This window comes from Astatotilapia calliptera, chromosome 17 (genome assembly GCF_900246225.1).
Source record: "Astatotilapia calliptera chromosome 17, fAstCal1.2, whole genome shotgun sequence".
In the NCBI taxonomy this organism is placed as follows: domain Eukaryota; kingdom Metazoa; phylum Chordata; class Actinopteri; order Cichliformes; family Cichlidae; genus Astatotilapia; species Astatotilapia calliptera.
The window spans coordinates 17254339-17326427 of record NC_039318.1 but is presented as its reverse complement, the minus strand read 5'-3'; the positions used below and the strand labels follow the sequence as shown (position 1 = coordinate 17326427).

Below are 72089 nucleotides of genomic sequence, written 5' to 3'. Positions count from 1 at the left end.
GGTCCAACATAAGCAGAACAGAACATTTTCCTTCATCATTACTCATCAAAAGTAATCCAAAAAGTACTGTGACAGTACTGTGACAGTGCTGTGACAGTGCTGGGACACGCTGGCGGTTTATTGGAGAAAAAGCAACAGCACACTTTCTAAGACTGAAATCAATTATATTTATTTTTGTCAACAATGAGAAAAAGTTCTCATTCATTATGTGGAGAATTAAAATGTTTAGTTTTGTTCCAAACTTGAGTTCATATTTGATAGTAATCACATCTGAGAAGCTGGAATGGGTGCAGACACACAGCTTGGCAGGTCCTGTGCTTTTGCAAAAAAAAAAAAAACACCTAAAAAACAATCTAAAAACCCCTGAATCTTGACATCAACTTGTCTTTTTGTTTTTATACATTTTTATCTTCTGTGGAGTTCGACATGTCCAAGAAAGATGGATAACTATACCATTTTCCCAGCCAAATGGAGTCAACATCTTTTGTTCACAACATTCTTGGATTTTGGTCATGCTAGACCACCCACAGGTAAACATGAACAATTAAATACACCACAATTGTCCCTGGAGATTCTGAAACTTGTTCTGATGCTACGTTTGGCTGGTGATATAGAACTAAATCCTGGACCTATTTCAAACATCAGTGATTTGGACTGGCTACAACTAATTAGCCTAGTTAGCCTATGGGCACAGCTATCTCTGCATTGCTTTCCACCTCAACTAACTGTGCTCCAACCACCGTCTCAGTTAGTAAGGCTACAACTGCAACTAATAGTGTTTACGCCCCTGTTTTCCGGGCCTCCGCTTCTGCTGTTTGGGCCTCCACCTCGGCTGCCTGTGCCCCCACCTGCTGTACCTCAACTACAGTCTCCGGTAAAGGGTTTCTCATCATTAAACGCTCATAGCATTGTCAACAAAAGGACAAGAAATCCTGCTATTAAAAGTTACAGAGGAACAAAGATCTGCAAGACATTTAATCAGGCTAAAGTAATCTGGGACACTAAAAATAAACCAAAGGGGCTTCTATGTGGACACATTAACATTTGCAGTATGTGACCAAAGCATGAGCAACTGGAACATATTCTAAGCAATTCCAATATTTCTATTTTGGGTATCTCTGAATCTTGGCTCACAAGTTCTTCTCCTGAGTCTGCGGTTGTCTTTCCAGAGTACACAGTATTCAGAAGGGATAGAATTGGAACAAGAGGAGGACGAATACTTGTGTATGTAAAAAAACACCTGGATTGCTGCTTACTTAGTTCACCAATAGATGTTGAAATAGAACATATTTCTGTTAAAATCACTCTTTCCCCAGAAATGTCATTTACGTTGATCTGATTATATCGCTCTCCTTCCGCAAAGAATATTTTTTATGAACAACTACAGATATTACTTAAATATCATACTATAAATAATAAGTCTAATGAAATAATTGTAATGGGAGATTTTAATGTCACCTGGGACTGTGAAAAGGACAGAAAAACACTCAAGGATTTAATGGAGATTTTAAACTATACTCAACACATTGAACAACCCACAAGAATAACGAAACTCTCTAGAACCCAATAAGCCCAAGCGAATTATTAAATCTTATAATTTTATCACTGGTATTTCAGACCACAATTTTATATTGTGGGCGATCGTGGCTCAAGAGTTGGGAGTTCGCCTTGTAATCGGAAGGTTGCCGGTTTGAGCCCCGGCTCGGACAGTCTCGGTCGTTGTGTCCTTGGGCAAGACACTTCACTTACCTACCTGTTGGCCAGAAGGGCCGATGGTGCGATATGGCAGCCTCGCTTCTGTCAGTCTGCCCCAGGGCAGCTGTGGCTACAACCGTAGCTTGCCTCCACCAGTGTGTGAATGGGTGGATGACCAGGTGTGTAAAGTGCTTTGGGGTCCCTAGGGGGGACTAGTAAAAGCACTATACAAATACAGGCCATTTACCATATATTATTTTCTAGAAAACTTGTAAAATCACGGCTTAAGAATCATTTTTATAGTTCATCTAATAGGAGATCCTTTTATGAATTTATACCAAGAAGTCAGCGACAAAATGTAGCAGAAGCATTAGCATCAGTTAACTGGGAGCCTTTATTGTGTAGTGATGATCCACAATTCTGTAGCAGTCACTTCACTGGCATTGTCAAGGTGTTATATCAACATACTCCTTTAGAGGTCGACAAAAAATAAAGACAACATCTAATCTGCCTTGGTTGAACAAAGAGTACAAGAATCTAATGAAAACAAGAGATCAATTACTAAAACAGTTCCTGAAAACAGGACTAACTCTGGATAGACAGAGATTTACTTCAATGCGGAACAAAGTAACAAGAAGTTTGAGAAAGGCCACAACAAATTTTTTTATAAATATAATTGAAAGAGCCAAAGGTAATGGTAAAATTATCTGGCAACACCTAAATAAATTACATGGCTGTCATTCAAACAAAAACAAAAATACAATTGAACTATATGTAAATAACTCTATTGTTAGAGAGCCTCTATCTATTGCCAGTAACTTAAACACTTTCTTTATTTCATCTGTTAACCCTTTAAAGCCGGTCGGAGCGGACACGCTCCATTTTGCGTAACTATTTTAAAATCCCGGTAGCACTGCAACCACGTAAGCTAGCGCAATAATTTTTTTGCATATGAAAAAAAAATTTATTAATTAACTCGCGAGAAGTTGTACTTACATCTTATGCCATCAGCTTGTCCTAGGTCACAGTTTCCTTCCACATATAGCTTTGCAAAAATTGCATTAAAAGCACTTGCAGCAACAAAAACATAATATTCCAGAAACACGCTTTGCCGATCCGATCAGCTGTTCCTAACACTTCCTACGTCCATCAGCGTGAACTGTCGCATGTCCGCCATGACCTGGCCGAAACCGGAAGTGACGTCATTTTGCGGAAATGTAGTTTTTTACCGTCAAGGCCTCATGAGCCTATACTGGTGTTTTTAAAAGTTATGTTTGACTTTATGACTTTCTGTGTCGTTTCTGGGATGCTTAGGACTCATATTGCACTGCTGGAAATAGTTTATTGTGATGCATATGCTGTTATTTTGCAAATTTGCATTATAATATTTATTTTCGTTTTTCCTGCAGTATATGAAAATCGGTGTATTTCAAAAATAAAACTATGAAGACACTCAAAATAAGTTTCCTGTGGTGGGAAACTAGTTTGTGCAACTTTTTTGTATTTACAGTTTTGAGGGATAAGCCTCTTAAATTTCTCTAACTAGAAATACATGTTAAAAAAACAAAAACGATTTTCAATTTTTTTGTAGTTTATTGCACTTTTTGCAATTTATGTCAGTTCTATGCACTTAATGCATACATATTATTAAAATTTAGGCTGTAGTGGTTGTATTGATGTATAGCAACTTGAAATGCTCCCAAAAATGGCTCCACAGCATGTAAAAATATAATATAAGCTCTGGCGGACTTGGTTCTATGGTAGGTCTTAAAGGGTTAAGGAGATCAGTCAGAGCTTTGACTCAGTCGTATGCTCTGATAATGTGAATGATGCTGGTCAAAATTTGTTCACCATCACTCATATTTCAGACACTGAAGTTGCTAAACTAATTACAGGGTTAAAAAAATCAAAAGCACTTGATGTATATGGTATTAACACAAATTTCCTAAAGGAACATGGATTTGCTTGTAGGTCGAAAAACTCATGTTTTGAATATGTCATTCGAACACTCCATTGTTCCAACAGATTGGAAAATTGCAATTTTCAAAGCAGGTGTGAAAACTGACATGGCTAATTATCGCCCCATAAGCATACTCCCAGTCATATCTAAAATAGCTGAGAAGTGGGTGGTTAAACTCCTCACTGCTCACCTAGAAAACACCCAACCCTCATTACATCCATTGCAGTTTGGCTTTCGGGCCCATCACTCCACAGATACTGCCCTGTGTATGTTAGTGGAGAACTTGAAGAGCTTGCTGGACAAGAGTCCCTGTGTTGGAGCTGTATTTTTAGATTTGAAGAAGGCTTCCGACTCTGTAAACTATCAGATATTGTTGTCCATATTGACTCAGTTTAATATCTCCAGTCAGGCTCTTCAGTGGTTTGCCTCATATCTCTCACACAGAAAACAGTGTGTGGTGTTAGATGGGGTTAAATCTCCATATTTAGACTGTGATACAGGGGTTCCTCAAGGATCCGTTCTTGGACTCTTATTGTTCTCTCTTTTTATCAATAACTTACCTGAAGTCTGTCCAAATATATTTGCTCAAATGTATGCGGATGATGCAGTTATATATACGTAAGCCAAAAGTGTCAAGCAGGTGGCAAAAGATCTTACAGCTGCTTTAGCATTATTGCATAGCTGGCTGGAGGACTCATGCCTAATGTTGAACACCTCAAAAACTGTCTGCATGCATTTTTCAAAACACCCCTTAAACTTGAAGCAATCAAACATATTCCTGGATGGAGTAGAGCTTGAATTAATCATATACGTAGTAATTTAAATATGAATGTTGCAAAAACTTATTTTTACTCAATGATCATCTCTCATATAGACTATTGTTTGACGTCCTGGTCACTTGCTTGTCCAACAACACTTAAAACTATTGAAAACATTTATAAAAGAAGTTTAAAACGACTTGACAAAAAACCGACTTCCCACCACCACTGTCATGTGTTTAAAAAAAACATAAATTACTGAACTTCAATAAGTTAGTGAAACTTAAAAGAGTGTGTTTAATATATAAAGTCTTACACTCCCTTGCTCCACCACCACTAAAGGAGTTCATTAGGTGTAAAGAAAGATCAGACAAGATGTCTAAAGTCAAATGTCTAAAGCGGCACGAAAAATCAGTTTTAATCTGCTGACAAAGTTTTGCAGGACATCTTATTAAAACCACCTTTAAATATCCTGTAAAACAAACTCATGTTTACACTGCAGTTTCTCAACAAAACTGCTTACTTGGTTTTTAGCTTTGAACACCAGCAAGGATGCAGAAATTAAACAACCAGTACTGCAGACTGAATCTGACCTAACTGGAAACAGATGAAACACAGCACATTAAAACAGCCTCTGTGTCTGCTCACTGAAACACACAATACAATACAATACAATACAATACAATACAATACATAATACAATTTTACTCACACTGAGTGAAGATGGAGACCAGCATCGTTCCCTTCAGTGATGGCAGCTGTCAGAGCTCTGCTGACGTGGAGTTACATGAAAAGTTGTCCTCCATTAGCATTCAGCTTCTAACTGAATAGCATCCCAGTCATACAGCAGAGTCCAAATTAGAAATGTTCATACACAAAGCTGTTCAGATAATTCTTCTTAAACTTGAACTTAAACCTGAAGTGGGCTGATAATATCCCAGTTCAGCTGTGCTGGTTGCTGGCCAGTTCATGGCCCCAAAATGAGCTCCTACCCAATTTAGAAGGACTCAGGAAAAAAGGACTCTGGAGTGTTTGATAATGTTCTGGCAGATGTGAGACCCAGGGTCAGGCATGGATCTGATGTTATGAAACTACAAATTCCTGAAGATGGGCTGCAAAAAGATGATCTTAGGTACTTTACCACATGACTTCTTGGTGTGTTGTTCCATATGGAAGGTCATATAAAAGAGTATTAAGGAGTAAGAAATGCTACTGCATCACAAAGGTAAGCTTCAGTAAAACATAAAGTGACAACTTCATGTCTTTAATACCAAACTTAACTGATTTGACAATGAAATTAGGAGTTCTTATAAAAGTGCAGAACAATACTAATAATGACACACCATAAATAAGCTATAAAGCAGCAGCGCGAGTCAGTTGTCAGTGCATGTAAGTGACACAGTGTGAATCTACAGCTGTGTGTTCTGGCTGAAATATCACACACTGACAATGGTACATTCACTGACCTCAAACAGAGTATGTAATCCTGAGCTTGACTTCAAATTAGCGCAATGACATTTGAAAATGTCTGTCATCCTCAGGAGGAACAACCCCCCCCCAAAACAAGCAGGCGGTTCGTACTGGAGTATATTCCAACCATAGACTGTATTTAAAACATGGCTGTAGCTGACATTAGTGATCCTTAAGTTGAGGGTTGCCCTGGTAGAAACTAGATGTGATGAATGAGGGGTGGATGTGAATTAGAGACTGCACATTCATACTGAAGTGAGGTAAACCTGACCTTAAACCTCGCTGCTTATTTTTTTATCGTATTTGAGGGGTCGCCCCCTTCTGATGCTAGAAAAACTGCAGGTTTAAAACACTTCAACTCTAACTACAGTTTTCACAGCTAGACTCTACGTCCACCAGCCTGGTGTTTAAGCATTATTTCCCTGTACCCCAGTAGCACCTCCTAGTGGTTGTAGTAATTATGATGGGAACAAAAGTGGAAGCCCATGGCTTTGTTAGAATTCTAATATAACATACTGGTTAGGTTGGGGCACTTATGTTTAGAAAAACTAAAATTTCTGGGCTGCCTTGCCCATCGATAAACACTTTCACACAGATGCGTACATTCTGCAAGTGGGAAATATACTTCCCAATGAAATACATCAGTTACAAAGTCATGGTGGCAGTCACATAAACAAAAAAAGCTGCTTTATCCTGAGTGTTTACTGGTTTGCAGGCTGTGAGCTGTTCAAGTTATAAGGCAACAATGTCAGCATAGTGAGGAGGTTGGGGTGGATGGATGGGTTTCCAACAGAGTGAACTTCAGTCTGTTATTTGTATTCATGATGGCACTCTTTAAAAAGGGTCTTCTGCACCTGCTTGCCCTTATCTTCAGTCACATATCTCCTGCTACACTATTGATGTGCATCAATAACCAATCAGAAGGCTGTAATCTGAGGAGTGAGGATGAACTGAGGGTTAGAATAAGATAAAGAAGAATTATTATTGTGCTGTGAAACGTACAAAGATACTGTAGAAGAGTCCAAAAATAAACATATGAAGCTGGAAGTGAGAAGAACAGGTCACCCTTAAACCCACCTGAGCTCATCTGGTGACTAAACATAGCTGAACCTTTACCGTAGCATTCTCACGTTTCATAAGGAGGGGTTTTATCAAACCACTCATGTGGTCGTTTAGGTTGAAGGACTCGCTTTAATGATCAGATGTGTTGAGTTAACAGTGATGACAAAGCGTGACATGGTAATATGGAGAGTGTGTGTCTCATCACAGCAGAGCCTCGAGGTAAGTGGTTTGGCATTAACAGTGCTGAGCAAGGTGAGCGAGGGTCAATATGTGTTTGTAAGCGAGTCATTGAATATTCATTGATTACAAAGAGCGAGTGCACTGACTCATGCAGTACAAGTGTGTGTGTGTGTGTGTGTGCGTGTGTGTGCGCTCCTCTTGTCCGATAGGAAGCCATTCGTCTCCCTTCGTTTGGCTGGGGTTTATGAATGAAAGCGCATAAATGGAGGACATCGAATGAAAGGGAGGACACACGCACTCAAGCTCATTTTAATTCAGTGCATTGTTATCTGTAAGGAGCGTCTGTGGCTGTTTCACACTGTAAGGGAAAGGCCCTGCAGTGCTACACAAATCCACTGAACTGCTCTGAGCACTAGGCAGCAGCAGTGCAGAAGAAAGGCAAAACAAAGCTTTCTGTTGCACTTTAGCATTACAGAAACATATTTTTTTCACATTTTCAGTGTGTTGTTCTAATTCAGGCTTTGTTTTATACAATTTGTGTGGTTTCCCCCAGTGAAAAGTTTGGCTTTATTCTGGAGGTGTTGCCAGGGTTTCATCACTGCGTGGGTATTTGGAATATTTCATATTACATAACAATGCTCTGTGTAAACAATAGTATAATTTTGAGTAGGGGTGGGAGACTCCCGCACACTGAATAACTTGCAGAAATATTTCTATTTACATCAAAGCGCACTGCTGGACCTTCTTCACTGCCTGATATCTAATATTAAAACTTTGCAATTAGATATATTTTCCTCAGTTGAACAGTCGGTTTGTAACCCTGGAGATGTTTTCTGCTCTTCTTATGTACATATAATATGCAATATGTGTAAACAGTGCTAGTTTAGTCCGGAGAAAGGGAGGGCAAAAGGATTACAATTTACAGCATCTAATTTTTAAGGAGGAGTATGAGGTTGTTACTCTCTGAAAGAGACTGTTTTAAATTAATTAAACTGTAAAATCTGGTTTGATAAAGACTATTGTTTGGGGCAGGTACAGATGGATAATTAACTGTACTGGGTAAAAACATCACTGTACTCTACAGGAAGGGCCAGAGTCGTCTCTATTTTCTGAGGCAGCTGAGATTTTTTAACATCTGTCGGACATTGCTCAGGATTTTCTATAGGTCTGTTGTGGCCAGTGCCATCCTCTATGCTGTTGCATGCTGGGGCAGCAGGTTGAGGGTCGCAGATGCCAACAGACTCAATAAACACATCCTAAGGCCAGCAATGTTGTGGGGATGGAGCTGGACTGCCGTAAGGTGGTGTTGTAAGGACGATGCTTAGAGTAATTTGGTTATACTTTGTAATTTATTGTATTATTTGATTTATTTGATTGCTTCTAGTTAGTTATTGTTCTTACTGTGTGGAAGCAACTGTGACCACATCATTTCCTCAGTGATTAATAAAGTGTTCTGATTCTGATGCCCGTATAAGGCTGTCAACCCACCGTGACATCATACAAATCCAAGAGAAGAAAAAAACTGCGAAATGGCTTGTTAACCCTTTTTGACTCACAGCAAGCAATGACTGAGTTTTCATTTGATGGGCACACAAAATAAATAAATCAGCTCCTCTTTTTGTCCAATTACAAATTAAAGACAAGTCTAAGAGCACTGATTTCACTTTGACTAACGTGTAGAATAATAAGAGCTAAAATCATTTTAGTTTATTACAACACAAAAAAACATTTTCCACTTTCCAAACCTGTGGTAGAAGCATTAAAATCTTCCATCTCTTCCAAGGGAAGACTTTTCATGCTCACAGTATGATTGTTGTTGTCACTAAATATGTCTAATATTACTAATTAGGTTTATTTGATGGAGGGTAGTTGTGAGGTGGCAGGAAGTGAGGGGAAAGAGGGTGAAAATTAAATCCAACAAACATCCTTGACTGGTAATCAAACAGGAACATTGTGATTACACGGTCAACGCTGCCCACAGCATCAATGCTCATTTACCAACTACTTTCGTTTCATCACCATTTTTTTCTCATCATCTCCACTTCCCACAAAACATACCATTATCTTTTCTGTCCTACCTTTTTACTCAGTCTTAAATTAGGCTCAGAAGGATTTGAAACATCATGGTCAATCCTGAAACAAAGAAAAATTTGCGAAGATAAATGTTCTTTATGCAACGTTCTTTCTTTATTTCATTTCAAACGATTAAAATGTCAACAAAACAATCAGGAAATGGAAAACATAAAAAACCAGAATAAAAACTATACATGATGGACCTAATCTCTTTATTTGTATACTCATCAAATATGTATTGCCTGTAGTTATTCCAAAAGCTGATGTGCACATGCTTTAACAAGTGCTGCGAACGCATAGCTGCTTTAAATTGCATTTTCCTCTCAGGTCGTACTTCTCTATTCTTAAATACATTTTGAACATTACTTGGAAGCATATTATTACTTGCTTTGAATACCACACATAAATTGCATGACTCGTGAGCAGTGTTGGTCAAGTTACTTGAAAAAAGTAATCAGTAACTAATTACTGATTACTTCCCCAAAAAAGTAATCCCGTTACTTTACTGATTACTGATTTTCAAAAGTAATTCATTACTTAGTTACTTAGTTACTTTTTAAAAACACGATTTACAACCTGAATAGTTGATAAAGGATAGCTCTTTCAGCCCAATTCTACTTTTTCTACATAATCCATCATACAAAATGTAATCAAAAGGAAAGGTCCCTTTTAAAAACTTGTTTTATTAGTTTTGATCTTTTAACTTTATGCATCAAGCAAAAATTTAATTATATGCAACATTCTCTGACTGGAAGAAATTAGTTTAATATTTAAACCTATTTTCTGCACATTCCAGCACATAATTTTTTTTGTGTGTGTTTACACTCACTCTTTCAAATAGATGCAAGTAAAACACAGCAGAAAATAAATAAGATCAAAGACTAGCGCTCCTTTTGCTCTATTTTCACCTGTAAAGCAGGAGTTGGGTAGGCGGCAGGTGTGCCGCGGCGGTCAGTGGAAGAATCCGCAAGTTTCTCTGTGAGTTTCTCTGTGAGTTTCCCATTACGTCGTTGCGCACTCGGTGCTTGCTTGGAAGTTTAGGGGTTTTTTCGCTGTAAAAAGAATAAATATCCCCACTGTATGTTTTCTGTTATCTATATATTCAGTTATATTTTCCATTAACTCCATATTGCCATAGATGTTAATCCAGTTGATATAAAGCCATACAGACTCCCCATTAAAATATTACAATTCTCAATGAAGTTGTTAAGTCTTGCAACAAATAGATGTTTAATTATCTTAGAGAATTGTGAAAATAAGGAAAATGGCCCGTAATTAGTAAAATTATGCTTATCACCAGCTTTATGTAATGGGATAACTTTGGCAATTTTCATTTTCTCTGGGAAAGTACCTGTTCTGAATGATAAATTACATATATATATATTGGTAGTGATAGAATTCCATCAATTACTTTCTTTACTATAGTCATATCAATGTCATCAATCAGTGTTGAAAATGTAGTTTTACATTTATTAACTATTTCTTCTAGAAAGAACTAGCGTAGTCCTCACGTACGTTGTTCTCCTTAGGCAGTGTATTTTTTATTTCCTTGGCTAGATTTGGACCACACTGACAGAGAACTCATTAAATCTGTTAATCACCTTATTCCTATTTGTAATAACCATGTTTTTTGAAATAGTCTGGGTAATTAGCTTTGGTTTGTTTATTTCTAAAAATACTTTTAATATATTCAATTTACCTTTAGTGTTATTCTTATTATCCTCTAGCGTTTTGTTATAATAATCGTTCTTACATTCTCTTCTAATTCTAGTTAATGCATTTTTATACATTTTTATATTTTTTATACTTCTGTCAGTTTCGTTCTGCAATTTCTACATTTTTGATACAGATTATTGTTTTTTTTACAAGCATTTTGTAAACCATTGGACATCCAGCGACTGAATACTTACTTTTAAAGCGGTATTGTTTTATGGGACAGTGTTTGCCATCCAAGGTTTTAAATGTGTGCAAGAACAAATGATATACTTTATTTACATTAGTTTGTTCATATACACTCTTCCAGTTATGGTTTAGTAAATCCATTCTAAGAGCATATATAGACTCTGTTCTCACTCTCCTATACTCCACTTCATTATGCCCTGTCTTCTCCCTGTAGGTAAATTGAAATAGTGGCAGAGTGGCACTATAAGATGGTTGGTGATGGTCTGCTTGGTTTTGTAATTGTTGGAAAAAAAACTCATTCTGTACATTAGCTCAATAAAATCATCAGTCTTTTTATGTTTGGATTCAACAAATCTATATTGAAATCCTCACGGATGAAATTGGTCTTTGGAGTTGTTTTTGTGAACAGTTCTTCCATAATGTTGTTAAACATTTTACAGTGGGGCAAAAAAGTATTTAGTCAGCCACCGATTGTGCAAGTTCCCCCACTTAAAACGATGACAGAGGTCAGTAATTTGCACCAGAGGTACACTTCAACTGTGAGAGACAGAATGTGAAAAAAAAATCCATGAATTCACATGGTAGGATTTGTAAAGAATTTATCTGGAAATTAGGGTGGAAAATAAGTATTTGGTCACCTCAAACAAGGAAAATCTCTGGCTCTCACAGACCTGTAACGTCTTCTGTAAGAAGCTTTTCTGTCCCCCACTCGTTACCTGTATGAATGGCACCTGTTTGAACTCATCATCTGTATAAAAGACACCTGTCCACTGCCTCAAACAGTCAGACTCCAAACTCCTCCATGGCCAAGACCAAAGAGCTTTCGAAGGACACCAGGAAAAGTATTGTAGACCTGCACCAGACTGGGAAGAGTGAATCTACAATAGGCAAGCAGCTTGGTGTGAAAAAATCAACTGTGGGAGCAATCATCAGAAAATGGAAGACATACAAGACCACTGATAATCTCCCTCGATCTGGGGCTCCACGCAAGATCTCATCCCGTGGGGTCAAAATGATCATGAGAACGGTGAGCAAAGATCCCAGAACCACACGGGGGGACCTGGTGAATGACCTGCAGAGAGCTGGGACCAAAGTAACAAAGGTCACCATCAGTAACACACTACAACGGCAGGGAATCAAATCCCGCAGTGCCAGACGTGTTCCGCTGCTGAAGCCAGTGCATGTCCAGGCCCGTCTGAAGTTTGCCAGAGAGCACATGGATGATACAGCAGAGGATTGGGAGAATGTCATGTGGTCAGATGAAACCAAAGTAGAACTTTTTGGTATAAACTCAACTCGTCGTGTTTGGAGGAAGAAGAATACTGAGTTGCATCCCAAGAACACCATACCTACTGTGAAGCATGGGGGTGGAAACATCATGCTATGGGGCTGTTTTTCTGCCAAGGGGACAGGACGACTGATCCGTGTTAAGGACAGAATGAATGGGGCCATGTATCGTGAGATTTTGAGCCAAAACCTCCTTCCATCAGTGAGAACTTTGAAGATGAAACGAGGCTGGGTCTTCCAACATGACAATGATCCAAAACACACCGCCCGGGCAACAAAGGAGTGGCTCCGTAAGAAGCATTTGAAAGTCCTGGAGTGGCCTAGCCAGTCTCCAGACCTCAACCCCATAGAAAATCTGTGGCGGGAGTTGAAAGTCCGTGTTGCTCGGCGACAGCCCCAAAACTTCACTGCTCTCGAGAAGATCTGCATGGAGGAATGGGCCAAAATACCAGCTACTGTGTGCGCAAACCTGGTAAAGACCTATAGTAAACGTTTGACCTCTGTTATTGCCAACAAAGGTTATGTTACAAAGTATTGAGTTGTATTTTTGTTATTGACCAAATACTTATTTTCCACCCTGATTTACGAATAAATTCTTTACAAATCCTACCATGTGGATTCATGGATTTTTTTTCACATTCTGTCTCTCACAGTTGAAGTGTACCTCTGGTGCAAATTACTGACCTCTGTCATCATTTTAGGTGGGGGAACTTGCACAATCGGTGGCTGACTAAATACTTTTTTGCCCCACTGTATGTTTGATCCTGGTGGGTCATGGACCCGGCTCGGGAGGTCTCTGTGAGCAGTAGGGATTATTATTATTATTATGATTATTATTATTATTATTTGGGGATGTGTGTTTTTCTGCACTATGCTTCTGTGTTCCACTTATATGTATAGTCAGGGTGTGGGTGTGTACATGTGTGGCTGGAGGACAGCCACATGCAGGCCTGATGGGTGTGGCCCTGCAGGAGGACTGGCCACGCCTGAAGTTCCTGCCACCAGTGTTGGGGAGTAACGGAATACATGTACCGCTGTTACGTATTTAAAATACAAAATATGAGTAACTGTATTCCGTTACAGTTACCGTTTAAAAAGGTGGTATTCAGAATACAGTTACTTTGTTGAAATAAATGGATTACACTGCGGTACTTTCCTGTTTCATATTTTGGCGGGTCAGGACCATTTGGGTTTTGTTTGACAGCGATGTTCTGTCGTTCCAGGCGGCATCATTACAGTTGCCATAGGTACAGGGTGACACGCTCTCTCTCTCTGCGACTGTGTGTTTCCTGGCTGAGAGAGCGCCTTTTTGATGTTGTTGTTGTGCTAAGCTATGTTTGGTTAGCGGCAGTGTGTTTCTTTTGGAAAATAAACGGCTGTGCTCCCTGGAAACTCGGGGAAGCAAGACCAAACGACACCTCTGTCTCCTCCTTGTCTGAGCTCACCACAATTGGACCCGGTTTCCACGCCTAAAGAAAACACTGGGAGCCGCAAATACTTTTTGACGTCTAAAATGAAGATAACACTGTATATATTGTGTTTTACCTTTATGCTTTGTGTGAACAACTAAGGTGTGTTGCTTATGAAATCCATGAAGTGCTACAGAGAAAATTACATTTTATTTATGTAATTAACACATTTTGGTGAATGTGCAAATCGGGGCTGTACGAAGTCACTTTCATCTTTACGCAGGACTGTAAGCTGTCATCTGTGAGGCGTGAGCGGTGTTTGTTTTTAACATAGTTCACGGTGGAGAATAGCTGCTGACATAATGTGGATCCGAAGATCCATAACTGGCCTACCTCGGGTTGAAAGTCTCGATAAATGCATGGCGTTTCAGCGTGTACACCAGCTTCCGCGAGTATGACGCTTATTTTGAGCGATGAAAAAATAATAGAATATAATTTTATTTTTATATTTTAATATCACAATAATCTTCCAATTTAGAACTACAAGTTTAAAAAGAACTAACATAAATAAAATACACTTCAGCTAAATACTTCTAATTTATTTTCCCAAACTACGCAGAGCCGCACTAAAAGGACTAAAGAGCCGCAGTTTGCCGACCCCTGGCCTAAAGAATGTAGCCTCATGGGCAGTGTAGTCCATGCTGCAGGGAGAATGGACTGCCATACACATTATGTGTCTGTGAGCGTGAGGAGGGAGAAAAAAGTGAGTGGAAAAGTACGAGTTGTAATCGAGCAAAAACGGGAGCTGGAAGCATGTAAATATAATAATAACCACTGCAGCCAAGAAGAGTGCCTGACGAGCCCAGTTATAAGTAGCTATTAAGACTCGACTGTACAGTGTGTTCGTGTTTTCCTCCAAAACAATAAGTTCTGTTGGAGCAGCCTTTCAACGCCTCTCTCTGTCTCTCGCGTCTCTTGTAAGCAAAGTTGAGCCACACAACAAAGTAAAGCTATTTTTCGGCTACGAGCCGACACGGAATTAGACCTTTACTAAGGTCCCTTTACTACGGTTCGGAGCCGCGGACCTTCAGTAACAGTAATAAATCACACAGCAGTGGTACATTCATGTAGCTGTAAAAAGCATGATAATATATTAAGTAATCCAAAGTATTCAGAATACGTTACTCTCATTGGGTAACGTAACGGAATATGTTACAGAATACATGTTGGGGCATGTATTCTGTAATCTGTAGTGGAATACATTTTAAAAGTAACCTTCCCAACACTGCCTGCCACACACCTGTTCGTGATCAGGGCTCGTCGGGGGAGCTACTTGGGAGTGTTGGAGCTCCCACCGGCGCGGGATCATTAAGCTAAGACTCCAAGTCAGTGTGTGTGTGTGTGTGTGTGTGCGTAGTATTAGGAAGTGCGGATTGTGTGTGCGCACGGGTTCAGTGTTTAACGGCTGCTTCTGTTATTGTCCTGCAGGTGGAACGAGGGACCAGAAGGGCAGCACGCACAGGGTGTGCAGAAACACAACTGCCGGAAGCACGAGCATGGACGTCGGAGGGGAAGACACACATGGGAGTCTAGGGAGCAAACGGGATTTATTGTGCATCTGTTACCTCACTGTAAATAAACGCACTGTCTACACATAGAGCTCCGTGCCTGGGTCCTCCTTTTCCCCATACCCCCACGGTCTGCCAGCCAGACCGTGACAGGTGTTCTTTATACACAACTGACAACTATATCTCTCGTTTTTTTTCCATTCATATTCCAATATATTGTCTATAGACACTGTCATGCTGTCAACAATCTTATACACGAGGCTCTTTCCAACATATGGAGCCACACCTCCTCATGCAATTTAATTCATATCCATCCAGCTCAATATCGGTTACCTTATCTGCCATAAGCCATGTTTCAGAGATTGCAATTATAATGAATGTTTTTTAAACTGTGCCAAGTATTCTTTTATGTTCTGGAAATGTGCATATAAACTTCTGATGTTGAAATGAATAAGTGATATTCCTTGCACATGCTGAATTGTGTCATTAAACTGTTGTTCATTGTAATAGCAACAGTTAGTCTCCATTTTATTTAGTAAATTGTTGTCTGGATCAATCTCATTTTCAATTTCTAACATGTATATTGTGTTAGTTGCAATATATAACTGTCAACATCATTCACAGGACATCCTCTCTATAATAGCTGTAACATTTACTTTTTTACTGACTAGTACTTCTCCACTAGTACTACTTTTAGTTGCTTTCTCAAGTGTCAGCATTTTTCTTTGTTAGGTGTTCGTTAACATAGTTTTATCAGTTTTTGTCCCTGTTTAAGGAACTGTTTCTTTTGTTTTCTGTTAATAACATGAATTATGATGAGAGGTTTCTCAACTTTTCTCAAAAGTTTTTTCTTGGAAGAAAGTGATATACGTCAGTGTCCTTGCTTTCTAAATTTATACCCTTGTTTCAAAAAAGGCAAATACCTGTTGTTCTAAGGAGAGTTGTTCTTTCTCTGAAGGTTGCCTATTTTCTCCTGCAGTAACATTTGCACATGATCTGTGCATGGTTTCCAGCCCATTCACTATCAGGCCATTCATTCTGGAGTATTGTTCCAGCTCACAAACTCGAGAGAGCAATCCTTTTAACCCTCTCCTCGTTTTGCTTTTTAAGGTCTTTTATCTCTCCCATTAAGTCCAGAATCACTTTTTGGCTGTTTTGAGATTTTTGTCATTTCTTCAGACATGAAGTTAACTGACCTCTATATATCTTCCAGAATAACTGGAAGATATATAGAGAAAGCTCAGAGGACAGAGCCTTCTCTATCGCTGCTCCTAATCTCTGGAACAATCTGCCCCAGCACATTAGAGAGGCCCCTTCACTGTCCACTTTTAAAACATGTCTTATTAATACCCATTTTTACTCCTTGGCATATGACACAATATGACCCTGATTTTATTGTTTTAATCTAATGTGCTGATTTTATTGTTTTAAATGTAATTCTAATTATCATTTTTTACTATTTTATTTTTTGCTATTTGTGGTAATTTTATTATTTTTAAGATCATTTTAATTATCATCTTATTTTTTTAAATTTTATTTTTATTTATTTTTTCACTTATTCAATGTATCATTTCTGGCACGTCAAGTGTACAGCACTTTGTGTTCAGCTGGGAGTTGCTCTGAAAGTGCTATATGATTAAATTGCTTGCTTGCTTCTTCATTGACTACACTTTTTCTTGGTGGCATAATGCAAACAGTCTTACCTCTTCTGTACAAAGGCTAAATGCCTAAGCTACAACTGAAATTTCAGTCGGTTGTATTGCCTGGAGGCTAATAAGGATGTCTGGTCCTGGGCCATTGGAGCCTGATCCTAGCCTTGGTTGACTTTCCTGGTGGCTGATGGTGGAGCCTGGTTGTAGTCTGGTGACTGGGCCTAGAAACTGAACCTTGCCTGAAGACTGCTGATGAAGATTGCATCTGGTTGCTTCTGGTATAGCCTGGGCTTGCTTTTTTTTTTTAATGCATGAAGCCATTTTTATTGCCAGTGTGTGAACAGAACTTCCTATAGAAGAAAAAAATAAGCTCTGTCTGAGTTGTCCCCTTTGAGTCTAAAGGCCCGAGGAGTCGTTTCTGTTTCCCACAACAGGTTTTTTGAGTCAGTGCCTCTCATTGATAGTCCTAATGCGGAAAAAGAAAAAAAAAACCACCAGGTAACATTAGCTTAGAAATTAAGTCTTCAAATCATCAACTCCCGCGCAACACAGGGTTTTACGCTTCTGTTGTTTAGTTCACTTAGTTTAGTCCTACAGAGATTATGGGCTCAGTCACTCTAAACTCTGTTTCAAAATGAAGGATTATCCATGGTATGTTCATTGGCTATTGATTTGTGATTAACCAATGGCCAATTGGTTTCATAGTCAGACTTGCCCCTTCTCATCATATGTTTTTTTTTAAACCAACAATGGAAACACTAATCTCAAGGCTATTGTAAAATACTATCTTGAGTAGATACGTTTAGCCAATTCATGCAAACACCAGCAACATACCACCAGGTCAAGAAAAGCAAGTGTTTATCTTGTGAAATCTAAAAATAGACGTCATTTAAAATATGTCAAAGTGAAAGTGAACTCTCATTCTGTTAGTACCATCCTTTACATTACTGTCACCTTGTAATTCTGCTTGACTGTGAGCCACTAGAGTTTGTATTCTGAGCTTGAGCTTGTTAAGCTGAAAGACCAGCAGCCATTTCTGATTAATTGCATATTGTGCATAAATCTCTGGACTAGCATGCTATATAAGCGGCTGCCAACTCTGAGATCAGTTAGGAACGGTGTGTTTTGTAACATAAACAGAGCTATCATTAGCAAGTAAACGCCTATATCTGGTATTGATAGATAACTGATATTCTCATATACACATTTAATTTGATTAGCCACAGTTGCTTCTGTGAAGCTAATATCAATAAATTAAAGTCACGAAGATCTGAAAATGAAAAAAGAATCTTCTATGGCGAGGCTTTGAAGACAAAAAGTTTGTTTTTATTTAAAGATTTCTATGAGGCACAATAGTTATCATTTTTATCGTGAAAACACGGGCGAAGCGGCTACCTGGGTCACATGATACAGTGCTGAGGTTCAAAAAAGATGGAGAGACGACAAGATACCTGCAGACAACACAGTTCTTAGTACAGAGGCATGATCCAAACACAAAAAACAGAAATGATTTGACAGTCATTAGAATAACACCGAGAATAATTATGGAGAAACAGTCAATGAAGAACTAAAACATTTAACCATCATCCACCTTTCAGTCACTGACTGTTACATTGTGGATTAAAACCGAAACATCTGTCAGAATGAAATGAAACGTTTGCTTGTGTTAAGAAGCTAAATACAGCGTTTAGTTGCTACTGCAGGTCACAGCTTAGCATATGGCTTTAGATAGAAAATCTAACATGGAGACCTCAAACAGAGACAATAAAACCTCATCAAGTCTCACGAAAATACACATAAATGCTACAAAAGCTACATTTTCTTTGGAGAGGACAAATGAAATTCATTGACGGCATGATGGCTTTTAAACAGCTGGATCCTGGATTATAAGGAAGTTTTAATGGTGTTAAAGAAGAAAAACAGGAGCTAACGGTAGAAACAGATTCAAAGTGTGCACAAATTTTCTTTCAGATAAACATCCCTTAGTTTTTGTTTTGTTTTTAGAAAGTTTTTATCCAACAGCATAATGGAAAGAGAAAATGTTGGAGAAAAGGGCAGAAAGAAAGTAGATGAGAGAATCAGAAGAATTAAAATGATAAAAGTGGCAAAAACAAGGCAAGCAAGCAAGCAAGGACAAGTATTAAAAGGAGCAGCTGTACAAATAGAAGAAAGGGTCCAAGAAGCAGAAAAGGTAAAGAATTGATGACTTTTGATTGACTCCTTCAGGCACTGATTATGTTTTAATGACGCTACATCACTCAGTCGTGTTTCTGCCTCTCTACATTCATGGAGTCAAACTGTTCATTCTCACTGTGACTGGATCTGTGGTTATTCCCCCTACATGTTTAAATGACTGACACAATATCTTTGTAAACTGGTGTTTATGTTTCCCTAAACGGTCTGGAGAACATTAGCCCAGCCAAGCTCACACTTTTTATCTTAATTAGGGGATTAGGATGGACCACTCTCCCTGAGGAAGCACTCCAGAGAAGTGCCCGTGGGAACCAGACATCCTGTGCTAGAAAGAAAGTGTGTTAGGGTCACGGGTGTCTCACACAGGACACCAGAAGACGAAAGCTTGTTTTTCTTCACAGGTTTCTGAAGAGCATCAGACAGACAGTATGCATCAGATGGTTCAACTCAATTTTGAAATGTGGTGGCACACTAAGGTGCTATATGTATAATCTTGTTTCTAGAACCAGAAGTACCATCTTTGGATATGTTATTAGCCAACGTGAGCTGGCTTTGTTGGCAGACTACATTAAGTAGCTTCTTTAGACAGTCTGTTAGTACAGTAATCACACAGCAGCCATGTTATTGGTCGGATAACATCATTAAAAGGCTCCAAACGGCTCCAACAGTACAAACAGAGGTCCAGTTCAGGGAGACCAGTTAGCGGAAGCGAAGCCTAGCAAACAGCTAGCAGCTATAGCCACCTGTGTCACTATCCACCTGTCAGTCAAAGAGGCCTCACCCCAGCAATGCAAACTTTAAACCTTAATACAATTTAAAAAGATGAGTTACAAACTAAAGGGTGAATACAGTATAAAGGCCAATTCAGTGATTGTATCAGGCTGTAAACATGTTTATTTCTGTTGTAAAGTGTTAATATGGGAGTCTATGGGTACTGACCAACTGCTGGCGCCCCTGCTGGACGTTAAAGGAACTGCAGCTTTTGGTACTTCCATGTTGGGTTTACTTTTCAGACCCATGTGTTGTCCCTTAAGCGATGACTTCCAATGAATTTTTGTTGAGAGAAAAGGTCTTTCTACAATTAAAATACAGAGAATAAACTGAATTCTTGCTTGGTATTAATTAATTTCAGGGGTAACCTTCTGATTTCTCATGGGTCAGCAGACTGAGAAGTCCCACCAATGTTCTCAGGTTTGTGGACTTTCAGCTTTTTCCACAGCTGTTCAGTTTCCTTAAGATCAGAAATTAAAGCCTCCCGTCATCATACACACATATTTGGGTCATTGTGCTGCAAGTGAGACAGACGCTCATTTTTGGAGCCTCAAGTGGACATTAGAGGAACGCCACTTGTGAATAAATTTGAATTTTGCACAAAGATCACTGATGAAGACAAAGAACAATCAGATATGAATCTGACGTATTAAACAAACAATACATTCATGCTCTCAGGCTTTTTTAAGGAATGGTTAAAAGGTGTCCAACAGTCAACACAAATCTAAGACAGGATGGACGTTCTCATGAAAAGTGATGTGAATAAAATGTGTTACAGCAGCAAAATTCAAGTTTACAACGAAACATGATGGCAGTCTCCTAGCTGAACCCGAGGAGGAGATGACAGGACAATAACAGCTCACTCGCTCAGAGAACAGCTTGGCAAAAATATTGCTTAAAGCAGGGTCGAATTTAGACTGCTGGGCATGTTTGAAAGGCGGTGGTAGACATTTGGAAACAACAGTTGATGATTAAAAACTCCCCCTGATACAAGATGAATCACACTTCGTGATTGCAGGTCTATTGTTAACTCTGCTACTTGGCAGAAAATTAAGTAATTTTACCCAGAGCGTTTCTGGAGATGAGCTTAAATATGTTTAAAGCACTTAATTTTTTGTCTAAACTCTTCCCTCAGCAACTGTCACGAATACCAGCAACACCAGGCAAACACAGCTGTGCAAACCAAACATCACATGTCCCAGCAGCTCTGCAGACTTCCTGAAACATGTTTCACATTGATCGTTCTTGAACAGATCCAGATTGAGAAGCTACTTCAATGTCTTCGCCAACATGTGGGAGCTGTGAAGATATTCAAATTAAAACTCCCTACAGCTTCTCCACCACCTGCTGTCTGCTGCTCAGCATCGTTACAGTTTGCAGACCGTTTAATGAGAAAAGCAGAGAGGCTTCAGCACCACCAAACATGGCTGCCTTTTCCACAGGACGTGACGTGGGGTGCCAACTGCTGCCATGGAGGAACGTCATCACGAATCAAAAGAGGAATTGCTGATGCCTTCAAAACAAGTGTTTGTGATTTCTTATTTAGCAAAATTTGAAACATAATTCTACTTAAATATGATGCTGTATTAATATAGATCAGCCATTTCCAGACTTGCAAGTTCAAAGGCCAACTTTCAAGTCTCAAAATCTCCTGTGGCATATGAGGCTAAGACGTTTACTGCTCCCAAAATTTTTAAACTTCTGATTCTTTTGTTGACTCGAGAAATAAAAGATAAAAGAATAACACTTAATTAACTTACATACTTTGCTATACTCAGGTGGCCCTTCAAATTAACATAAATCATACCAAGTGCAAAATTAAAATTTTATACACACAAATAAATCCTTCCTTATGATCCAGTATTAGCATGTGTATGACACATAATAATATGATACATAATAACTTAAATATTTTTATTTAATTTAGATCCTAACTGTTATGGACTGTTAAGGAGGATTAAAACTTTCACTGAAAAAGCCTCTAACTCTTGTTTCGCCAATTTGTAAAACTGTTATTTAAGATAAAACAATGTTTGAACGTTTGCCCGGTGCCTTTTTTTGTGTAATGTATCTCTGTTAGGGCACCGAGCTGCACACTAGTCTCTGACCCTGAGCTGGATAAGCGGAAGAGAATGGATAGCAGGATGAATGTTCATCGTCCAGGAAATCAAAAAAAGAAATAATTTGAGCTGGAATTTATTGTAGTGCTCCTTGGTACATTTGAATATTTCTAAATTTTCACAAGCTGATTATGACTGGGAACCAATAAGAAGATTTTGTGAGACATTTCTGTGGAAGCAGTACATACTGCCTCTGTGGGTACCTGTATAACGTACAAGCTATAAGCCTCCTGTCCCTTAGCTGTCAGCTCAGAGGTTTTTCCTGCCTGTACAATCAGGGTTGAAGCCGAGCGAAACCATCTGCAGCACAGAGAATCCCCCGAGCACCCGCACACTTTACTCACATGGTCTAGATTCTGTCCTCATTACTTCTGAAGGCAGCATGTGGAGGGAACCCCGGGCCATGGGCATGTGTCGTTTTTTTTTTTTACCTTGGAGTGATACCAAGCAACAACGTGTCTGTTTAACATCCTACCACAACCTTGTTATTGTCCTCCTAATTAGACTTACTGACGCTTTGCTTTGTTTTGAAGCGTTGAAAAGTGAACAATGTGGCACAAATTAAAGTAGAATTCTACTTCTAAATACTTTAAAATGCAGTTTTAATGGGCCAGAACCCCTATACTGACAACTGCAGTCCTGTAGATAACATTGGGATCTAAAGTTATCCATTTATGGATATTTTTCATAGAGTAATATTTAGTTATGGTGTTTAGCTTTAATGTCCATAGAAGGATTGAAGACTAAAAAACATTAAGAACTAGTAGTCTAATCCATAATCACCAAAATATGACAAAATTGGTGATGTTTCAATTAAAGAGACTTATGATGTACTTGAAACACCACTTCAATGTCCATAGAAGGATTGAAAACCTTAACAACAACAACAACAACAACAATAATAATAATAATAATAATAATAATAATAATAATAATAATAATAATAATAATAGCAAAAGTGTACTTTACATTTCCACCTTTTGAGCTTTTGCCTTGTGTCTTATTATTTTAATGGTACTGACCGGTAAGTTAAAGCCACGTGCATTTTGATGAACCAACTCATGATTCATTCATGATTTGCTTTAGGTTTGGTTTCAACTGGATGGAAACCTGGCTTAGTGAAATGGGACAGCACGTTTAACATCTTTCTTTTGACATAATTAGGGCAGTTTCAGCCCAGTTAGAGGAAATAATAAATTGCCAAATTTAGACCACAGAATGTTCTACCTCCAACATTCACTTTTAATTATATAGTATCAGACAAAAGTAATCTGTCAGTTGCTTCAGGATGCTTTATATCTTAAAGTAAAAAAGTTATAACTGACTTGCAGGCGCCTGGTCTCTTTTACACTCTACTTTGAAGGGAAACTGTGGTGCAGCTGATTTTACTGAGCTGAATACATGAACTTTGTATTTCTTTGGGTGCGACTTGAAGGGTAACGTTGTCAGTAACATTAGCTGTGGTTGTTTCTGCTGAGCTCCCTGCTGTCTGCCAACACCTTCACGGTTCAAAGAGCTCTTGCATCGTCAACCCTATAGAGGATTCGAGTCCCTGAAGCAATAGGATCCACTAATGGGCACTCTGATGAGTCACCAGTGTATTTGAATACATAAATTAATAGTGCAGGTTTAATTATTTAAATTGAATTCCAAATATTGATTTAAAAATACCCGTCTATTTGCCTTTTACTGGCTCTTTATATTTTTCACCTCTTCACTTTTTACCTTAAAATCCAGTCACAGAGCTGAGCAGCCAAAATGTTAGAAAAACCCACACCAGTCGACCTTTCAAAAAGGTCTTTGGAAACTCTGACTCTGAAAGTATTTCCAGAATATTCCAAGACTGTTTTAACCAACTGGATTTAACCTTCTAATATCCACCAGGTACCTGGCAAACCTTTTAGTGTAAACTTTAGGGCAGGGGTCCCCAACTCGAGACCTCAAGGGCCGGTGTCCTGCAGTTTTTAGATGTGTCCGTGATCCAACACAGCTGATTCAAATGGCTAAATTACCTCCTCATGTCTTGAAGTTCTCCAGAGGCCTGGAAATGAACTAATCATTTGATTCAGGTGTATAGACCCAGGGTGAGATCTGAAACCTGCAGGACACCGGCCCTCAAGGCCTGGAGTTGGGGACCCCTACTTTAGGGTTATATGGGCTTCAAAAACTAGAGTTGTTAAATGAGAGTTAAATGTCAGTCTCACAGTCTTACAGTTCTTCAGTTATGTCCATTTGTGTATGCAAAACAGGTGAAAATTACAAGGAAAAGTTGATGTGAACCTAAACTAGTGATCTGGCAGATGTTACGAGGTTAAAAACATCTTGCACAACCCCCCCCCCCCCCCCCCCCCCCCCCCAGTAAACAACCAAGAGCACAAGAGACGACTAAACAATCCAGATATTTTCTATGACCATTGATACAAATCAAAGAGAAAACAACAGTTGTGACTGTGTGCTGGTAAAAACTTTTTTCATCAAAACAAAATCATTGCTAAGCTCCTATAGGGTTCAAATTGTACTATAAAAGTGCTGTAGTAGACAACTATTTATCTTCACATATGTAATATGTCTCATTTGTTAGAAGACTGATGAAAGAAATTCTCAGCAAAAGACTGCCTTGAGTTGCACAAGCTAGAACAGCAGAGACAATCCTGAAGGTAACATCAGGACTTTGCACCTCTGTTAAGAAACATTCATGGCTACTGGGACTTGAAGGGAAACTACATTAATAAGAGAGCTACAGAAGAGCAGTTACTTCCCAAGAGTCAGTCCTTATGCTTGTCTTGTCCTGACTGCATCATCAATCACAGCGCGAGGGTTTGGGTTGGGCTTTGATAGCATCCTATTAAATCTAAATCTCTGATAGAATCTCAGCTTTCATGCTTTGTATAACAACTTAAAAACACAAGTCAAAGATCAGCACAAGGTGTCAAAATTTCTAAGAATCAAAAACCCTACCTGATTCAAATTTGGCTGATCTCAATCATTTTCTTGCGACAGTGTATTTGCCAGACTCACCTCAATCCAACTTTGTCCACTTTTCTAAAATTGAAATTAAGATCAGTGTTTATCGTTTTGAGATTGGAGGAGATCCAGCTCTCATCGCTGAGGCAAAAGTAGGTCATAATGGGACTTCCAGTTCAATAATCTGAACTGGAGATGGTTAAATTTAAATAACTTTTAGCCCATTCCCAGAATATCTTGAACATATATTGTTCTATATGTGATTAGTTGCTGCTGGACGAAGCCAGAAACTGATGGATGATCACTGAAAGATCTCTGATGAATACAGATTTTTCCCATTTAATAGTTGGAACAAACTTATTTATATAGCTGGTCTATAACAAATTATATAATCCAAATATTGGAGCTCACAAGTAAGCTGAAATGACTGAACAAGTATAACAGATAAAGATACTTGATAAGAGACCCTTAAAACACCAGAACTTAATAAGTCTGGGTTTCTTGATGACTAGAAACCAGACCCAAAGTAGAATCAGCTATCAGTACCCAACACCAACTACCCTCATTTAAACAGCCTTTCATTGCTAGTCAGAAGATTTCCACTGATCCACTTTAAGCTAAAATCAGGAAAAAGTCTGAAGTTTTGTATAGTCTTCCTGCTGAAATCTATAGGCAACAGTGGATGTCCCCTCATCTTCACCTCATTCAAACATTCTGATCATACCAACCAGTCCGGACAGCAATGGGTTGTTGGTGGCGTCTTTAGCCATTAAGTCGACTTCGCCCACCGGCTCATTGGCATTCTTAGTGATTTCATGCTGAAGAAACATCTTTCTGCTCGCTCTAATGTTCCCGATCTCTGCGCCGCACTGGGACCGCAAACAGCGGCAGGGTCCTTGAGGGCGATGACAGCTCGGGGTCAGAGTTTGTCGTGAGTGGGTCTCTGGCCTTGCTGCCGCAGCGGTCAGGTGGCATGGCAGACAGGTCTTGGCAGACCTCATAGGAGCACTTCCTCTTCTGGAGGGCCTCGGCTCGAACAGCCAGGGAGCGAGCACATACCGTCAGGAGCACAATGAGTGTGCCCAGAAGGAGGGAAACCATTGGCCAAAGAACACAGTGTAACAGGACACTGGTGTCATGGGAACGGCGCCACAACACGTCATCAGGCCTGAAATAAAAAGAAGAAAAAGTAAAAGCACGAATTTAACATGGTGTTAAAACACTACTCTTGGGATTGACTGTTAATTCACTGACCTCCTGCAGGTCCTTCTACTTTTACTCCTTTTTCATACCAAACCATCTCCTGTCACTAAAATTAAAGGCTTCCTACTAATATTTCATGTTACAGACAATGAAAGCAAGATAGAAGCAAGCACCCCCTTAATCACATCCCATCAGGAAAGCTTTGTTTGAAAGTGCCGAATCAGGTGAGCAGTAGAGTAATTTTTCCACAGTAATGACAATGATTTTTTTCTATAAGAGGAATTGCCCCCTGCTGGTCATTAGAAAGAATGCAGTTAAGGTCCATGGGCCTCACTCGGAGTATATTTAATGACTAGCTTGCTTAACTCAACAAGTGTTTATGTTGTTATTCATTTAGGTAGTATAGCTAATGTTACATTAGCTGGATATCGTTAACTGCAATCCAACATCGGCATACTCAAATAGACATCTTACTAAAGATAAACAAAATCTATCTCTCCTTTTGAAAAGTGGCATTGTCTCATTTCTGAATCTCAATCTTCACATGATTAAAATGAATTGTACACCTAACAATTTAACAAAGAAAGGCAAAGCTGCTTCTATGTAACAACAAAAACTAACAGCAAATTTCCCAAAAATAGAGTTAAGCTATCTGCAGTCTAACTGAGCACACATTCATCTCCACAGTTAGCTGTGGAGCATCTTTAATCATTTCAGGGTCCAAAAAAGTTAAAATGTACAGCACTGCTGTTACTTGTAAATGAAGACAGAAAATTAAATATCAGCAATGTTTGGGCGGCTGGTGAAGTCTTACTAGTTGACAGATAGTGGTGTGATAACTGGTGGCTAGCTATAGAGCTGTGGTTAGGCTAATACAAACACATTAGCGGAGGGAAAATGGAGGATGAGGGTTAAAAAGTGTTCAGTAAAGTTCATGCTGAAGTGAGCATCTAAATTCTGGGCCATTATGAGATCAGTAAGGATTTTGTGAACTGTGAATCATGCCGATGCTCTAGTGGAATCCCAAAATAAAAATTAGGGAGTTGGAAGTGACCAGAAGAAAGATCTCCTCCAGCTGTGCACAGTCTAATTTAAGCTCTCATACTCTGACTGACACCACCAAAAAGTTTTGGGATATAACCTTCATGCCACCTCTGAAATAAGCCAGACATCTAGAGACTACATGCTTTTCTAAACTTAATGAAAAAAGAAACTTTGCGTGTTCCAGTTTGTTCTCTAAAACACCAAAGAAGAGCTGATGTGTAGCATCAATGAGCTCCCACTGGGGCCTCATTTATGAACCAGCATTTCCTCATTCGGATCTTTCTGGTGCAGAGATAAAAATAAAACTAACCAAGGTCACAGGTAAGCACTGACGGTGAATTATCGGAGGATTAAGCTGACACGCTAAAGCAGATCTCTGGCTTTTCTTTGTCTCATCAGTTTTTTGGACAGAGCCTGAATAAAAAGAGAGGAAAGAAGAGCTTCTTCAAACATCTCTCCTCCTGCTCTTATTATGTTTCACTGCAGTATTTATTTTCAGGTTGTAACCTCAGCATCCTTCTGCTGTTCTGCTCAGTATCTCCTGCTCACCTCTGATAATCCACCTTCATCATACTGTTGACCTACATTTTCACCTTTATGTCATCGGTAGTGTGATAAAGGAAATTCAGAAAGTCAAAATATCTTATTTTAGATGAACAGCAAAGTCATTTTTTTCTGCTGGTCTCTATTTGACTCTGCAGTCTTATTTTCACTCTGGAAGAAAAAATCATTCTGATTAGTGTGATAATCTAGTTTGAAGCATCATCTACTCGAATTCCTGACAACGTCACTGCTGACGGTACACGACTGATTTTTTTAGGTTTAATTTTGTACTTGTTCCATGTTCTATAGACTGAAATTATTCACTGGTTACAAGATATATTTTGAGAATTCAGGCTGGAGCCTGAATTGATGTTTCACATTTTTTAATTAAAATAACAATAATGTATAAGGCATTTAAAATCTGAATGAATGAAGTGGCTCTGGGATTTTAATTAAAGGTTATTTTTTATTCATTTAAACAATTTTTGGTCCAACGATTGAAAGACCAACGGTTTGAGGATTTTTGGCATTTGACAGGATTTTGTTTGAAAATGCAGTATAATCACTTTGTTTTTCATCATGTTTTATATGTATATTTTTTATGTATTTAAATATTCAAATAAGCATGAATGAACATTTCTTAAAAATGCATCAAAGTTAAAGAGCTAAGATACCACTTCTCATCTGAACCTGCAACATAAATTCACCCTGAAAGCAAAATGTAAATAGAAATCATGTATAATGCACACAGAGCACTAATGAAACCAGAAGAAAAGATGAATATTACAATAAAACTATAGTAAGATAAACCTTTAAATGAATAATATGATGGTATTATTAGACAGTAGGTAAAACATGGCATAAAAGAAATAAAAATTTGAATTTATATTAAAATTTTAAGTATAAGCATGAAGTTTGAATCCTTCTAGGGCACTGACAAAAAAATGACTTTAATTATAAGTTGAAGTGGAAAGACTATTAAAGTGAAGTCAGAGGTCACTTCTTGAGGGTCAAAGGTCAGGAACAGCAAATTTGAAAGTGGAAAGTGTGTCTGTCAGAAAGTCCGGTCATTCGTCTTCTGTGGTAACAATGATGTGACAGGATCACACTTTCTTTGATTTCCAATTTATCTGAATCGCACCTCCAAATAGACTGAGCTGTAAACGTGTGCGTGAGCCTCACCGCCGCTGCTGGTTGAAGAAGCAGATGAACGACTGGCTGTTGACCTCTTTGGTGAAGTAATCCTCCCACCACAGAACGCTGTCTCTGTTCTTCTGGTTGTCCCTCTCACACGGAGGCACAAACGAACACTGCGACAAAAAATTCAGCACAAATATTCAATTTAATTTACATGAAGTTTTACATCATATAAACATCATCAGCACACTTAGACATGTTTACAGCCGGATACAGAAACTGTTCTCTTTTCCTAACGCCTGTATTTAATAACACACCTGTTTAAAGTTTGCATTATTAGGGGCGTGGCTTCTTTGACTGACAGGTGAATGGCGACTGTTGTGGGATTTATCTTTAATGTATTGTCCTTTAATGTATTGTCTTGATGAAATGCTTTCATGTTACTTAGTTTAGTACATCTGGTTCACACCTCATTCATGCCGGAAAACAGACGGTGAGAAACTGGTGAATGTCTTCCAGGAGACGAAAACCAGGAGACGGAACCTCACACAGGAAGACTTGACCCCAGAGGGGGGGAGATTCACACAGGTGATAGAGAGTCTTTCTGTTTAGAGCCAAGGTGTGAACTGCAACTGTAAAAGCCTTTTGTTCTGCGACTGTGTATAAAAGGAACCTGAACTGTTCATTGTGAGAGACGACTTTCAGTGCCCCCTGACTGACGTCCCTCCTTATGCATAAGATAGCTGAAATAAAGGTGTTGTTACAACTCATCGTGTCTGCAGGATTTGGTAATTAAAATTTCCACAACACGACACAGCCAGCTGTAGCTGATAGCTGCCTGCTAGGTTACACCTCAACTAACTGAAGTGGATCTCTGGACCATGTTTGTGCTGCTGAAGCCTTTTGGAGCATTTTAATGACATGATGTGACCAATATTATGGCTGCTGTGAGGTAACTGTACTAACAGCATCTAAACAAACTACTTCCTGTAGTTTGCCAACACTGCTAGCTAGGACTGGCTAATAACGTATCCAAATATAACACTTCTGGTTTTAGAAAAAAGATGGTGAAAACCACAATGGGGTTCAAAAAGCTGAGCCTGGTTCTGCTGGAGGTTTCTTCCTCTTAAAAGGGAGTTTTTCCTTCTTACTATCATGGAGCTTGCTCATGGTGGGGCTTCTGATTGTTGGGTTTCTCTGTATTATTGTAGGGTCTCTACCTTACAGTATAAAGTGACTTGAGGTGACTGTTGTTGTGATTTGGTGCTCTATATATAAAAAAAAAAAACTGAATTGAATTAAATTGAATATACAGTTTGTGATGCAAACAGGTGAAAACAAGATTCAAAATATACAACATATAAACTGTGCAGACAAAACTTAAAGGGTTTGACAGAGTGTTTCAGTGTTTCATCACATTGATTTTGTGGCAGCTCTTAAATGAATAAATAAATGACAGTGATTACTCGGCAGGAGGTGCTCTAATGAGGTCACAATAATCTGAAAAGTTTAAAGGGGGGTCAGCATCGCGTTGTTTTTCTTCAGTTTTATTTTCAGCGAACAAAAATAACCTCTGTGACACACACACACACACACACTCAGATTCATGTAGCAGGAGGTTGATTGGTGTCTGGCTGGTTCCTGTGAATCGACTGGTTGCCATGATGATGACTTGATTGGTGCAGAGAAGGGGCAGGGGGTCGTCTCCATCAGTCATGGAAGCTGTGGACTCTGTGGAACTGTGGTGGATGTTTTTAACCGAATCAGAAGCTCAAAGGTCAAAAGCAGAACGGAGCATCTCTCGCCAGCATGGAGCCACACCTGAGTTTGTGGACAGTAGGTGGAACTAAATTAAAGATGACAGCCAGCTAAATGATTCCTCTGGAGGGGCAACAGCAGCTGCTTGGATTGGCTTCAGTCCCTCCCTGAGTATGTGTAGTCACCGTATGAAAGCAGAAAAAAATCTCTTTGAGCTAATTAATGCACATTTATTCCCAACAAAGCTCAAGAATAATCAACCACTCTTCTCCAGATGAGGTACCAGTGTGCACAGCTGTGGCCCCAGATGTGTTACTGCCGAAATACGTTACATTTATTCTTTAGTAGAGCAAAAAAATCACCTAAAAACCAAAACTAATGCAAATCTACGAACGAGGATTAGGGTCACTGGAAGAAAAAAAAAAGTGGGCACGTCTTTTTTTTTCTTCTTTTCCAGAATTCTGAAATTAAAGTCAGAATTCTGACTTTTTTTCTCAGAATTCTGGAAAAGAAGAAAAAAGAAGAAGACGTTCACACTTTTTTTTCTTCCAGTGACCCTAATCTTCTTCCGTACAAATGTCATAGAAAAAATAGTCTGAAAAAATTAAAACATACAGCTCTGCTATCACTTCCAACATAAATGAGGACAGAAAACTAAACAGCAGTGATTTTTGTAGGGTTACTGAAGTTGGGCTAGCTGGTATATAATGATGTGCTACGTGATCGCTAGCTACACAGCTATGTAAGCATAACAAACACAGGGAAGCTGGAGGATGAATGCTAACTTTTTTCCACTCCATAAAATTTAATGGGAGCATTCCAGATGGTTAGAGACAAATGCAATCACATAGCAGGATGCTGTAAACGGACCAAACTTCAGTCAGGAGAACAACTGAGATAATCCATCCACAATAGGAGGTTAGTCATTAATATACTGAAACATGGGAATAAAGCAGCTGCAAGAGAATGAATCAATGGTACAGAAGTGGAGGAAGCAAGAAGAGTGGCTTGAGTAAAGTTTGACTTATCTGACTGTTTTGTTTCGCTTAACGTGCCTTATAATCCGGTGTGCCTTATGGTGCGAGAAATACAGTAGACCTTTGAACGGTGCTAGAAATTAAGCTCTTTTTTTGCAGCTTTGATTCACCGGAGGGGCTAATGGGGGTGTCCCTTATTATCTATCGAGAGTTTTTTTAATGTGGGAGTCTGTGGGGACTGACTTACTGAGGGAGCCTCTGCTGGATTTTAGAGGAACTGCAGGTTTTGATTTCACTACAATGGATTTATTTTTCAGACCCTGGGGTCATCGCTTCACTGTGGCCATGACTCCAAGTGCATGTTTAGTGGGGTAGGTCTGTCTACAGTTAAAATCCTGAGAACTTGATGAATTTTCATCTCGTTTGGTATTAATTAATTTCTGGGGCAGTTTTCTGATTTCCCGTGGGCCTCCCACTGAGAAATCCTGCCAGTGTTCTGAGGACTTTCAGATTTTTCCACAGCTGTTCATTTTAATTAAGATCAGGAAGTAAGGCCCTTCTCAGCACACTCCATGCTTTTTACATGCATATTATCCTGTAGCAGGATTGCTGAGCTGCGACCAAGTCAGACTCTCTCTGACACCAGGTGGTTTGTTTCCCTCCAGGTTTTACTGATAATCTTCTGATTATGAGTCCAGCGCAGGTTCAACACAGCCAAGCAGCCCAATAACACACCTGAGCCTCGTCCATGTTTCTCAGCAGGGATGCTGTTGTTTTCTTTTAAGGTTTATTCTTCTGTGAGCGCTGAGCTTGTGTGACTCACTGAACTGCTCTTATTCAGGCTTTTTCAGGCTGGCCTCTGAATGTGGGTCTTCCCTCATCGAACCACTTTCATTCAGAAATATTTTTATGGTTGTTTTCACACCTTTCAAATCAAAACAGTTTGATATGGCATCAGTTTTAGGAGTGATGGGGAGGATTATTTTCTAATTTCTCTGAGTTGCTTTGAGAGTCTTGCAAGATTACTGGCTTAGTGAGGTAACCTCATGTGTTATGAAGCAGGTGTTTCACTTATGTGACATAACAACTCAACATGTACATAACCAACACCTACTAACCAATCAGCTCCCTGGAAAATTATGTCATCATTCCTGCAAAAGCCCTGATGGCAGTAGAGTTCTTTTAGATATAAAGTTTCTCATGTTTGATGTCAGGAGCAACTTTCTCTCTGCTGAATGCGAGCAATGATTTTATTGATCTACAAGCCTCGATATGTTGTTAGGATGATGATGAGAGCTGCGGTTTTTCACTGTGCATAATTTTCATAGACAGAATTGTAAGTGCAGGTAAGAGGAGAAGGGAGATGGTTCAGGTGGTGTCAGGATCACCTCTCTGCTTTTCGCAGCTGATGTGGCTCTGCTGGCTTTGTTTTATGATGACCGTTAGCTCATACTGGGTGGTTTGCAGCAGAGTGGCTGGGAATTAGCACCTCCAAGTCTGAGGCCGTGGTTGTAAGATGATAACTGAACACACCCACTCCAGGACAGGGACGAGGTGCTGCTCACAGTGGGATGAACAGAAAGCTTGTCTCAAATGAGTGAGCATGAAACCAGGTAGTTGGTGTTTAAACATTCAGCTACAACCATGGGCTCTGGGTAACTGAAAGAATGAGACTGTGGATTTAAGTGGCAGAGATGAGCTTCCTCTGGAGGATGGCTCGGCCTTAGGCACTCAGAGCTGAGCCACCATTCCTCCACTTGGCAAAGAAGCAGCTGAGGTGGTTCAGCATGTGATTATGATGGCTCCTGGACTCCTGGGTGGTGCATTCACTGTCTGCCTGCAGAGTTGGAGGTGGAGTGAGCGGTCTGGGGGCTACTCCTGCTTGTGCTGCTGTTGGTCCGCCAGAAGGAAAAGACAGATGTTCTAAGTTTTTTGTGGTTCCCTCGTTCCCTATTTTTTCCTCACTTGTCAACCAATCCACATCTAGCAAATGCTAACTTTTACGCAGATGGACACATTTGAGGGACCTTGGGACCCTTTGCTTAACCTGAATTACACTTTAATCCTGGCCTGGAAATGCTTTTATGTCCCCAGAGAAGAGCTGCAGGTGACGTCTGAGGAGAGTGAGACCTGAACATCACTGCTGCCCTGACAGCCTGGACCCACATCAACTGCTGCAAAATGAATGGGCTGCTGCAGAAGGCTATTATGGATATCCAGTCCAAATACAGGAGAAATAGTTAACTAGATTTGATCTTAGATTATCTGAATGAGTGGACTTCGTGTCTGAAAGTGCCCACTGCTCACTTTCTAACCACAGGTGGTATTTTTTGGAGACCTTTGTCTTTTATCTAAAAACTTACACTTAAAATCTGAGCTCCTCAGCTCTCATTTGCTTGGGTGTGAAGTGGTCTGCCTGTGATATGTTGGACAGTTACTGAGAGTGCAGAGACGTCAGACCGTCGGGGGTTAGTTTCTGCCTGTCGTGCAGTCAGTGAGACCATCGCTCTGTCTCTGTGTTTCAGGTAAACGCCCGCTCATCAGCCCTCTCAGCTCAGCAGCCATTCATCACCCGTCCAATCACACTCGGCTCGCCTGATGACATCATAAGTGAGGCTCCCTGCCAGATGATTGTGGTTGCCATGCCAACAGGCTGAGGTTATAATTACGTGTGTGTGTGTGTGTGTTGTAGTGTGTGATAAGCGCCCTGAATGAGAGGAGTTTGGGTTTGAAGCAGCAGCGGCCTGCTGCTGACAGGATGAACCATCACGCGGCGATCAGCGAGCAGCAGCGCTCTGAACACGCAGCAGGTTTGCTCCACGCACAAGCTCGCTTCACTCCAGCCTCTGATTGCTGTTATCTCCCCTTCCTCACAGTCCAAGCGTGGACTCGTTCAGGCATTTAACGGCACTTCTTTAGAATCAAACATCAGTCTGTGTTTGTTTCCTTTTAAATCAGGAAAAATCTAATTTATTTGACGATATACAGCAAAATTCATCTTAATTATTCACACTGACATTGGAAACAGTGAAACAGTTTTAAAATCAAAAACTAAAATCAATAAAAATTTACAAAATCTAGGGCTTGGAATATGGAATAGTGTTGTTAGAGCTAACAAGCTTGTTAAAGCTAACAACACTAAGAGAAATATGCATGTTCATCCTGATAAATAGGAATGTGACATTGTGTAAACACTTTAAACATTTTAACATGGGCGTCTATGGGGACTGACTCACTGCTGGAGCCTCTAGTGGACTTGCAGGCATTAGCATGACCTTTTTCAGGTCTTTGCCTAACTTATGCAAGGCTCTAGAGTGCGACCAAATTGGTCACATATGCAACTTAATTTCTCAGTGGTGTGACTAAAAAAAATCCTAGGTCGCACTGGTTCGACCAGCCGTTCGAGTACAAAAAAAAATCTCTGCAACTCTGAAAGTCTCTGTGTGATCAACAACAGACACACATTATGCCCATATCATGGTCTAAACCAATCAGAGATAGTCAGGGGCGGGGCCTCTCTGATTGGCCTGGTCCAGATATTCCTGTCAGCCTACGTGTATATAAGTTTGAAAGCGCAGGTGGATAGAGGGAGGTGAGTAGCGATATCGATTCATTAAATCCTGAATTGACTTTTAAATATAAATATATTTTGCCAGAAACGCCAGAATCTCAGGTTAAAGCTCATAAAACTATTTTAACAACAACCAAACAGTAAATGAGAGCAGGGGCCCGTTCTTCGTACGTCGCTTACTACATCCAAGATCAAATGACACATCCAAGATCAAATCATCGCGCTAACCGTGAGCTCGCTAATCCGGTTCCCCGAACACACCTGCTGTTGACGATTACTACAGCTGGACGCAGGAATGTGACATCACTGGGTGTCGTAAAAGGGGCTACGCATCGATAGTAGAAACATTGATCGGCAACCCTTTGATTGGTCGGCGAAAATGTCGAAGGGGCGTGCTCGGTATTTTCCGGCAGCAGAGCAAGAACTCATGAGTGAGGGATTTCAGGAGTTTCAGAGTTTAATTAAAACGCAAGAGAACACTGCAAAGGCTGCAAAAGCAAGGAGAGAGGGCTGGCAGAAAGTTGCTGACAAATCAAACTCGTAGGTAATTTAATAATAATAATAATAATAATGGATTGGATTTATATAGCGCTTTCCAAGGCACCCAAAGCGCTTTACGATACCACTATTCATTCACTCCCACATTCACACACTGGTGGAGGCAGCTACGGTTGTAGCCAGGCTGCCATATCGCGCCATCGGCCCCTCTGGCCAACACCAGTAGGCGGTAGGGTAGATCTATCATATGACACTATATTGTCCAATATCATATGGCATTATATTATATTATAACATGTTATATTATATCCCCTTTCACATTAGAGCCACAACAGGACCCACAAGAAAATGGGAACAAGTAAAAGTGGAATACAGGAGTATTCTACAGAATGGTAATATTTATCTCTTAGATTGCTTTGCGTCTCTTGGCAAGGTAATACTGGCCTGTAATACTCTGTTAGTTTGTTCATAACAGCAACCAAGAAAAGGGCAGAGGAAAAAAAGACAGGTGGTGGTCCTGCACCCCCTCGTCAACAAGTTGGTTAAGTGAATAATACCCTCACGGGAAAATCGATATCTCTCTATGAGCACACTGTTGCGCTGAGCTAAAGGATCCTGTCTGTCCCGCAATATACGCTGAATTCTGAGGACTCTCCTTATCAATCTTGCACCTTCCGCAATGGGTTGGTCGCGTATACGGACAGGACATGGCTGCGACAGGCTTCCCAAATCCACCTTCACTTTTATAGCCGTGGTCTCTCATCTTGATTACACGAAGTAATTTACAATTACTACTCTGAAATATGAATTAAATCTGTAATAATCACATACATGTAATAGAATGTTAATAGTTCATTTCCCTTTTTTAGGAAATGACCTGTACGTATCTGTGTGACATCAATAAAAGGATCAAGTGCTGCATTACCTTTAGTTACATTGATAATATTTATTTATGGTGAAACAGTGGAAAAATATCGCTGTTGCTTTCGTATAAATGAAGCGGACATACCTGCGTGGCCGCGATCTAATCCTGTTTACATAAAGTAAACCTGCTCCCGAGCAGGTTTACGCTTACGGCTCTGTTGCTATGACAGCAAGTCCCGGATGAGCTTCGGGGAACCGACTGATCCAGGATCACGCGAAATCGTCAACAATCTAATCCGGCTAACCTACTTAGCGAGGTACGAAGAACGGGCCCCAGGTAAACAGATTCTGCACAAAGACGTAAACACAGAGCACGACGCATCAGAATAAGCGAGATGTCGGCTTTCTCAACCGACAGCACATACTTGGTTAGCTGTCAGGGCTTAAAGCCGACAGCTCACTGATTCTGATGCGTCGGGTCCGCACTTTGTGTTTACGTCTTTTTTGCACAGATTCTGAAGCTGCAGGCTTTTTCTCTCTCCAACCAAAATTGACTGAACCAGCAGCAACAAAAGCAACCAAACTACACTTCACATTTGATAAACATCGTCATAAATTCCCTCTTTTGCTGTTTTGCTTCCACCACAATTAAATTCCCACTTCCTGCACAGCTCTTTCTTTCTATCAGTGTAATTCTAGAACAGTTTCCCATCTCAAATCTCTGTTTTCTGCATTATTTGTTTGCTTATTACGCACAAGTCATGTACTGCACAGTTGGTCGCTGTTTTTCTTTTTCGTTCTCCCAAATATTACCTCCGACAAGAAAGCCTAATTTCTACTGTTTAATAGTGAAGAAATTTAAACTTTTTAAAATGATGGCAAATTGCAAAAGAGTTAGCTGTGTTTCTAATAAAACCCTCTGTAACTTTGCTCTCCTTCACTTCAACAGCATCAGGTAATGTTAAAATGTTGATTCATGGTTTTCTTCAGTTTTTGATCTGCTATAAAAAGCCAGGCCAGGAAAATCTGCTACATGTTTTTCTGTGTTTTATCTTCATTTACTTTGACACAAAGGCATCTGCTGTGATGCTCACACCTCAGATGAAGTCTCACAAGTGTCAGTACTGATAAATGATCAGAATTATAATTTTTCTGAATGTCTGAGTCAAAATTGAATCGAATCGAATTGGGACCTTGTGAATCGGAATCTAATGGATTATAGAAATCAGTGATGATACCCAGCCCTAGTGAGTAGCCTAGGCCCAACAGAAGTGGATGTAGCTGTGGGTAATAAGAAAAGATGAAAAGAACGATTGATAACTTTTTCGTTAAGTTAAGGCCTGATCTGTCTGAGATTCGTAGCCAGTGCTCTGACACGGAGCCATCAACCTATGAACACTGAAAAAGCGGTGAAAATGCGGTTTTAAGCGATACTTTTTCCACAGCTTCAACCACATGTTAGAAGAACTTGAGAGGTCCTGCTGCATTAGGAGCATTAAAAGAGTGAGACGGTGAATGATCTGTCACAAAGATACTCAGGTAAAAAGCTAGTTTGACGCAGTTTTGTACAAAATGTGTTGTTTTTTTTTTCATTCAGTCTAACTTTCAGTACAAACTCAGCTTGAACAAACACTTGACCCAAATAACCAGGAAACGACTGGGACATGACAACACACAATTAGCTGTGAGTTGAAGAACATCAATCATGTTCTGACAGGCTGACAGCACAAACACCGTCTGTCTTGATTAGATCAGACAAGGAGAAATGTTTTTTGATTGGACGGTAATGAACATGTGACCTTTGTCCTGCAAAGATCAGCTAACTGCACTGAAGCTTCCAGGAGGGAATGAGGGAACTGTCATTTTCCTCATGTTGACATAGGACATCAACCTGGGAACTTGCTAGAAATTTAAAGAAACACAAAGACCCGCAGTTCCTCCAGCGTCCACCGGAGGCTCCAGTTAGCTATTAGCAGGTATCTGTGTCCGTGTGATACAGGCTAGCTTAGCCTTTGACACGCATTCATGGCAAATGCTAAAGCACCAAGAGGCCAGTGGATGATATCATAGTTGCTATGTCCATCTCAGTCTATGACTAAGACATGAAACAAGCTCAGTTTTTTTCTGTAATGGATTAACAGCACCAACTTTACCAACAGTGTCACCTGCTGTACCTGTGGAATTACTGCTCTTTGGTTTTTCTGTAAATTTGCTCTCACTTTAGGAAGCCTGGTTCATGTTTTACTCTCAGGTGGTTTTTTTTCAGGTATTTGTTGTTGTGTCTTGTAAGACAAAGGTTCTCAGCAGGATTCTCAGCTCTAGCTGACGCTGCGGGGAGTTATCGATCTCTTCACTGATTTTTATATTTCTTATTGATCAGCCGCGTGGGGGCTCTCAGGAGGTCACATGTTCAGAGCTTTCTGTTCACTGCTGAGCGGCTGTCATTATTTGTTGTTGGAGAGGAAAAAAAATCAAAGAACTGCAAGGAAATTTAAATCAATCCAACAACCACAAAAGCCTTGAGACTACAACAACATGTGATCACCAGCATGTGATCACAATAGCTGCAAAACCACTAGGCAGCTAGTAGACAGCTCCCTGTCAGGGAGGCCACGCCTCCAATGATGCAAACAGTTAAAAACATGGAGTGGGGAATTATCTATAGAGATAAACCAGTGTTGGTATAAGGCTGGAAACATGTTTGTTTCTGATGTAACATTTTAACATGGGAGTCTGTGGGGACTAAGCCACTGCCGGAGCCCCTGCTGGACGTTAGAGGAACTGCAGCGGTTGGATTAACAGACAGGGCGGTAGCACAGCGGCGTTTCTGTCCTGAATTGGAGCAGATAATCGGAAGCTCTGAGGTTTTTGGTCTTCTGTGACCTGCTGTCGCCTCTCAGTCTGACTCGGCTAAACAGATTAACATGAGGTCATGACGACCTGTCTGTCCACCTGTGTGCCTCTATGTGGATGAACAGTATGGTGATGAATGAGTGGCTCAGCAGTCTCTTTAACCCCTTCAGTTCTGCTCCTCATAGTCACAGTTTTTATTAAAATCTATACTGATGGGAATACAAACACACCTTTAGGGAGCGCTATGGAGCCTTTAATAATTTATATATTTGACTTTCTATGCCAAGTCTCAGGCAGTGTGTAAATGATGAAGAGATGCTTGGATCAAACACTGCAGCATCCACTCAAGCTTTCAGTGAGGAGACGAACATGTGGAGATCCTTCACTTGAAAGGTGGTCAGCCTCTCTGACGGCCAGCTGATACAACGACAGCCGTAAATCCAGCTGAATTTTTATTAGTGTCTTGTTGACGTCTCACTTTTAAATATTCATCGAGTAAATTTAGAGAGCGCATTATTTCTCTGCATGCCCATCAGAGCGCAGCAGCAGCTTATAGATCCACTTGATGATGACTTCATACTTCTCAGCATGGATTACTGAACAGACCAGCTACAGTCTCACAGAGCAAAATGAATAAACCACAACCCCCCCCCTCCCCCCCCTTTCCATATTTTTATAATTCATCTGTTTAACTTCAGTCTGTCATCTTGTCATCTGTAGTGGTTAAATAAAGTACCTGCTTTTGACCTGGAAACCAAAGAAATCCTATTTGTAGGAGCAGTGGCTGAAAATCACTTCATGTGTGATTTTAAAGAATATCACAATGTTCGGTTAAAGTTTGCACTAAATTCTGCGCTGGATCCAGATTCAATAATTAATGAAAACACTATTAAATAAAAATAAGCACCTCATTTTTTTTTTAATGTTGACTGATCATCAACATTCAACCTGATTCAGGTTCTTTGGAAACTTCGACACCTGCACAAGAACTTCAAATTAAATTACTTGAGACACGCTTAAGATTTCTCTAAAGCACCCAGAGACAAAACTGGCCATTTACCACTTGTCAAAGATCAGTTAAGGTCCAGGAATTGAGTAAAGTATAAACTAGTACAGTTTAGGTAGAGGTCGAACACACTTGTTAGCACACAAATGTCTGAACGGCCTCAGCTGAACATTTCCTCTGAGGCAGAGGAGAGGTGGAGAGAGGTAGCGTTTGTCCGCAGGGACAGTGCCTCCTGGCTGGGCAGGAAGATACTGACAACTGCCTCCCACCTCCACTGCGTCCAGGAGCTCCAGAAGCTGCCTCATCACAGTTAATTAGTTTAACTTAGCATGACACACACACACACACACACACACACACACACACACACACACACACACACACACACACACACACACACACACACACAAGTCATTATTGCTGTCGTCATTCTTCAGTGATTATATTAAATGTTTTTTTTCTGTCTCCATGAACCAAATATACTTTCATAAATTAATAGTTCGGCTTATTTCTGTTGACCTCTCCAGCTGCTCTGAGATTTGCTGTATTTGTAAGCTCCAAATGTCCTCATATGAACAGAAAAATGAAAAATGTTTGCTGCCTACTTCTTTGGGATTAAAGCATAAAAAGGTCAGTATTAAAACACAACACCTGCACTCTTTTAAAGCCCCGAGCAGCATAGATGTAATGCCTTCCATGAAACAGAGCAGACTGCTGAGTTATATCTGTATATCTCATGACTGATCAAAAAGCACAAGGTAAAAAAAAAAAAAAGAATCATATGTGTTTCAGTGTTATAAGTTTATGAGTAACCGCAGTACATTTATGTAGGGAGGACCAAAACTGGCCAAATAATAAATAAATTTTTATATACAGAAGATGAACCACCAAATTTTAAAAGAATAAATTAATACAAAATAAATGATAAAAACAAAAAAATTATATCATAAAAAGGTAAATCAATGCCAAACTAAATGAAACATGATAAAAGAAATGTAATATTTTGAGTATTTAATTGCATTCATTTTATAACTGGGTCATTTATTTCTTATTGTATTTATTTATATTTGAGTTTTTAAATTATATTATTTTGACATATTTGATCTGCCATATTTAAGTAGAGTCTAGTTCAAATCATTAGACTTCACACAGGCCTAGAGACCAGTTGGTGAACCCCTGGCAACCATCAATAATTAAAAATAATTTTAAAGAAATTTTTGACATTAAATAATTAGAAAAAATAAAAGTTTTAGACACCTTTTAAAAGATTCCAGTAAAATCTGTTTCCTTTGGCGTTGTGTTAAATGTCCTCATACTGATAGAAAAATGAGAAAACACAAAGTCTACAGAGCAACCTTTTTGCTGGTTATCTTTAGAAATTATTAGTTTGGGGTCAAAGTTCATTATTGATATTAAAATAATGCAAAAGGTAGGACTTTGGGTGGGGAGATTATTACAAAACATGCATGTATGTGTGTGCAGCTGCCCTCTGGTTACCTGCAGCTCTTGTCATTTACATTTATGACATAATTAAGTCACAGACGAGGAAATTACTCGGCGAGTAATTAGCTGAGTGAAACCGCCCACCTGCCTTCATCTCCTTGCTTCCTTCCTCTCTTTGCTGTCACACTGTGTTCATGTCATCGCTTTATTCAGCTGCCAAATCCTCATTTTACTGCTCAAAACACACGATTTAGAGCCGATTTGTTCGCTACATGACAGAAACCGGAGCAGAGAGGGAGTGTTAAATCAATCTGCCTAACAGGAGGGGAGAGTGAGACGTTTCTTCTGCTGCTTGTCACAGAGAAAAATCAGAGTAGATGTGCAGTAAACAGCTCAATGACTCCTTAATCACCAACACAGCACACACTTATTCTGCTAAATAAAACCCGCAGTTTCCAGTGGGTGCGTGCAGCAGCCTTCTGCGTAAACATATGTGACCAGAGCTGCAGCTCACCTTAATTCAGTCTGATTAACAGTTTAATCCAACAATACAAAAAATGGAGCGTTAGCTATTTACATCAGGATTAACATTTGTATTAAAGGAGAACGGGGTGAATTTAGTGGCATCTTGATTTGAAATGGAAACTTCAACTTCTGTGGGTGAAAAATAAAGACAACAGCCAAGAGCTGCTGTTCCTCTAACGTCCACTAGAGGCTCGATATGGGCTCAAAATGTGGTCATAAATATTTTGTACTTGTAAATCACCAAAGTTGATTCTGTCCATCTGGACGTAGCGTTTTCTGGGAGAAACGTTTCGTCACTCATCCAAGTGACTTCTTCAGTCTCAGCTGACTGCAGGTTTCCCCAATCTTATAAACAGTACATTTGCATAATGACTGAAACCAGCCCACTGAAGGAACAATGGGCTGTGAGGCCCATACTTAAGAGAGGTACATAAGATACTTGTAAATCAGTTTTGTACTTGTAAATCGGGATTTGTATGTGTAAAAAGAATTTGTGTGTGCGTAAAAAAGACATGCAGCTTGTGGGGATAGGTTAATTGGATAATCCAAATTGTCACCTGGTGTGAATGTGTGAATGAATGTGAGTGCGAATGGTTGTCTGTCCCTGTGTGTTAGCCCTGTGACAGACTGGCGACCTGTCCAGGGTGTACCCCGCCTCTCGCCCTATGACAGGGCGCTGGGATAGGCTCCAGCGCCCCCCGCGACCCTGAAAAGCATAAGCAGAAGCGAATGGATGGATGGATGGATGGTAAAAAAGATTTGGGTGTGGACTTAGCCAAAAAAAACCCTGCAAGTTACAAGTACGAATTTTGACCCTATTTTTCTTCCTTTCATCTGATTGGAATGTCATGTCAATCACAAATGTAACAATCCAATCAGAGAGCAGATGGGTTTGGCTGTCGGAGGGGCGCTTTTTTGAACTGCAGGTCCTTGAAGGGTAATACAGTTTGAAGCTGGAGGATCTCTATATAAATATCCGATAGCAGCTAGGTCCCCTAACTTTCAGCAGCTGTTGAAAGGATAAAGTTGTGGTATATCAGTGGTTAGAAATACCATTATTACTTTAGGATTAGTTTAACACAAAGTCAGGGCTGACCCGGGACCATTGCTGTGAGTCACAGTGTGCAGCATAAAAGTCCTTTCACATCGGACACAGGATGTGCTGCTAATGCTAACTAAAAGCCAAGGATCCAGAATTTGTTGCGCTGGCTGTTGGGCTCTGTGGGTTTTTGCAGCAGCTCTACCTGTACTAGATGCACCTGCTCCTTGTCGTTTCTATCTCTGACTTTACTGCTTGTGGATTTTAATACAGATTTTACTTGCTGTCATCTTGTTTATTTGTGTTTTTTGTTTTTATTTGTTGTTTTCTGTATTTTAATGTATTAGATTCTATTTTATTTATGTCTTTTTCTCTTTGTAAGGTGACCTTTGGTTTTAGAAAGGCGCCTCAAATAAAATGTATTTTTATTATTAGAACATTACGCTACACAACATTTACAAAATATCGCCTCAGGACAGCGGGAGCCTTTAAGACTCTTTGTGAAAGCTCATAATGCCAAGTCACCAACAAAAGCGTACACTTCAACGCCAAGAAGGTGTTGGCAAGGAAGCCTCGGCGAAAGCTAATGATGTGCAGCCACCCTCACCTTCAAAGTCAAATACTACTCAAATTGCTACAACTGAACAAATAGCCAAGGACATTGCAAGTATTTACGCACACTTAAGGAAACCTCCGAGACACAAGAGAGCAAACCCAATGCAATTCAAACTGCTACGAGGGCAGTGGAGGCTAAGTTAGGGGATATTGGCTACTCGCTTAAGCAATGCCGAGTCTTGCCTGGATTTCCTTGAGGATGCCAGCAGAGCACTAAAGGAAAATTCTCCTGCAACTAGTGACGAAGTGAACGCTCTACGACAGGAATTACACCACCTCGAAAACAGAGGACGGAGAAACCACCTGCGCTTTGATTGCTTTCCAGAGGGCTGCAAGGGTATGGACGCACAAAAGAGCGGCATTTAATCCCTGTAAAAGGCTGTTACACGAAAGGAAGATCAAGTTCTCCCTACTGTTCCCAGCGTTGCTTGTGCTGAAAATGACGGAGGGCAGACGTGAGTTTATCTACCCAAAAAAAGTCCAGGACTACATTCTGTCTTTACCTTAAGGGAATTATTTACAGTCAAGGGCTTGGATTTAAAAACTGCCCTTTTTTGCCATAGCGTAATTAACATGCCATTGAATAACAGGCCTTGGCTGGTGCTCAGTTATAGTATTTAAAATTATTGATATATTTTGCACCTCCTAACTGTTTAAGTTTCAATATTATAGGGTCTCACGCTTTGATTTGATTTATTCACTTACTTTAGTTTTGAGAATACGACGCAATCTGCTTGGTAGAGAATCTCACTAAGACTATTAAAGACTGTCTTTCAAGGGACAGTTCTAACCAACCTGCACAGAGGTGTGTTCTGGGAGCTAAGTCCTGAAATGACTGCTCTGCTCACAATGCATTGACTTGGTATGCTGCTGCTGCAGGCAACGGGTCCTGTTTATTACTGTTTGACTGGTTAGAGTCACGGACCATAAAGTTTATGTTTTGCTTTTGGGGGCTCCTGGCCCACCTGAGGGTAGCTAGTGTTCTCTGTCACCCCAGACGTATTTGCTTAAATGTTTATCAGTTGTTATTTTTATTTACTTCCATATTTTATTTATAGCCTATTTTATTTATAGCCAGCCATCCATATATTGTCCACTCGGTGTTGAACTCCTGGTTTTAATAATATGTTACCCCACTGTTATATGTCCAATACAAAATGCATGATGGCGAATAAGCACCAAAGGCCCTTTACCTTATTGACCTGGAATGTAAAGGGCCTTAACCATCCAATTAAAAAAAAGAAAATCATTACATTTATCAAATCAAAAAAAGCTCACATTGCCTTTCTCCAAGAGACTCACTTGTCCCCCCAGGAGTTGGATAAACTTTGCCGTGATTAGGTGGGTCAGGTATTTTTTTCATGTCAGAGTCAGAGTAGGGGTGTAGCAATTTTGATTCATAAGCAGCTACAGTTTAAATGCACCCGGATGGTTAAGGATGCAGATGGGTGGACATTGCTACTCTTGGCTGAGATTCAAGATTTCAAGATTTTAATCAATATCTGTGCACCAAATGTTGACAACCCTACCTTTTTGGTAATTTGGAATGTATAATTAGCTATATGGGTGATTACCCAATCCTGATAGCAGGGGACTTCAATTTGGTAGTGGATGATAACTAGATCATAGCACTCCCTCACAGCGACACTCTAGATCAGCTTCAGTTGCTCTTAAAATGTGTAGGAACTTGGGTTTAGTAGATGCATGGAGAGTATTCAACCTATCCACAAGAGATTACACCTTTTATTCTGCCCCCCACAATGCTCCGTCGAGGATTGATTATTTTCTTATGTCAAATTTTATTATGCCCTGAGCAATGTCTTGTTCTATTGGAGGTATACACTTATTTGACCATGCCTCGGTGCTCCAGCATCTGACCTCATTTGGTAGCCGCTTCAAGTCTCCCAGATGGAGGCTAAACTCAAGCCTTTTGCATGATTCTAACTTTCTTCAATTCTCCACTAAAGGAGTGAAGAATGGAGAGCTTCCACCTGAAGCGGGATCTGTATCTGTTCAGAATAAAAGGATTAGGTTAAAACTTAGAGTGGGACAGACATTGGGGTCCTGACAAGCGCTGTCAGAGATCACAGAATACTGTTCTGCTGTTATGCTGAGGCAATTTTTACATGTTGTGATCTGTATTTAAAGTGGACTGTAGTGTTCTGGAAAATTCAATAAAATGTTAATCCCAAAAAGAAAAACCTTTCATACACGTATTGACTGAAACTCAGTTTACACTGACCTGGTTCATCAGTCATGCCTTTCCTTTCTCTCCGCTGAGCAACTAACTTTACCTCACGTGTCCCGTGTAACATGTGATTCAGGGCTGTGCGTTATCTCATCTGTTTCTTACAGTAATGCTAATTAAGTTGACTCCTAACTGTGGGCCCCCAAAAAACTGAGACAACTGTAAAATAGGCACACTCGATAGGCACACTTTAGAGAAACCACCATCAATTTCTTGGAGCGTGTCAGGCCTCTGCAGGTTGTGAGGCCTTTTAGTGATAAATTTTAGGACAGAAGGCAGAGTATTTAGAGACTTCTGATGGCTTTCCTGGATAATGAACTCAGGATGAAATGATTCTGGTATTTTTAGTGTCCAGTGAAGCAGCGGAGAGATTTCAGCCTACAAATTGACAACACAATCTCTTTTTAAGGGCTGACTAAAGTTTTCTTGATTCTTGACTATATGGAAAAATGTCCTCAATCTGTGTCTTTTCAACCACGATGGAGTGACCTTTGGCACAAGTGATTATCAAGAACCTTGGAGATCATCAAACTACACTTTAAATTCATGGCTATGAAACTCCCCAGATCACAGTCTGATCCAGAATCTATTTAAAAAGCCCACAAACCAATCACTTGATGAGACAGGAAGACATGTCCATCAATCAGTATCCAGCACACCACAGAGAGTCACAGTGACGAAGAAGTCACGAAGAAGTGCCATTGCTGTAAACACTGACTCTGTGCATATATTTGATTTATTTCCCCCCCCCCAAAAAAAATCTTTGAAACATTTATGATCGTTCTTCACTAAATCATACGTCATACGATGCAACATCTAACTGACCCAACACGTTTGGTTACAGATGTGGACATCAGTGGAAACATTTGCAGCAGGACCAGTCAGTGCCGAGAAGTAATCCTGCCATAACACCAACATCTGCAGAGCGCTGTGCTGAGATATTACCGAGCTGCAGCGAAGCCAAAGCTGCTTTAGTTTGTTGCTAAGACTTTAGAGTCGGATTTCTGCACTCATGAAATACTTTATGGGCTGGACACACACACACACACTCACTAATGTAACCAGCCTAGCTTGGATTGGCAAACTCCATTAAATTTGAACTGAACAGTGTGTGTGTTTGACAGAAAGCCAGAGGGACACTGTGAGTTTGGACTGATGAAGTGCACACAAAGAATAAAACAGAGCAGGACAGAGAAATTAATCAAACACATCAATCCATCACCATTATGACTTCATAACTTTCAGCTGGATAAACTTACAAAGACCAGGCAGAAACATTTTTTTATGTTATGCATTAAACACTCCCCTAAATTCAGGAGTGGCTCTGTAACTGAACAACCTTGAAGAATGTCTCTTTGTCCCTGCTGCGGCTTTAATCCAGATCCGTCTCACATTTAAACAGGTCTGAACATTACAGGCAGACGTCTGGGGTCATTTCTGTGAGAATCTGCTAATAATTGCTTGATTTCTTTCAGTAGCTCCTCCCATAACTGTGTTTATATCAGCATGTAATAGCAAAGCGTCAGCAGTTTGAGGTTTGGAGGTTTCTCATTTCTTCCCCACCTTCAACTTTTCTTTATATGCTTGTTAATGTTCTCCTGGTCCTGGATTTTTGGACCCAGAGATTTTGCTTTGTTGACTTTTGTTGAATTTTCATTCTAATGTTCTTTTTGCTTTTGAGTTTATTTATACTCATCCTCATGTCCTGCTTTGAGTTCATTCTGTTTAGCCTCTTGTTATTTCTGTCCTGTTTGTATGGTATCCCACTGGTGTTCACAACTTACAGCAAGCCCAAGAAGTGAAAATGGGACATAAGCAGAGATGTTATAAGAGACAGACATAGCACTCCTGAAATAAAAATTTAGGAAATGCAGGTCGAAGTAAAACTCCCAGGGGAAAAATGTTTTTCAAACATTTAATTTGGATCAAACCTTTTAAGTGTTTGTATTTTAAGATGAGACTTCCCTGGTGGTTCTATAGATTTAGTTTTATTTCCTGGTGACTACTCAAATAAAAATTAGCACTGGGAGGAATTTCAAGATGGCTGCCTATTTATGACATCTTGTTCTGGAAAGACTTTGACATAAGCTACATGAAGAGAAGTACTGGGCTACTCTCACATTACACCCACAGGAGCTGCTCAACCATGGAAACCCACGCCATGAAGCTCCTAGTGCACAGTTTCTGTAATGATGATAATGACAGAAGAGGTTTGGAGATCTGCAGTTACTGAGTCAGTAGAACATTGGAAACCTTTACATTCTGCTAACCCACTGAGTACTTGTGGACCCCAAAGTGTATCACCATCACCAGAAAAAACAGGAAGAGTCAATATCCACACACTCTGCCCTGCAGATGACATTATATAGAGTTAGATTGCAGAAAGCTGATTGGTCGTTGGATGGTTTTCATGTTATTGTGCTATAGATCTGACTGGCAGCACAAATTTCTGTAAGAAATTAAAGAAAGTTAGGCGAAAAACTTGACATGGCATTGGATATAATCCAGACAGAACCAACAGGGAACCCATCTAAACAAATTCCATCTTTAAAAGCACCTCTGGTTCAGCTCATTTTCTTCATGACCTTTCAATGACAGACTGGGAACCTTAATTGCAGTTGTGTCTAAAATGGATGTTGTGGCTGTAAAACAGCTGAAGAGAGATAGAAGAAGAAGAAGAAGAAGACAGACACTCTGAGTTAATTGGTGTTGTGTCTATGGGGGGGGATTACTTAATGGAGCCACCTGTGGACCAAATGACTGACATGACATTAAGATCAACAGCAGCACAGGCCAACTGAATTTGTTCATGTAAAGCAAAGGCAGGAAAACTGAGGTGCTTTAAGAATAATGCAGTAAACAGAAGTCAAATCAATATCTGCACATCTGAGGATTACAGATAGCTATCATCAGGATTTTATCAATACTGGCTCCATTGATCTGTATCAGTACTTATCAGTATTCTTAATGTAATGGGACTAAAATGCAACAGTCTTCTCCAAGCTCTCCAACAACCTTCCTGCTGCACTTTTCATGTCACCTTCAGAGATTTAAATTAGGAAACGGAGAGCATATCCAGCCACATATTTGTTTTCACACCTGCTGAATCAAGTGAACACGGCGCTTGGATTTACGCAGTGATGCACGAACACACACACAGTAATGTAGGCACACACGTAAGAGATTGTCAGGTTTTAATTAAAGCTGCAGGTCTGAGTCGTTATCTGATCAGAAACACCAGCTTATCAGTTCATGGTTAAACACAAGCTGAGAGCTAGACATGCCCAACACACATATTTCACTTCTGCTTTTGTGACAATTCTCAAACCACGTCATAACCAGAAGCAACCCAAAATCACAAATGGCCAAAATGACCTTTCTTTTACCCCACGGTCCTTACGAGGTCTGAAAATGACACGAGTCCTCATGAGAATAGCTGGGCGAGTACACTTAAATACACACGCTGAGTATAAAATCTCTTGCAGCTCATTTCTCTGCTCGTGTCATCACAGTTCATTTCTCCTCCAACAAAAATGAAATGAACTCCTGACCCCAATAAACATGAAGTGGTTCAGCAGGTGTGCATCACTTTGTGTATCTGCAGCCGGTGTGTGCGTGTCGTCTACAATAACCTTCTGAGAGGTTACCAAACAGACATATCGATGCGTCTCGCCTGCTCGTCTGAGATCTGCTGTGGCCCTGAAGACACATTCTGCCGATATGTCATTTATTAAAATCATGATTGGCTAAAATCCCAGCGCTGTCTTTTTTTATACCCCTGCAGAGCTAGCAGCACACAGCCTTTTATCGTTTCATCTGCCTTTACAATGAGCTGAAGTCCAAACAGCTTCAGAGAGGAAAAATATCACGACAAAGTTTCACAATCTTTGTCGTCTGAGACCACATGAAAGCTGCTTAAGACAGCTGTGGTTCAAACCATCTATTACTGCACTGCCCCAAACCATATGCTCTATATAAAAGACACACCAGCACCCTGATCACCCATCTGCTGTGGACATTTGGCCATTTGAAGCCTAAACTTTAGCATTTTGAGCACCAGAAAGAGCCAGAAGTGACCGTATTTGAACAAGAAGCTGGAGTGCTAAGTTATCAGCTGATGTCAGCTGGATCTATCCATCGACTGCATGAATTACAGACACAGAACTGAAAAACTAAATACGTGTTTTTGTGTTGGTTGATTGTTTTTTTGTTTTTCTTGTGTTTTTACAAAATTAGAAATGTGAAAATTCCAATTTTTTGAATGTTTGTAATTTTGTAATTTCTACGTTTTATACATTTTTACAGTTCTTAAAAAAAATCCTTCAAATGTTATCAAACTTCCATTCAGGGTTTTAACCATGTTAAAATGTTCATAAAGACAGCTTGATAACACCTCCTTGAAGTTCTAATAATCTAGTCATGGGAGTTCCATACGCCTCCTGTTTATGAGGGACAGCCAGTCTGAGGAAATTTACAGCTCACTTCAGACTGAGGGCCTGCACCAGTGTATGATAAAGAACGGTTATTTTGAACTGTGGATCAAGCAAAGCTGCTGTTTTAAAGTCCAAGAACAGAAATACGGAGCTGTTGTTGGTTTCTCCTTGTTGCTGAACATAGAGTAAAATTCAAATTTCAGCCATAACCGTCTAACTGCAAATTTTCCACACAAACTCAGCACTCAAAGAGGTTTTTAATCACAAAACACTGTATTCTTTAAGTGCTTTCTAACTACTGCACTCAGACTCACACACTTAAACTTGTTCACTGGAGGAGCCCGGGATCAAACCACCACCCCACTGTTCCAATCACCGGCCCCATGTTAAGCCATGTGAAACATGGCGACCGTACAACCAGAACCCAGCACTGGTATTATATTCAAACAGCACTCTGTGTAGCACGTCTCTGAACACTCAGTTTCATGTTTTTTTTTTCCTCTTGGATCTTTCTGATGTCACACAAAGATATAACCCTAAGATGGTCATCTTGGGCACAGAAGCCCTGCCCACCTTCTGTGCTGTCTTATAGCTTATTTGAGACGAAGGAGCTGCTTGAGGCCCAGGATAAGATATGGCTTATTTTTAACTATGAATCATACAAAGCTGCTGTAAGAGAGTCTGAAAACAAACCCGTGGAGGAGGACGTGAGCACCAAATGAAATCATATTTCATTCGGTGCACCTGTCTGTTTATGATCGCTGTATACCTGTGTGTGTGTGATGCACACGCGCTTATTATTCCCGTTATGAATCTGGATGTTTACATTGAGGAATCTGTGAGGAGCTGATGACGCTGTGAGGCAGGCTGAGGACCCGCCAACAAGCTCATTTTTGTCTTTTTGCCAACATGTTAACGATGTTTTGGTCTTGAAGGAGACGGAGCAATAAAGGTTTTATATTTGAAGCGAGGAACCCTCCCCTCCAACCCTCGCCCACCCTTTTTTCAGTTACATGTAAAGGTCACCCAGCCGACGAGCGGTGCGACATCCGTCCTTTTCCAATTTTCAGCCTCTCTCTCTCGACATTAAAGGATTTCTGAATGAAGCGTGACTTCTCTCTCTCGCACTCTCTCCGTTTCTCCATCTCCACATCATGGGTTGCCATGGCGACTGAGCAGCATCGATGACGCCCCGTCTCTCCCCTCTATATTTACTCTGTTGCTGTAGCGACGACCCAGGCATGCACCAAAGAAGAAGAAGCAGCAGCAGCACAGACTTCTGTGTTTATCTCTGTTACTGTTTGATTATTTTGTTGCATATTGTCCTTTTGGCCCCTCGTGGGGGGTTTTCTGCACTATTTATCCAAATTTATGTGGACCCATCCAGATTATGCAAGCGTGTCATTGCTATGAAAGATTCAGCTGTTTTGGTTTCACCAGATATTGAACCTGACTACATGGATGTGCTTTCTTTCATGACCCACACAGCTAAAGTGGAAACCCGGAGGGGTTCAAACTGTAAACAGCCAGCCCTCAGACCCGGAGTCACGCAGCTGTGCAGTGTTTACCATCAGCTGGTTGTTAATGGCGCTCTGAGTCCTTCATTCACACAGTGAGCGGATCTGTTTAGGTTCACCTCTGACTTTAGATGCTGCGATACAAAAACAATCAGACTGAAAATCTCCTGACACTCAGATGGAACTAAAACAGCAAAATATGGCAAGATCACTGCAACACTTCCATTTTTTCCTCATTTCAGCCATTTAACCTCTGACCCACTGAGGCATAGACCACCTTTTATCAGGGTACTCAAACTACTTACTTTAAATCTGCCCTAAATCTGCTGTTTCAGTGGTGACGTTCATATGAAACATGGCCAAAGATTTAAATAATGTGGCTACAGTTATACCCATTAGCTAAATGTTAAGTTTCACATCAAATTTCCAGTCTTGGGTCTGTATGATGTCACCAAGAGCAGATATCCCTAATATGGTGATTGCCTGATATGTTGTTGCTGCCATTAAAACTCAGACAGTTGTTTGTGTTCATCCGGAGGCGGCGTTCTCAGTGAACACAATCAGCTTTCCCGGATTATTGCATTTGCCTCAAGATATTACAACTTAGGGGTGTTCGTGCAGTACAAATACCACTGTAGAGTACTCAGAGTACTTCATTTCTGAGTAATTGGCAGCCTCACTGTTAATATTTTGTAGTTTGAGCTGCTGTAAATCTCCACATTTGGCAGCAGGAATTAAAGCTTTTCACTCTTCACTCATTGTGATGCTAAATGAAGGGTCAGTAATTAAGCTTGTAGTGAAATCTCTCACACCGTCGGTGAGGTGAGGTGTATTGTACTAAAATAAATGATCTGTGAAAAGAGAGACTGGTAAATCAAATTTTAAGCACTCGTATGAGCTTACGTGTTATTTCATGACACGATGATTATCGTCCATAATCATTCAGACATTTTGAATCCAACAGCCTTGGTTTTCAGGTCTGCCCCAGTTCAGATGTGTAATAGCAACACTGATTCACAGTGCAAAGCTTATTAGTTTCATTTAAAGGCTGTAAAACTGGCCTTTAAAAGCCAGCCTTTAATACAAAGCTAGCACTGGCATCAGTCAAATATGAGACTTTGAGCCTGGAGATCTGGACAAACCAACGAATCCTGAAAAACACAAACAAACCGAAGAACAACTGTCCTGACTGCAAACTGTACAACTTTTTGACTGAAACCTGCTGTTTGGTCTCTGGGCTGTAGAAGAAGACCCAGTTCTAAACATTAGCAATAGCCCTCAACCAAGTGCACACAGTAAGTGAACAGGAAGTGATCTGAAAGTAGCAGCAATGCTTCCAAAGGTGAAGATGACGTTAAAGGTCGTGTGGGCAATCTGATCACAAACGTTCAAAAAGGCTGGCTGTTGATTTGTCTGATATAAGAGCTGGAACAGCTGATTTTTTAATAAACTATTTCATCCACAGAATGAGCTGTCATATGGGCTGAAAGGATTAATCAATGAATCAATTAGCTGACATTAAATGCTTCAAACTGGAGAATACAGCTTATCTGATGTGAGAGCTAATTTAAAAAGTAAATGAAGGAAATAAACAGGTTCAATAAAATCCTCTTTAGCGCTGAAACACGATGAGCGTCTCTGTTTTAATGACCAAACAGCGGATACAAAGTAGTTCGGACTATCAGGACAGCAGCTCAGCATCATCAGAGCCTAACTGATAAAGAAAAACATTATAAAAAACATGCCGCTCACGCCTTCACGTCACACGGTAAAACGAGGTGTCGTTACCTTTGGGTTGAGGACCAGCTGCTGCTCGTCAAAGTGCAGCAGAGCCACAGAGTTGGACTCGGAGTTGTTGACAAAGATCTGCAGGCAGGGGTAGAGCGACGTTCCCTTACAGTCTGCTCCACATGTGAACACGCACTCGAACATCTCTTCCGGACGCAACACCGACACCACCTGCAAGAGGGGGAGCACACGATTAGTGATGGATATGTTAGTGGACTGCGTCGATTCTGATAGCTGATTCGTTGAAAAATAACATCTTTTACTGGTAATTTTATTTGAAATATACATATTTGCTAATTGTCCAATTTTCTGTGAGGTAAATTTGAATGTTTTGTTTGGGTTTTTAACCGAAGGTTGGATTAAGGTAAAAATAACATGATTTGAATGTATCATGCTGATTTGAAGGCCTGGGAGGAAAAATGTGTTTAGGATGAGTTTTAAAAATGGACTGTTGAGGTGACTGTTTAACATGCAAAGACAGTTTATTCTATAACCTTTGGGCAGCGATAGAGAATCCTGTCCCCTCTGAGTTTCCACTTAGATTTCTGTATATGTAGCAGCAGTTGGTTAGATGACCTGAGAGCTCGGGGTAAATACCATTTAAGGATTTAAAAACAAATACAGGAACTCTGACTCAGTGGAGCTTATAGGACTTGATGGTGCAATCCTTTGAGTAATCAGCACTGCTTCCTGCCTGGGGTCCTTAGTGGGTGAGCAGTAACTGCTTCATTAGGGTCATCAGATGGGCATCTTCCATCCTCAGTATTTCATTGATTTTATTTCCACAATACCTCCAGAGGACTCAACATGACACCTGGCGTCCTTTTTCTTGATCCACAACCAGTCACTACTTCGCTCAGTGCCCTCGCACTCCCATCCTCTTCAGGAGTTTTGGTCTTGACAATAAGCCCTCTACACTCAACCTCCACAGCAAGATTCTGCCTGAGCTGCTATTATGACAAGCTTTCCCATTCATATGGCTCTTCAACTCCAGATTCCCAAAGTACCATTAGTTCCAGAATGTCTAATATCTTCTGCAAAGCTGATCGCAACATGAGGTCTGGCCTGAGATTAGTTATTGTTCCTATCAGAAAGACCAGTGTGATCAGGGTTGACCTGCATCTTCCAGGGTTATGCTTACTCTTGCCGATGACTTCACAAGAAGTTCTCCTGCTCTCATGAAGGGAATGAGGCTTGGTATTCAGACCACTGTAGGAGCGAGGGCATTGGCGTCAGTTTTCCTTCCTTATGAGATAATCACCATTTGTTGCAGGACCTGGTTGTGGAAGTTGTACATTTCTAGGTGTTGTGGCCTTGGGACAGGCTTTTTTTGCCTGAGAGTTGCTGGAGTTTGGCAGAGAGCATACATATGGTCGTCTCCACTTCACTAATGGACGTTTTGGGCTGTAGGGAGGATATTGTAGGTGACTCTGATTATAAAGCTGAGTCTGCTTCCTTCCATTTTCCAGAGATCCTTCCAGTTGAGCTTGTGATGTTTCAGTTTTTCCCAGCTGGTTCACTGGCCCAGCATCGGAGATGGACTTGTGCCACATTGCTCAACTTGTCCCAAATCCAAGTCCTGTCCTGTCCTGCTGAACGTGTCCAACTACATCTCCACGCTCGAGAGGAGACTGTGCTTTCTGCACAGCCTCTGACGGAGTCCACATCCTTGCAGTGGGAGCAGCAGCTCTCTTGAGGCTCAGTCAGCATCAGTTTTTAGTAAACACTTATATCTGTGGGAACTTTTGTTCATGCAGCTTTTAAAAATGTGTGGACACAGAGTACAGTCTAAATCTTTTATATGTCTGGATGTTAATGATGAGCGATGGCGGAAACTTGTCTACCGGCTCATTACTGGACTCAAACAACGACCTCGGGCATGAAAATAAATATCAATGTCCATGAGAAATAATCAGTCAGTCTTTGCAGATCTGATAAAAGTCAGACCGCTTCATCACTCAAGAGGTCACAAAGCTGCAATAATGTCGAACCATCGTGATTGATGTGTTATTAAGCAATGGATCAGTGAATGACAGAGCAGACGTGCTCTCTGCCACATGACTTTGGACTTCCAGTCTCCATAATGCATGAACATTATTCCAAAATGATGCAATAAGCTAAAAGCCAAATAAATCAGGCCGGTATGAATTCATCATCCACAGTAAACAGCTGGGAGTGCAGGCTGTGGCTGCCTGTAATTTATACCACGAGAAGTCCCAATGGCTTCAAAACGCTGTGCAAACACTTTTAACGATCCAGAGCGGAAAGTGATGCAGCACGAGCGAACCGAAACAGCTAAAGGTGGACGCTTTGTCCTGACCAGAGATGGGCAGTAACGCGTTACTTGTAACGCGTTACTGTAATCTGATTACTTTTTTCGAGTAACGAGTAAAGTAAGGGATTACTATTGCAAAAACGGTAATTAGATTACCGTTACTTTCCCGTAGGAACGCTGCGTTACTGCGTTACTAAGAATGTCTCACGACAGTGACGTAAGCGAGTGCGCCGTTAGTGACAACAGCTGTGTGCAGATCAACAATGGATCACATATCGATTGTGGGAGAGAGTATGAGCGTGCAGCGTGGAAGTACTGACCTTACTTTGAGTAGAAAATAGGTTTAAATGTTAAACTCATTTATTCAACTCAGAGAATGGTGCATATAATTAAATTTTTGCTTGATGCATAAAGTTAAAAGATTAAAACTGATAAAACAAGTTAAAAAAAAAGAGACTTTTCCATTTGATTACATTTTGTATGATGGATTATGTAGAAAAAGTAGAATTGGGCTGAAAGATCTATCTATATTTATCACCTGTTCAGGTTGTAAATCGTGTTTTTAAAAAGTAACTAAGTAACTAAGTAATTAATTACTTTTGAAAATAAGTAATCAGTAAAGTAACGGGATTACTTTTTGGGGGAAGTAATCAGTAATTAGTTACTGATTACTTTTTTCAAGTAACTTGACCAACACTGGTCCTGACAACAAAAATCTAAATAAATGACTAACTCAATCATTAAAGGCCTCAGGCTGCTTGAGCTGTGATTTCAAACAATATGTTTTAGTTTCTGTCAAAACTAATGGTCATGTTTTTTTCTTCTGCCATGTACAGCAAGAAGAGGAATGTTTGAACCCAACGAGAAGTTATTTAAAGGGTAATTTTGTATTCTGAGAGCAGCAGGAGCTCTAAATGGAAATATTGATTCATTCAATCTAATTTATCCATTTTAAAGACGGAGAATCCGTGACCAGGATATCTGAAGAAACACTGAGATTTACGAGTTGTTATTTGGGAAATTCAACGTACAAAACCTGCACAGCTGTCTTGATCTCATTCAGGCTTGTTGCCATTTTTCTGTCACTGGTTCTCTGGCTCCGAAGCAGGAGAATGCTGATTGGCTTTACCAACTGGGGAAACAGCTGCCAGTGAGCAGAACACCAGACCGACCTGCTGCATATGAATCGAAGAAAAAGTTTAAAAATGAAACAACTGAGATGTCTGGAAGGAGATTCAGAGACACCGTCTGTGACCAAAAAAGATTCCCCTGAAAATAATAGATGGATTCGCTACATGAACAAAAAGCTGAAACTAGAAAAACTGATTGGCTGCTTGTGTTTTCTCAATATGTTTCTGATGGCAGTGGAGTTTGTTAAGACTGAAGGTAATAGACGGAGGTTTGTCTCCCTTTCAGTAAAAATATCTCACAAAGTAATTATACTGCCTTCTTCTCACAGCAATCATCCCTCTGATTGCACAGTGGTGGCCTCCTATTCAGCAACAAGACAATGCAAAATAGCTTTAGAAGTTACCAAGATGCAGCTGCAGGTAAATTAGTCAGTTGAAGCATCAGAAAAGCAACAAAATGATGACGAACTTGTCAAAATGTTGACTCATTCAAGCTTGTCGTTTCAAATTCCTACTGGGTGTCTTCCTCTAGATAAAGGCTTAAAAGAATATGAACTTGCCCTTCTTTCAAAAGATATTCTGTGAAGCTCAAAATACTGTAAAACAGCATAAAGCACTCCAAGTTCCACCTTGAGCCCGGCCAATTTATAAGCAGGACGATATTATTGGCTACCAGCCGAAATTTAAAAAGGGAAAATAAAACACCCTTCAAAAACATTATACGTATCGCTGTCTTTGTCCACCAGAGGGCACTTAGGAACTTCCCTGCTAATAACACGTGTTGGAACTTAAATAAATATGTACACATAACAAATATCAGAGAAGCCTGTTTATGTTTTGTGTGTCATAAAGAAAAAAACAATACCGGACAATATTTGAGAACATCGGAATTTTAAATCACTGAATATCTGTTTGATTAACCTGTAGTTCCATTCTAAAAGTTCCTCTGCATCTGAAAGTCTTACTCCCTGAGAAATGGGTTTGGTGAAGATAAACAATCTCAAGAAACGTCATATGGAACGAAGTTCCTCTCTAGAAATAAAAGTAGATTCTTAAATGATTGTTAATATAAGCTTTTGTCAATCTAGCGTTTAAGCTTGTGATTTGGCATTATATAAATAAAATTGAATTGAATTGAACTGAACTGAATAGTTAACAGCAAGAAAAAGACGATGAGCTTAGGGAAATGTTAAGGTCAGCCTTCTTTCTCTGAGTAAAAGCTTAACAAGGCTTTAATTTTGGCCGTGGTCCATCAATCTGGCAGGAAAAATAACCATCATCACTGCAAGGTCCATCCAAAAACATGGATTCCCACAATGGAAGGATTAAAGAATCTTACAGAACTTTGTTTGTAACTGGTTGGATCCACTAGAAACATCGACATCAAAACAACACAATGACAAGGTCAACATAACATTACTAGAAATGTAGGTTGCACCTTAAAATGTTCTAATTCTGCAGAGACAGTCACTGAAATTGAAGTTCAACTAAGGTTGAGTTATGCTTTTCTTTCTGTGTCTACACTGCATGAACTGCATGAGAAAACTGCAGATTTTACAAGTGGTATATTAGGGTTTTTTCTAGAACTCCGTCTACTACAAATTAGGAACTTTCCAAGCATAAAGCAGGAGTAAAACTTCAGCTGTGAAGGTTACCTTTGAAAAAAAGAAAGAAAGATCAGTTTAAGTGCAATATTTGGCTTTTCTAATGCATTAATACGTATTTTCTTTGTAAAAAACACAAATATAACAATGTCATTCTTTCTCAATATCCCATGTGTAGGACTTTCTCTGTGATCTTCTTGTAATTTATAGCTAAATACCAACTAATACCAAGTAGTTTTAGAGAGTTATGAGGATGGTTTCCAGGAAATGGAAGAGAAAATACCGAAAGTTAAAAATAATCCTCTGGGGGATAAAAAAATGTCTGACTGCTGGGTATCCAGTTAGCATTTTCCAAATTTGAGGCTTAAACTAGAACTACAGCATGTTACCTGTGAGGTTAAAGTTAGCAAAACCTCAGACTAACATAGAATCTGGACTACAGATGTTAGACTCAGCTGTCAGAATGACTTTAATTTAGAAACAACAGCGAGGGCCGCGTTCACTGACAGACGACTGACAGTTTGTGTCAGATCACCTCGGTCAGACCGGCGGGATCCCCCTCACTGTCCATCAAAGTCTGATAACTGATCTGCATTAGAGTTTGCCCTCAGTTATTACTGGACACTTCTCGAGTGGCTGAAGGAGATTAGCACAGATAATCTGAGTCAAACTCACAGAAATCCTTCAATATTGATCTCAACACCAGGAATTCTTCGACATGGTGCTTCTCGTCAGTGTGTCAGTGCAACATATACTAGAGTAAATATGTCAGTGACTTTCTAGTAAACAATTTGGACTTTCCTAAAAACTGCAGCATAACAAAAGAGGCAAGTGGATCCTTTCACCTATAAGTAAAGCTGCAGCTTTGTCCAGTTAATGCATAGAATTTCAAAAAGCTGTGAATTCATTAAGTTCACATGATTAAAAACAGAAAAAATGCAAATACTGGACCCAGATCCACAGGAATCAACATTATTTTCCCTTAAATACTTTTTTTTGTCTGAATCAACATTAATACTTTATAAAATCTCCAATCATGCCGACGTGTCCCGATCCTGACTCCAAAATCTGGATATTGAGTATCGATGGAAATGTTTACTCCACCATCAGCAACGGGAGACCTAACAGAGAGTTGGCAGCCTGGAGGTGTTTCTCACTTTTATTGAACTCATGGTGACATACGTACAGTGGTGAGTTGGCTTAATGTGTCTACTCCACTCCGTGTGTGAGGAGAAACTAAGGAGACTGTAAATAAGTGCAAAAAGACTCCCACACTGAGCTGAAAGCAGACGAGTGCACATATGAAGAAAATAATGTCAGTATTATGTTAAAAACTGCATTTATTTTGGTCCTGACTTCACTTATTATTTTACTAACACTGAAGCACTCCTCTCTTTATCAACCACTAATACCACAGCTGATAATAACACACTTACACAGTCACATCACTAATTTAGGCTCCAGGTAAAGCCACCCTGCTGCCGCTGAGTGTTAGTAGCCTTATAGCAATACTACAGCAGACATATGTTTACTATTTTTCAGTACTTGTGATTGATGTACTTTTAATGTGTGTAATTAATCAGTTAAAGTCCTGGTTGTGTCAGCAGTTCCTGCGAAATGCTGAAATCCTTAACAGCTCTCAGTATCCTGCAGTAGGCTGCAAGTTATTTTTTTTTCTTTTTATAGAAGAACTATTAATAGGCTGTGTGCTAAAATAATATTTTAAAGTGAAGTACTATAGACAGTCAAAGCCTGCCCTAGAAATGTATTGTGTGATATCAAAAGTATTTAACTGCAGCGTGTACTGAGTGCAGTAGCAGTACTACAGTAAGTGTGGTAGCAGCAGTCCTCACTAAAACTACTTCCACATAAACACACCTCTGAAAACCAGCACAGCGTGAACCCCGACAACAAACGACAAGAAAAGTCGGGTTCAGTGTGTATTTTAACTAATACTACCACTAACCTGACTACTACTACTACTACTACACCTCCTTGTACGGCGGCGGCTCCGGCAGCAGCGGCGGTGGCAGCTCGGAGCTGGCAGCCGGGCTCACCGTGCAGTTGGCCGGCTTGCTCTGGAGGCTCTGCAGGGTCGGGCTGAGCCAGCAGAAGCCCAGGATGAAGAGGCTGAGGATCCCGCAGGCGATCAGGAACAAGCCCAGCCGGATGCTCTTGTCCTCGGCCTCGGAGTACTCGTACGACACCCGGATCTTCGCCATGGCAGCCCCGCGGAGACCTCCGCCGGCATGGAGAGGAGGAACGGAGGAGGAGGAGGAGGATGGATGCACGGAGGATGAAGGAGGGGAAAGAAGAGGAGGAGGCGCTGCTCGCTGTGTGCTGAGAAACTGTTGAGTTTAAACGCGACCGCTTTCGTTCTGTAAGCGCTTCATCTGTCCTCCCTCCTCCCCCTCTGCCTCTTTTATCGCCCACCTCACCCCAGCCTGCCCTCCTTCTCACCCTTCACCTCCCACTCTCCTCACTCTTCTCATCTTCACTGCAAAAGCCCAAACAACCCTGGAACTTTCTACGATAAAGGCTCAGCTCACCAAAATCACAACACACGCGCTCAGCGACGTGGCCAAAACTGTGTGGACACCTGTGTGGCCATCAGGTTAGACACTTCTGCACATAACTCTGTCAACAACAAGTCTGCTTTCAGCTGGTTTGGCGTCAGCAGCATGCACTGACGTCATAGCGAGTGATAACGTTATAAAGAGAAAGCAAAGACTGTATATAAACTATGGCCACTGTGTAGTTTTAATGTTAATGGAGCCAGATGTGACCACAGGGAAGAGGTCCAATCAGACCCAGACACCCACACTTCCCCCTCCAGCTCCTCAGAGAGGTCACAGGTCAGCTGAGAGTCTTTCCAGGGTGTCCTGTGTCAAACGAAGAGGTCTCCTCTTCGTTGGACCAATCCTGGTGAAGCACCTCAGCTGTCTCGTCTTGAGGTGGAGAAGCTCTGGGTTCTACTATGAGCTCCTCACCTCATCACATCTACAGAGGAAGCTACCCACAGCTGATGAAAGATCAAAGCTCCCTGCTCTTGAAAATCTAAAAGTTCAGATTTGTTTTAAATGGTTAGAGTTTCTTTATTGGTTATGTGTTTTTAAAACTGCATAAGACAGTCTTTGTTGTACTTGCACATAGTTTGGGATTGTATCTATGTCAGGTCTTAATGGGTCAGCAGTTCTTAACGGGTCAACAGCTTCTGGACAGGTGAACCTCCTTGGCTGGATTCTGTGGAGATGTGTGTGCCAAGATTCAGCAGCATTTCCAGAGCCCATCTCTGGAGATGGTGGAGAAACGTAGACGCGAGGTGCAGCAAAAGTGACACATTTGTGTGGACAGACTGCAGAAGCTTGATCCTTCTTAGCCATGAGTGTGGACAGTTTTAGCATGTGGTCGTCAGACTTTAGGGGTTTATTTGCAGAACTTAAGCTATAAGATTAGACGCATGTGTAATGGAGCCAAAGAGCGGCGCAAGGACGTCCAGCAGGAGTGTCGTGTCTGAGTTCAACCCTCCTGCTGAAAACCTTTCACTTTGGGAAACAGTTTGATGTCCTAACCTGAACTCTATCCAGCAGCGACTCAGGTGTCTACATACTTTTGGTCATGTGGTGCAGCCTGTGGCTACGTGGCATGTTTCTATGGTTTCATCTCTCTCTCTCTCTCTCTGCAGGTTGAGTGATGCTCGATCACTCCGGTGGCTTGATGATTCAATCCAGATCAGGTTTTATTTCGCCGCTGGCTCCTTGTTGTTCTCTCGCTGTTACATGCTGCATGAGATAAGCCTCTTAGCAGATCGAGAGAGCGCAACACTCTCAGAAACATCCTCTGTTTTTCTGGATGTTAGGTTTGCTTTCACACAGGAACTAATACCGGACTTATATCTATCTCAAATATCTGTCTCTCTCAGAAGTAGTGGAGCATCGCCAGTCTGGATTTAGAAATGCAGTAATTGAAAACATCCCACAGATGGTGAGACAGATGTGAGGATTTAGCTGAGATAACTGCGTATTCAGAGATGGAGTTAGTGTTTCCAGTTAGTTTCACTAGTTATGGCTTTGAGTGGCTGAGGCAAGCTTAATAAACACTCGTTTGGTCGGTTCACCATTATGACTCAGGCTGAAACAACTGGATTTCATGCCCATGGCAGACCTTCATGCCGTTGTTGCTCTGCTAACATGTAAAACGTAAAAGTATGACACGATTTACACATTTCACTTCATAGGAAAGTTTTTTTTGGTTGTGACTGAACAAAACCAAAACCTCAAAACAGAACACTGCATTTCCTGTGATGCCCACTAGGAGCTGGCTACAGTCTCGCTTGTTAAAATGTCTTTGCCATACAAATAAACATGAATTTTGGCCTTTGTGGATAGTTTTACCCTTCATAACCTTTTAAATAGGGAAAGAGGGTTGAGTTATAAGCTAATTCAAGATAATTTAGTCATTAATTACACGGTGCTCAGTAACATCCAAATAAAATCCCAGCATTTCACTCATGGACGTCTTGGACAGTCTGTTAGCACAGTAACCTCACAGCAGCCATATTATTGGTCAAATAGTGTCATTAAAACTGCTCCAACAGCACAAACACAGCTTAGAAGTCCAGCTCAGAGACTCTGTCCACGTGTTAGTCAAAGAGGCCACACCACTAATAATGCAAACTTTAAGCCTTAATACAACTCAAACAGGCAAGTTACATCATGCTATTTATCTCTGCTGTGAAGTTTTAACATTTTCTCTAGTGGTCTCTAGTGGATTCTAGAGGAACTGCAGGTTTTGCCTCTTACTTTTACGCGACAGATTAACATTTTCAGGTTGTTGTTCTCGTTCATGTTGGAGCCACATGCTTCTATCTGGACTTCTTCTCTCTGACCTGCTCAGTAAAGAGCTCTGATTAGATAAATTACTACATGCTGAAAGGTTATTATGGATTTTTTGTATCCAAGGAACCAAGCCTTTTTCCTATTTCTGTCTAAAAAACATTTAAAGATACTAACAGTAAAACCAGTTTTGCCCTCAGGGATGAAAAATAGGAAGAAGAGTCTGTGGGTAACCAGTCGTACTGTAAGTCATCACAGCGTTTATCATCATCTTGTTCCTGGCATTAAAAGATGGTGTTTGTGTGCTTTTAAACTGTCAGAACTTCATTAGTGTTGCTGTGATGACACAGTCTGCTCGTCCACACAGGCAGGAGAGATGAGTGTGGCGTAGACAGAGGTTGATTGTTGTTAAAGACCAAAACAGCCAACCACAGTAGTCTCCAAAGACCAAACGATCAATGAGCCAACTGAGATCTATTGATTTCCCTCTCTCAGCCAGAATGAGGAGCCCAGAGAGTGAAAAAAAAGGCACCCGTTGACACAGAGTCACCCCCTTCAAATACTCTGTTGGGTTTTTATGCAGAAGCTGTTTTGAATTTTTTTCCCAGTGGGTGAAGGAGCCTCAGCTCAAAATTCGACTACAGCAAAAAAGACTTAATCAGTCTTCAGATCACACTAATGACAGCAGATAAATCACATTTACCAACAGGAAACCAAAGCTTAAACACTACCTGCTTCAAAGATGCTTTATTTTTTCTAATGAAGTACAAGTAAACACAAGGACACTGATGATGTCACTTGGGGCTGTGGGGTTAGGAATAAAGCTTTTTACATATTCTAGACAAATTCAACAGTAGATTAAATTAGAAGATTAAAATGTCGGCTAGAGCCGTAAATATCTGACTGCTGTCACTGAGACGCTCACAAAGCAGCTTTCTTTATTTTCTTGTCATATGTTTCCTGTACTAAAGGTGGATGTTCACTGTAAACACAGATCAGGTTGGTGTATGAATAGAAATCCCTGTGAGCCAAAAGCTCAGACTGCTCAGAAATACTGGGTTTTTTTTACTCTTGGATCTGTGATGTCACAGAGGGGTGATCTCCTTATATGGTCATCTCAGGTACACCCACCTGCTTGTCACACCCTGGCTGTAGTAGACTGCCAATCAGAAGAAACGTGGCTTAAAGGGGGTGGAGCTAAATCTGCTTTTTTTTCTATTAAACCCAGGGGCTAGGCCAGGGAACCACTTCCTTGATAAGTTCACGGCTCAGTCACTGATTTTGGGGTCATGCTGAATAAAAACACAGTTTTGGGGGTAATGCATTTTTCTGAGGACTTGTAATTGACAATTCTTTAGTCAGTGAGTATGCAGTTTTTTTGCTCCTCAACAAACTGACAGCTGTAAATTCTCCACTTTGTTCACCAGTTGGTTTCTAAACCTGTCAAACAATAACTGCAGTAATGTTTGAACATATGACACATGTCAGCTGTAGGCTCCCACACCAGCTCTTCATATCGTCAGTGACCTGGCCTTTAGAGAGACCTCATTGCACCAGCTCAATGCCGCCCAGTATCCAATGATTGATCAGTCTCATATTTATTCAATCAGCTGCAGTAATTTTGTGCTGGATAAATGTGCAAAGCCAGTGTGATCCATGCCTTAAAGAATTAAAAACCAGTTTGTCACTTTTTACAATAAAGGTTTCTTAGTTTTTCTGGCACGAAACAAAATAAATTGAACAAATGTTACCCTCAGCAATCAGCTGAATTGTTTTTCACCATAAGCATTGGTCCAGAATTTACCACTTGAGGTACAAAACCTCAGTCTTCACCAAAGACACAAAATCAATCCTGGAGAGGCACAAAGGAACCAAGACCTGATGTGAAATGACTGCAAATTCACCAAGGTGAAAAGAAATGTTTTAAAACTTACATAAAACAACCAAATGACCACCATATTAAAAGAACAACTGCAAGCAGATTGAATAAAATTAAGAAAAATGACCAAAAATATACAGAAAACAATCCTGAAAAGACATGAAATGAACATAGAAACACTTAAAATGTCTAGAATTAGATCTAAAGGGACACAAAGAAATGCAAATTCAGTCTCTAAAACCTCCTCTGCTTCATTCCCTCTTTGACTCTAACAGGCCCAAAAAACCAGCAGCAGTCAGTGTTTGCTGAGGTCAGAGGTTAGGTGAGGAGTCGCCTCCTACTGGGCACTCCTTTAGGCAGCGCCTCACTGGATTTACTGTTCAGTGAGAAAAAAAAAAGACATCCATGTTTGATATCACAAATACAGTAACTGCCACAAAAACCAGAGCACCCAATGTGGATTAATCCTTCTCTTAAGATAAACCCAAAATACTTGAAAACAGTTTCTTGCGGCTTGATAACAACATGCAGATGACTAGTGCTTTTCAGAGATCAAACTTTAAATTTCTGCTGCAGATATTAAGATTGAATCCTAATCTCCAGCTGTTTAAATGTAGTGACTTTTAGCGGTCTAAGCTGAGGCCAAGAGAAGTGATCAGTCGGGTCTTTAAAATATTTTTAGCCAGTGAAAAGCTGAGTGGGTCAGAAAAGACTAAACACTGGAAGGATTTTGTTGCTGGAAGCAGTGAAAGAAGAGCAGCTTCCTGCAGCTGCAGAGTAAAAATATCACCTTTTAAATAATGATATCCTTCAATCTGCAGTGGGTGTGCGGTTTTCTCTCTCTGCTTCGGCCTGTTGCATAAAACGCCAAGAGCTGAAAGGCTCCAGAATAAAGGCTCAGCATTATGCACTGGTAATCAGAGAGAGGCATGTGGCAGGATTATTATCATCTCTGCGGATCAAAAGATTACAAATAATAACGGACATCAGTGAGGAGGAACTGGGGCCGCTTGTCTCTGCAGATCCAGCAGCAGCAGGAGAAAGCAGCCACTGGAGAGGAACTCCCGACAGCTTCAACAAGTTTGAGGTTTACACTCAGTTTGCATGCATGAGCAAAGGAAAGTGAGGCAGCATTTCACTTTTGGCAGCCGGGAGCAACAGTTGGCATCCTCTGTGGATGGGATTTAGACTTTCATGAAATAAAACAAATAAAAATGGATAAAAAAAAGAAAGAAAGAAAAGAAAACAGGGCCATCCTGTGACCGAAATCAGCATTCAGATGATGCGATTAGGCTGCAGAGCATTTGCTCCGACTGTCCTGAAATAATATAGCAGCAGCGCAGCCGCTGCAGAGGCAACATTTGGCTAAAAATCCTTCCATCAACACAGTAACATCCCTCATCACGGAGCGACAGAGGCCTCCGACAGCATCTGCAGGTTTCAGGCAGCGTTAACACATCACTGCACCGCAGAGCGACAGACGGCCTTCTGCTGCTAGAATCGCCACATCAGAAATATTCATCTGAAAATCTGTCACGTATTACATTTCATTTCAGTCTGATGAGTTTCTTCTCCTGGAATCTGTAGCCAGAGCTCAAATGTATGCTCTGTGTGCAAAGTGGATTTAAACAGCAATAATGCAAAGGTGACTGATTGTGATCAATATGTGGACTGCTGGTAAAGGAAAGAAGAAATGATTTACTTCGGTTTTTAATGACTCCACTGATTCACTTACGTCTGTTAAGTTTTATATTATCTGCATCGTGTTATGTCAGAGTCTCTGTGGTGGAATGAAATGTGCTGTATAAATAAAGTTTTACCTGATTTTGAGTAGAACTGTAATGGGATGGGTTATTTTGCCTCACTGCGCTAGAGAAAGTCTAATAAAGTTTATTGTGATCTGTCTGAGTGCTTTCTGTAGACAATGATGTAAAAAGTCTATTTGGGACAAACATTTCAGATTTAAGGTGTCAATAATCTACATCTGTTCACCAGAACAGATGTAGATTTGAATTTTGCATATCTGGGCAGCACGGTGGCACGGTGGTTAGCACTGCTGCCGCACAGCAAGAAGGTCCTGAGTTCAACTCCACCATCAGGCCGGGGTCTTTCTGTGTGGAGTTTGCATGTTCTCCCCGTGTCTGCGTGGGTTCCCTCCGGGTACTCCGGCTTCCTCCCACCGTCCAAAGACATGCAGCTTGTGGGGATAGGTTAATTGGATAACCCAAATTCACTAGGTGTGAATGTGCAAGTGAATGTGAGTGTGAATGGTTGTCTGTTCCTGTGTGTTGGCCCTGCGACAGACTGGCGACCTGTCCGGGGTGTACCCTGCCTCTCGCCCTATGACAGCTGGGATAGGCTCCAGCGCCTCCCGCGACCCTGAAAAGGAGAAGCGGAAGCGAATGGATGGATGGATAATCTACATCTGTAATTCCCAGCATGGCCTAAAACTCAAGACTTAATATTAAAAATGAGAATAAATGGCTGGTTGTTTGCAGACTTAATGAAACCAGCAAAATGGAGTGAGTTTCCCTCCATGCACGGCAGATTATTTCACAGTAACAGGACAAATAATCCAAGCTCTCGCCTTGGGAACGTGACGCTCATTAATGTCTCTACTCCTTCCAAACAGGTTAGTGTAGTTTGGATTTGTTTGAGGCAGCAAAGGTAGAGTCACGACGTCGTTCTCGGTTAATGTTGTGAGACTCTTTAAGGAAACTGTGTGATGGAATTTTTTTCCTGGCTTTAATAAAAAGAAACGAGCTAATTAACAAATAAAGTGAAGTTTTAACTTCTCACATTCACCCACTCGCTCTCACACTCTTTGTTTCACGTTAGATTAGTTTGTTGCTCGGTTACATAACTGTGATTAGAGGGCAGTTACATAAAAATATGAAAACATATTTAACACAAGGAGAAGAAGCAGCAAAGGTTCACCTTTGTATTAGAGCACAGAGAGAAATGTTTAAAAGAAAAGTTTAAATGTTTAAACTGAGACTAAAATTCCAATTTTCCAAGCAAAACTATTGATCACAGAGATTGAAGATCTCTTCATCATCATGATCATTTCTCTAACACTCAGTGATTTGAATTAAATATCTGAGGTAATTTGTTTTCAGTGTTCACCTCAAATTTTCTCTTTATACTCATTGGTTTGTTACACCGCAGTTTTAATCTACCGCTGCACTACAATCCACTTTTCCTGTTCCTTTACTCATTTACAGTCTGTGTATTTACCTCTGGGATATAAACCTGTCTTCTTCCTGCAGGTTTATGTCTCCATTAAACTGTTTTTTTAAATCTCCCACAGTCAATGAAAAGTCACTTCACCGATTAGGTGAAAAAAGCTTTAAATTATTTAACATGAACCCTTTAACTCTGTGGAAGTACTCGATGACTGACTTTAGTTATATTTATTGATAATTTATAGATTAATTGATTTAGTGAACCTCACACGGTGAAGAGCAGCCTCCTACCGTTTATCGTCCTTTGACATGTGGCTCCCTCTGCTGGACAAACCCTGAAACAGCAGACAAAATAATTTTTATATTAATTTTGCAAGTTACACCTCTAGGACAGGTGAATGAGCATTCATAGCACGCCATTTCACATTTACTTGCAGCTGTTAAAGCCGAGCAGAACATCATGGTCCAAAGGTCCTTCAGTAAAGGACGAGGAAACTTTCCTAACCTGTTTACTGATTGTGAGTCTGAGAAAATGGTTCAAACTGAGCCTGATCTTTATACGATATTTACAACCGGGTTCTCAGTGGAGGAAAACGTTGCTTGCTGTTTGGATCCATTTGAGTCCAGTGAGGCTGAAGTTTGAATAAAATCACAGTTTATTTTAATTATTGACTCCATAGTGGAGTTGAATCAAATTAAACGTGGAGTTGAAATTAGTCTCATTGTTGATCTTAAGCAGATAATGAAGCTGCAATAAACTGACTGTTAAACACAAATATTGAGCAGTAAGCTTTTGAGGACAAATTAATATAAAGACGAGGGTTCAAACAGATGAGACAGACCCAGTGAGACTGACTTGAATGGTTTCCACATTTAAACAAACCTCACTTTAAACTACAGCCATGACCAGAAGTATTTGAACTGACAAATTAAAGCTCTGATGTTCAGCTTTAATCAGAGGGTTTCATAAAAATGCTGCGTTAACTGTTTACGAATTAAAGCCATCTTCACACAAACTATAAATACTTCTATATAGGAATAATTTACAGAATTATGGACCTGACTGGAGGTTTGGCTCCTCGAAGATTGACACAAACAAAAATAAACACCCAGGAGTCATGTTTCAGTTTCATTACCAGAATATTTATTTTATTCTTTTTCTATTAAAACACTAGCTGCCATATTTAATAAAACAGCCAACGGCCAAGTGCCTCAGTCCTCATCCTCCAATCAAAACTCCTCAGACAGGTCACACAGGTCTGTGGGCGTGTCCTTGGCTTTGCTGCTGCAGTGCGAACTAGCTGGCCCCTCCCCTCCCCCAGTGATTGTTGTTGCTAGTAGGTGGGCGGAGTCGGGCGTGGTCCCCTGGAAACCATCTCCATGACAGGAAGTGGAGTATTGCATCGTTAAGTGACGGCCAGCTGAAGAGGGAGGAGTTTCTTTTCCGTTTTTACCCCTTTTTGTTTTCCATAAAAATACTGCCTCACTTTTATGTATACATATTTAAAATACATATACATAACTGGACACTGGTGTCTCCTGGCAGTTAAAGATATGAAAAATTCAAAGCCTTAAAATAAAAACTTTTTGGGATGATTTTTTGATTTTTGAAACTTTCTCAAGCTACAGCTATGAGCTAATTAGCTTAGCATAAAGATTGAATGGGCTTTAACAGGTAGCTTAGGTCTGCCCACAAGAAAAGCACCTCACGATTAGGATGGTATGTTTGTTTAAGCGGCTTTAAAAAGTGTAAAAATCAGAATTTCCTTGGAGTATAGTTTTAACTGGTCCCAACACAACAACGTGTATGTAGCAGATTAAACTAAACAGACCCATGAGAGCCGGGCTGCCAGTGTCCACTTCCAGTGTTTTTGCTAATGATGCTAATTATCTCCTGGCTGTAGCTTACAAGCAAGGTGGTGGTGGTGTCATGAGGATCCAATTGGTTTGACTGTTACCGGGCAGAAAACAGTTGGGACAAAATGTAATTTTAAAAAAAGAAAAAAAAAGAAAATAATGTTAAAGGTGAAGAAATAGGAAGTTTGAGAAGCAGAGAGCAGTGTTAACAAAAATTAACATAAAATAGGTGAAAAGCAGCAGGTGGAGCTTTCTACATGTGCTGATGGAGCACCTGGGGTTAAACCTGAAGCTACCTCACTAAACCCCAGGTTCTGCATTTCAGTACAGACCTCCGCTCAGTGGGAAACTGTGTGACTCACTGTGGGGGGCTTTCAGTGCAGCAAGTAACTGTAATCTTTAAAAGTGGATACAGGCAGCAGAGTTTGAGTTTTTGATCTCCAGGCAGAAGCCTTGCAAGAATAACAATTAAAATATCAAACAGATCGCAGGAGTAGAAATAGGTGCAGCTATCCAACAATAAATCCATCCTATTAAATATTATGGCCACTTATCCTCAGGATAAACTGACAGTGGGATAAGCTGGGAGATTAAACCCTGAACAGGCTAACAGAGAACAACAGACAACATTAGCATCACCAATCATCCCAACGTCTTTGTAGCTGTAAGGTCAGGGTAGTGATTGGTGCCTCCTGATCAGGTTTTAGCCAGAGCCAGGAGAATCTGATTTGGGGTTTTATTTACTTAAACATAGCAGACATTTTCTGATTATCTAATCAACGAGAACTTGAGAAAAGTGCGCTGATTTCTATTCAAATAAAGCAAGACAAACTGAGTCCCTTTGCTTTACCGAACAGCCATGTTTACTATGGTGAGAACCCCCAAGGGCCGATTATGAGGCAGCAAAACTCAAAATTTTTTTTGATGTAACTGTTCTTATATGGCAAGTGTCAGTTATTTCACCAAACTAAAGCTGACTTCTGCATGGACTAACATATGATCCGACACAAAGGAGGAAAATCTAAAAAAAGAAAAAGAAACTATTTTCTTTTTTCTCCATCTTGAAAAAGCTGAAAACAAGATTTGTAGTAGATAAATCTGAAATGGCATTCACCAGATTTCCAATTTAACGCCATTATCATCCAGAAAGACAAATCGGTTTTCTTAAATGCCACCTCAGATTTCTGTCTTTCAAATG

At 40.3% G+C, this 72089-nt stretch overlaps 1 protein-coding gene across 2 annotated transcripts; it reads right to left on the bottom strand.

Annotated features, from left to right (window-relative positions):
• Positions 1-24439: 24439 nt before the first annotated feature.
• LOC113009375 (calcium-activated potassium channel subunit beta-4) lies at positions 24440-61974 on the bottom strand. Of its 2 annotated transcripts, none has more exons than XM_026147638.1 (4): positions 61127-61974; positions 54127-54297; positions 29037-29164; positions 24440-26232 (listed from the first exon to the last, which is right to left on the bottom strand). In XM_026147638.1, exons 1-4 carry the CDS (start codon positions 61355-61357, stop codon positions 25908-25910), a joined length of 855 nt encoding a protein of 284 aa, XP_026003423.1. In that variant the 5' UTR covers positions 61358-61974; the 3' UTR covers positions 24440-25907. The 2 variants fall into 2 exon arrangements, with proteins under 2 accessions (XP_026003423.1, XP_026003424.1); XM_026147639.1 differs by having other exon boundaries at positions 61193-61973.
• Between the last annotated feature and the right edge of the window lie 10115 nt (positions 61975-72089).

Bases quoted from the DNA above. Each gene is read 5' to 3' on its own strand.
- LOC113009375 (XM_026147638.1), bottom strand. From the start codon at position 61,357: ATGGCGAAGATCCGGGTGTCGTACGAGTACTCCGAGGCCGAGGACAAG. The intron at 29,165-54,126 runs GTAACGACACCT...TTTTTGTCGCAG, and splicing joins AGCTGGTCCTCAACCCAAAG to TGTTCGTTTGTGCCTCCGTG. The intron at 26,233-29,036 runs GTGAGGCTCACG...TTTTTATTTCAG, and splicing joins TTCTTCAACCAGCAGCGGCG to GCCTGATGACGTGTTGTGGC.